Source organism: Amblyomma maculatum, chromosome 10 (assembly GCF_055883805.1).
Source record: "Amblyomma maculatum isolate TAMU_Amacu chromosome 10, ASM5588380v1, whole genome shotgun sequence".
Lineage (NCBI taxonomy): Eukaryota > Metazoa > Arthropoda > Arachnida > Ixodida > Ixodidae > Amblyomma > Amblyomma maculatum.
The window spans coordinates 62,000,917-62,069,292 of NC_139353.1; the positions used below are offsets into that span (position 1 = coordinate 62,000,917).

Here is a 68,376-nt window from a genome sequence, read left to right on the forward strand (position 1 = left end):
TAGCAGCTTTGCTGTCCTGCCGAGTGCCATAGCAGTGCGTGCATATCATTTCTTATTTTTTAGCTCCATGATACTAGGTGTAGCAATGCTGGATTGGGCATAGCAGTTCTAGAGTGCACAATTGCATGATACATTTTTTAAAATTGTGGCGACTTTACTTTTAGCTTGGGCATTTATCGCCTAATTCTACAACATTGAAGTTTGCAGTTCTGTGGTAACGTTTGTGATAAGAAGAATCCAGTTTAGCTGTTCATTAGCAAATCACTTGCATTTAAATAGTGCTTACCTGAAGAAGATAACTGCCAACGCCTTCACAAAGTGTTTTGTCATTCTTGAAGCTTGGAACAAACTAGATGAAGCATATTGTATGAATTAATCAAAATGGTTTGGCACTGTGGCCTTTGGCCAAGGGTCTAGGTAAAAAGCTGAAGACCATATCCCATCATGGAGGCTAGCATGTTGAGTAACTTGCATACGAAAGCTGTTGCTGAAACCACAGCAGATGTTTTCCGATTTGTGTGCATCGAATATTTCTAGATACAATCATACACTCTCTGTCACGCTTAGCATGCAATGTTGCAGAAGCTGCACAAGTAGTACGCCAACAAAGGCAGGTCACTCTGCCATGTTCCTGTGAAAAACTCTCGGTGAGGGTTTTGATGATGACATGGAGTGATGTAACATAGCATGTTAATTATTGCAAATTATGGACAAGGCATAACAAAGATCTGCACAGCTTCTCATTTGTAATTAACATATATGCTCAATAATTTTTGCCATGCTGCTTTGTGAACTCTTTCCCTGTCATGAGAAAACTAGCAATTTAAAGGTGGTGTAGGTAAAGATATTCTGCACCCATTAATTCAAATGCTTCTTTTTATTGCTCTACATTTTATTGCTCCACATTATAATATTGCTATAGCAATTTCTTCCCAAAGTACAAAGAAAAATAGTATGTACTGCTCATAAAGAAAGAAAATAAGTGCTTGCCAAAATTTTAGACTGGCACAAGCATTCACAAGGGTATCAAATTTATTCTGTCAGGAAACAGGAGAATAAAAACCTATAGTATATATGTTACGTAAAGTGATGTCACAGACAAGTATTCAGAATTACAAAAATATTCACGTTAAACTTTCTGGTTAGCAAAAAACTATAAATATCAATTGCTGACACTTGGTGCCTAGAGCTTATGTGCAGTGTAATACCAAGGAGGACACTGTGCTAGCTAGTAAAAAAAACTGTGCGCTCTGCACTGTTTGCTTGAGATCATTCAGAAGACGCATGATGCCTTTGGGAAGGCTTGGAAAGCGAAAGTTACATAAGAGCGTCTGCCATTATTCCATGCAGGGCGGAGGACTCATCTCTGTTGATGTGAAAACGAGACCAAGGACCTGCGAACTTGTGTCAACACAACGAAATCGTGAGAATGCCATTGTTGCTGAGCAGGATCAGTGTGAGACAAGGACATCATTTTGGTCGCCAGCTTGCCACTATTGCTGCATGTTAATAGATATTGTGTGAAGACTAAGAATACCTATGATGTATCTGACAAAAAAAAGATTCAGAACTGAAGCGCAGTCTTTTCTTAACGAAATGATTCACATTTTTTTGCTCAGAAGTGGCCTATATTGCTCAGAATGGAGAAATAAGCGGACAAATGTAGGTAAAATTAAACAGCTTGTTAGAATGCTTGTTAGGGTTTTTCTTTTTTACTTGCTGTTATTGACATGATTAGTATACTGTAACAGTACCCATAAAATAGTTAATAATCATCATCCATAGTTACAGTACATGTTGACAACAAAAAATAAAATAAAATATTATTTGAATTCCTCGGTCTCGCTGATAGCAGACTTCTTTCAGTTAAGAATGAGCCAGGTCACACTGTTCTTCAAGCAGAACAATTTAAATAGGAGCTGTAAACGTAAAGGTAAAGTGACCCGGGTGACAACTCGGTCCAAGTCTTGTTCTTGCAAAAAAGAAAGAAAGGCTTGGTTTCTTCCGATTTCTAGCCTCAAGGAGGTGCCTTTTTTGCTGAGAAGACTGTGTAAATATAACATGTCTCTTTCTCTGCCGATCGATTGGCATCTGTGGTGTCGTGACCAAAACACACACTCACCACCATTGTGTAATAAACAGCTGTGTAGCCTTGCATAAGGTATCTGCCTCAGTAAATACTATCGTATGCGCGGGCATCTCGACTCGATGGACCCGACGGACTGAAAACTTACACCGCTGTTTTGAGGTATCACCCTCCTCCATGGCATCAGCAGTTGCAGAGTCCAGCAATGCAACGTGTGTGAAGATAAAGACCAGGTGCGGAAGACTGGAGACACGGGAGTGGATGAACGGTGTGGCGTCAAAACTCACTGTGGCTCTTACCAAGCAGCAAAGACAGCAATCGGGTGTGAGTACTGGTTTGACATTTCATGTGGTAGCGGCCTGCTGGCAGAGGCCCGCTGCAGACTACTTTGCAAGCACATATGGCACGAAAACTTGCATCCGGTTTGAGCACCACTTGCGACATCTGTGGAGTGGAGGAGAAGACGATAGATCACATGGTCCTGCAGTGCGCCGGAGTAACTCCCATCTTCTAGGCATCAACTCTCCCAGCTGCCCTGGGTTTCGGTGAAGGATATTTTTGCAGGTCCTGTGCACGCATTCATGCGACACAAAAGTGACATCGGGCGTACGTCATTCCTGCATGTCCTGCCACTGTGCTTTTTTTTTTTTCCATTATACTGAGGGAGTTAGAGGGTTGCTGCAAGATGTCTCTCAGTGTGCTGGAAAGATTAAACGAGTGTGTTCAAATGAGTGACAGCTTCGAGCTAGAGGAGGGAGAACGTCTAGCTGTCCTGTGAGCAAAGCACACTGCAGTTTGCATGGTTTCTTTTTTTTTTTTTTTTCCCTCTAGCAGTAAAAAAGAAAGAATGAAAGGGGCGGCAGGCAGGCTGACCAACGCAGACAGCGCGTTTTGAAATGAGTGACGGCTCGGAGCTACCTTTGGCAAAACACAGAGCAGTATGCACACTTGCTTCCTGTTTCTTTTTTTCTTAGTAGTGAAGTATGTGCTGCTTTAGCCTGAGCGGCAGCGGGAAGAGCTCTGAAGATTTGACTGCTTCTGTCTTTGCGCACTAGGCTCAGTTCGCTGCTTTTACACTTTAATTTATGCCTTTTACATGAAATACCTATAGCTGTAACTATCAACTATTTATTGTAGCAACTTAAAAATTGATGGGCATCCAAATGACATAGTATACTTTCTCGCACTTTTTCTTAAGACATTGGCTAGGTTTTAACCATCTGTCATGTTTATTGGTGCTGTGAGACACCAAAATTCTATCGTAAGTTTCTTGCTTGTGTGTATTTCTATAGGCTGTGCTCCCATTTTGTACCCCTCTACGTTTCACGGGGTTTTTAAAAATGTTCACCTCTGTAATGAGGTTTCAGAGTTTTAAAATATGTTTACGATGTGCATAGTTGGTGTGCACCGAATGACATCATAGGTGTGCTGCAAAATCGGAAAACTGCTTTGAAATCTTTGGGTTCCGTTTGTTTCTATAGGTGCTAAGCCTTATTTTCACCCCCAGTCGGCCCACCCTGGTGACAGAAGCGCCACCGCGTCATGCTTACGGCACAGATCGGTGTTGGTCTGTATTAGTAATTACTCAAATCGATTTTTACATTATATTCCTTTTCATTGCTTAAACTGTACTAATGGTTCATTTGTACATTTATTCTTCACTTTTTGTTTTGGGAATTGTTTTGTAACAAGAGCTAGTGTTCTTTTTACCCATTTTGTTCTCGTAGCTGGTAGGCTGGATTGGTATTGTGTACACTATTAATTTGGTCCTTTTTTTCTTATGTCTGCTAATGTAATTACTCAGTGCTTTGTATGCCCCTCCTGCCTGGGCCGCAACAAAGCCTGCAGTATTGTATAAATAAATAATAATAAATTGTAAAGAAGACAAAGAACAGAAAACGCTGTGGCATCGCCATCACCATCGCTTGTCTCCGGCGCCCATCTCGCTCGCGCTGAAGCTGTGCCCTGCGGCTGGTAATTCGATCCCTTGTGCCCAAAAGTACTGCCAGTGAAATGTGGATTTAATGGTTGGTTGGAACGTCTAGCGCTGGCAGTACTTTGGGCACTAGGGATCGAATTACCAGCCGCAGGGCACAGCTTCAGCGTGAGCGAGATGGGCGCCGGAGACAAGCGATGGTGATGGCGATGCCGCAGCGTTTTCTGTTCTTTGTCTTCTTTACATTTCCCCCGCGTGAAGAAGTCGCCATCCTGGCGACTCAGGGAGAAGAGACGACCAGAGGGTTGTAATATGGCTTGAGGCGGCTAACGTGGACAACCTCGCGGCCGCGACGGCGGTGGTCGGAAGAAGGGGTGACTGGCTCGATGACGTAGTTCACAGGGGATGTGCGTTCCAAGACGCGATAAGGTCCGTGGTATTTGGTGTCTAGTTTGTTGGTGGCAGGAACGCATAGCCAAACGAAGCTGTCGGCCAGGAACGTGGGAGCAGGGGTATCGGTATCATGCTGATCTTTGCGATAGCCTTGAGTGTTGGAGGTAAACGTGCGAGCTAGCTGCCGGCATTCCTCGGCCTTCTGTGCAATATCTGACAAGGCACTGTACTCAGAGGCATCTGGATGGTATGGCAAAATTGTGTCCAGAGTACAAGATGGTTCACGGCCATATAAGAGAAAGAAGGGCGAAAACCCAGTTGTTGCTTGGGTGGCTGTGTTGTACGCGAACGTTACGAATGGCAGTACCTGGTCCCAGTTGGAGCTTCCCGATTCAGATGTAACATACATTGCGAGCATGTCCCCAAGCGTACGGTTGAAGCGCTCCGTGAGGCCGTTTGTTTGTGGGTGGTACGCGGTTGTAGCCCGATGTATCGATTTGCAAGACGACAGGAGCTCTTGAACTACTTCGGAAAGAAAGACACGACCTCTGTCACTCAGTAGCTCGCGAGGGGCGCCGTGTCGAAGAATGAAGTGGTTTAGAAGAAAATGGGCTACCTCTCGGGCTGTCGCCGCGGAAAGTGCAGCAGTCTCGGCGTAACGGGTCAGGTGATCGACTGCGACGATGACCCATCGATTACCAGCGGCCGTGCATGGTAGCGGACCATAAAGGTCGATTCCCACGCGATCAAACGGGCGAGCTGGACAAGGTAAAGGCTGGAGAGGGCCAGCGGGGTGGCGAGGAATCTTGCGTTGTTGACAGGCGGTACAAGAGCGAATGTAGCGCCGTACGAAATTGTACATTCCCCGCCAGTAGAACCTCTGACGAATTCGATCATAGGTTTTGAGGACGCCGGCATGAGCGCTTTGAGGGTCAATGTGATGGTGGGCACAAACCTCGGAGCGGAGGTGGCGCGGAATGACAAGAAGCCACGTTCTGCCGTCTGAGTTGTAGTTCCTGCGGTAGAGAAGGCCGTCTCGAATGGCGAAATGGGAGGCCTGTCGGCGGAGTGCCCGAGGATGCGTAGCCGCGGAAGTAGTGCCAAGGATATCCAGCAGGTTAGAAACCCAAGGATCTTGTCGTTGCTCGAAAGGCATATCCTCAATGGTGAGTGCTGACAAGAATGCTTGAGGAGGGGACGATGAGTTAGGCGAGCGCACCGGTGACCGAGAAAGAGCGTCGGCGTCAGAGTGCTTGCGGCCAGAGCGGTACACTACACGGATGTCGTATTCCTGAAGCCTGAGAGCCCAGTGCCCGAGACGGCCAGACGGATCCTTGAGAGACGCGAGCCAGCAGAGAGCGTGATGATCTGTAACTACCTCGAAGGAGTGGCCGTATAAGTAAGGGCGGAACTTCGTTACAGCCCACACGATTGCTAAGCACTCCTTTTCGGTAACGGAGTAGTTGGACTCGGCTTTGGTGAGAGCACGGCTTGCGTAGGCGACAACGTATTCGGAGAAGCCAGGCTTGCGCTGGGCGAGGACGGCGCCGAGGCCGACACCACTGGCATCGGTGTGAAGTTCTGTAGGTGCAGTAGGGTCGTAATGGCGAAGGATTGGGGGTGACGTCAGAACATTGCGCAGTGTCGCGAATGCATCATCGCAGGCTGGCGACCAAGAGGAGAGGTTAGGGGTGCCTTTCAAGAGCTGTGTAAGGGGGGCTATGATGGTTGCGAAATTCCGAACAAAACGACGAAAGTACGAGCAGAGGCCCACGAAGCTTCGCAGTTGCTTCAAAGTGGTCGGTTTCGGAAAGTCAGCGACGGCGCGCAGCTTCTCAGGATCAGGCAGAACTCCATCTTTACACACAACATGTCCGAGTATTGTGAGCTGGCGGGCACCAAAGCGGCACTTTTTGAGGTTGAGTTGAAGACCGGCGCGGGTTAGGCAGATGAAGACCTGGCGAAGTCGAGTCAGGTGGGTCGGGAAGTCGGTTGAAAAGACGACGATATCATCGAGGTAGCATAAACAGATGTTCCATTTCAGGCCGCGCAGTACAGTGTCCATCATTCTTTCAAATGTGGCTGGGGCGTTACAGAGTCCGAATGGCATAACATTAAATTCGTATAGTCCGTCTGGAGTAATAAAGGCGGTCTTAGGACGATCCGCCTCTGCCATGGGCACCTGCCAATACCCGGAGCGTAAATCGAGTGAGGAAAAGAATTCTGCGCCTTGCAAACAGTCTAGGGCATCGTCGATTCGTGGGAGGGGGTACACATCACGACGAGTGATTTTGTTGAGGCGGCAGTAATCAACACAAAATCGTATGGAGCCATCCTTCTTTTTAACTAGAACCACAGGAGACGACCATGGGCTACAGGATTCTCTAATTACTCCGCGTTGCAGCATGTCATCGACTTGTTGGGCAATAACACGGCGCTCAGTCGGGGACACCCGATACGGCCGCTGATGGAGAGGTGGGTGAGCGCCAGTGTCGATGAGGTGGGAAACGGTCGTCGTGCGGCCCAAGGAAGATTGCGGAATGTCGAAGGAGGCGCGGAATTGGTGTAGAAGGTCAAGAAGTTGCTCGCGGTGGCGCGGTTCTAGAGCGCTGTCCACGGAATGGTCAAAAAGGTCCCTCTGTAGCGGATCTGAAGCCACACGAGTTGGAGTCAAGGCGTCAACTTGGCAAACAGGGAATGACACATCATCAAAGGTGAACAGAAGGTCCACGGGCTCGATGCGGCCGAGGCACTCCCCTTCGATCAACATAGCGGGAGAGGGAAGAGGATTGGCTACCAGAAGTGTGCTAGCGCCGTTTTTCATGTCAAGGACGGCAAACGGCAGCGGTAAGTGGCGGCAGCGGCAGACAACGTTAGAGGGCACAAAGAGGACTGTCGCGGCGGTGGTAAAAGAGGCAGTGAGGGGAACCAGAACAGCGCTAACGGGTGGGATGGTTGTGTCATGTGCTACGAGGAGTTTGGTCGCAAAACGAGGACACGGCTCGTGGAGCAGGGCATCAGACGGTGCATCACTCGATTCAATAAGCTCTACTTGAGGACTGGCGCAGTCAATGATAGCATGATGCTGGGACAGGAAATCCCAGCCGAGAATGACGTCATGAGAACATGTGGGGAGAACGACGAATTCGATGATGTACAAGGCTGCAGCAATGACGACGCGAGCAGTGCAGATAGCTGTCGGCTGTATACTGTGAGCGGATGCGGTACGAAGCGATAGTCCCTCGAGAGGCGTAGTCACCTTTCGGATGGAGCGGCAGAGTTTTTGGCTGATAACTGATATAGCGGCACCGGTGTCGACGAGCGCAAGAGTATGAACACCTTCAACGATGACAGGAATAACATTCGCGGGATTAAGACGAGGACTTTGAAATTCGGTCGGATACGCAGTTCGTGCCTCGCGAACTGCGGCGGTTAGTTTTTGGGTAGCGGGTCGTCGGCGCATTGGCGAAATGGAGCGGCGACGTGGTGATGGCGAACGACGAGGGCGGAAGTCCGGAGGTTCAGGGGGTGCTGTTGGAGGACCCGATGGGACTGGGAACTGGGGGGCCAAATAAGGTGGCGCAGGCCGTGCATCAAAGGCCATATTTATTCGGCGCCGGCAGTAGCGTGTAGTGTGTCCGGGGATGCCGCAGTGGTAGCAAATAGGCCTGTTGTCCGCAGTGCGCCATGGAGATGGTGTCTGACGCAAGGGGGGAGCAAAGGCTGTTGGTGCGGACCGCATGGGGGGCGAAGCATAGGCATATGCTGGCTCAGGTGGTGGACTTGAAGTGACTTCGGCATACGTGCGACGCAATACTTGAGGAGGAGCCGGCGCGAATGCTGGAGCGTAGCTCAGTGGCGCAACGCCGGATGATGAAACTGTGGGCGTGAGTAACGGCATTGAGGGTGCGACCGGAGCTGATTGAGGAACAGGATTAGGGAGGATTTCAGAGACATGCTGCTGGATTGCATGGCGAAGCTCCGGAACAAGGCCAGTTGTTGACGACTCCTTAACATATGGCTGTAGGGACAGTTGGCGCGCGACCTCCTGACGTATAAAAGCCTTGATGTCTTCAGAGAGGCTAGATGACTCCCTCTCCGCGGCTAATCCAGCGAGTGATGCATCAGGCTGGCGAATCAAAGCACGCTCCTTGCGGAGTTCGTCGTAGCTTTGACAGAGGTCGTATATTTCCTTGACCGTATTGGGACCTTTGGCGATAAGCATGTTGAAAGCGCCGGCATCAATTCCTGTGAGGACATGACGTATCTTAACGGCCTCGGTCATGGTCGGGTCAACGCGGCGACACAAATCAACAATGTCCTCAATATAACTGGTGAACGTTTCACCGGGCAGCTGTAGTCGCGATCGAAGACGCTGTTCCGCGCGGAATTTTCGGACGGCGGGGCGGCCAAAGACATCAGAAAATTTAGTCTTGAAATTTGCCCAGGTGAAAAAGTCCAACTCGTGGTTTCGAAACCACAGATTAGCGACGTCGCTCAAGTAAAAGATGACATTGTTGAGCTTACGGTTGTCGTCCCAGTTATTGTGACGGCTGACCCGTTCGTAAGTGGTCAGCCAATCGTCGACGTCGTCATCGCTGCTTCCGCTGAAGGTAGTCGGGTCCCGTTGACGGAGCGCACCTGTGCAGGTGACGGGCGGAGGCAGGTGCAATGAAGTCGGCTCCGTCATTGGGGTAGTCAATGTTCTGCTGCGAAGTTCCAGGGCGAGATGGGTACAGGGAACTTCAGATTGACCTCCACCAAGTGAAATGTGGATTTAATGGTTGGTTGGAACGTCTAGCAGCGTTTTCTGTTCTTTGTCTTCTTTACAAAATAAATAATATTGAGTGAATAAACCAGTGAATAATTACTTATCCTTTTTCTTTTTTTTTTTTTTTTTTTTTTTTTTTCAGGTTCAGCGTCGCCTTCCCACATTTTCTTTTTAAGGAGGCGTTACTGCTCACCTTCCCTCACAACTGAAGTGCAGCTAATTGAAGAGTTTCTCCGCATCACCTGTCATGTGCATTGCATATATTCACACACTGTGTCAGCATTTTTGTGCCTGTATTCCTTTGCATTTTACGATATGCATGGACAGGCTTTTGCACATATTATCTATATCTTGGATATGTCCATGCAACCTTTCCAGTCGTAAATATGTTTCTGCCATTTCGTTGTCATTCTTCAGGACATTCTGGCGCTACGTTTTTGGGTTCAGTACCTCAATGCATTGCCGCTGCTGTGTTTGGATGTGCGATAAGGGGAAAGGCTTTGCAATGACATCTTCATCTAAGTGACAATTTTTATTTGGGCACTCAGCATTGAGCTTTATTTTAATGAATAACCTGTGGTTTCATTTCCTCCAATATCAAAGGTGTGCTTTCTGTATATATTTCATATTTGTAGGTGGCCTGCTTCCAACATCATCTGTGATATATGAAAGTCTTGCTCATGGCAGTTGATGGCTGAGAAGTTCTCGGAAGATGAGCTGCTGTTCAGAGGGGCATCTAGGTCTACTTAGTATTCAATCCTACCAAAAAGAAAGGGGGGGGAAGGGGGTCACACAGAATACAAATGGATGTTGTGTATATTTTATGAAAGCACTCATGGTGCAAGATAGTTCAAATTCAAATTCAATTTATTTCTGTTAAAACAATGGAGGGGGCTGTCTGGCTGTCTTGTGCTGAAGTTCCTGTATGACATCTGTCTGTCTTGTGCCCACTACTGATTTAACTGTACACCGTTATATATATGTGTATAATGTTTTCTTAATGACTGCTGTGTTGCATTATAGGATTTATTGATCAGCTGTCTAGTGCAGTCTAAACAAATCCTGAGTACAGAATGTGTAAATTTTGAGCAACTGCTGTCACCCGTTCAAGCGTGTGCGTGCCCCCCCCCCCCCCCCCTTTTTATTCACACTTCTCAGTCTGATTGCCCCGATCAAAGATAAATTTTACATCCATGTGCACTGCATTGAATTTTTGTCACCATCTTAAATTTCAGTCCATCTCCAGGAAAGCACCCCCCTCCACTTTTCCAGTAATTTTAGTGTATGAAGGAGGGGGGGGCACTTGCTCGCAATTTTTCGGTAGTCTTGTGCTGGTTGTAATCTGATGGTGCTGACACAAACCTCACTACAGGCCAATTACGCAGGCCTGTCTTGAAAGCCATGCCTGCTTTTCCTTGTTTTTCGTAGTCCTCGGGTCATAATGTGTCCGCTTGTAGTTGGTGGATTTTACAATTGTACACGTGCTGAAATTAAGCAGTTGCAAGCAAGGGCGTTTGAACATGGCATCAGCATCCACTCTTAATGACAGCTGTACCTCTTTCACATGCTTCAAGCTCCCTTCCTTCTAGGTGTACAGGGGCACTTTTGTTTTACTGTGCATTTGAGGATTGCTTACCTTGTGTGAATTGTCAGAAAGAGAATGAATTGAGTATGGCCCCTGGTTATGAGCAATGTTGTTTTACTTTTAGTAAAGTTGCAGCTGGTGTCAATTTGTAGAAACTATGTTTAGATAACCACTTTTGCCATGCTGCAACTGTCAATCAGGTCTCTATAGAATATAGACTGGTTCCCGAACTACCTTGGGGTTATTTCACCTGTAAAAGTAATGCACTTTGTTGAGCTCCATGGCTACTATAATTTTTTGAGTTGAAGATTATGGTTGAAGGAATTTAGTGTTATGCAATTTTGTTTTTGAACGGCAGTGCAGTTAAGTAGTGTTTCTAAATAGATTTTCCTCAGTTATAATGTCCACTCTAGTTTTTTTTTCTTACTGGCTCTTCGTTTTTAAGTCGTAAGCTTTAGAATGCTTGTTGGCTCTAAGTCGGAGCAGTCATTACTCTACGATTGAAGACTCGAATTTTGTTCTTCTGAATTTCAGACCATATTTGCCAATAACAAACTTCCCTTGAGAATATCATCAGCATTCATTAACCCTTCCTGTGAGATGGCCTAGCTGTAAATTGTCATAGTTTTATTAACCTATGCTCTCTCCGGTTGTGCAGGTTCTCCAAAAAATGAGAGCCTGGGCAGCTCACTTTCTCAAGAGAAACCAGTCAGAGGAAAAAGGCAGTACTTGTGCTCTGAGTGCGGGTATGTCACAGACTTCCACGCCACCTTCAAGCAACACCAGGTGACACACTACGGAGAGAGCAACTTTCGGTGCAGCCAGTGCAGCATGGTCTTCACAAGGAAGGAGAGTCTGAAATGTCACCTTCGGACTCACACAGGCGAGAGACCATACGAGTGCTCCCACTGCAGCGACAAGTTTACTTTTAGGAGTAACTTAGCACAGCACCTTCGGACACACACAGGCGAGAAGCCATACCAGTGCTCCCACTGCAACAAGAAGTTTACTCATTGGAGTAACTTAGCAGACCACCTTCGCATTCACACTGGCGAGAAGCCTTACGAATGCACACATTGTGGCAAGAAGTTTTCTTCAAGAAGTTACTTAGCAGTGCACCGTCGCATCCACACTGGCAACAGGCCCCACAGTTGCAGTCTTTGTCCAATGGTGTTTTTAACCAGTTCACACCTGAAGAGACATGTGCAAATCCACAAGAATGACAGATCATTTGTATGTCTCATTTGCTCAAAGGCATTTACTTCCACTGATAGCCTGATGACCCATGAACGAAAAGTTCACCGGAAGTATCGCCGGAAGTTACCGCCTGTTCCATGAAATCTTGGCGTGTTATGGCAGCATTTTGGGGAGTGTACAGATGACTCCGAATTTTTGAGTTTCGAGTTTGTTTGAGTTTGGAGAAATGTGACATCTAATCTGCCAAAGAGACATCTTTAAACCCATGTTCGTGTTTTGTGCACTTTATCTACCACCTTATCATCACTACATAATTTCTATGTGCTCCAGTCTAACTGCTCTCCATCTGTCTATCAATATCAAAAAGCGAATATGGTATTCGAATGTTATAAAGTTAGCATAGGTTATGTTATAAGTTGGCACAGCATACATCCGCTTTTTAAACTCTTAACTCAGTTTCCTTTGTTAAAATCAAAGTTCATAACATTGACAGGACCTTAATTCTACTGCCATGAAAAGCTGGGCAAGTTTGCATTCATAGTTAAACAGGTGTATTCAACTTGTTTATAACATAGGAGGAAGGCAGTAACGCGGTAACTCTTGATTGGTTTTCATTTTTTGCTGTTGCTTGAGCTTTTTAGTTATGTGTAAAGGTTTCTTGGCTCTTGGACCTACTGGTTTCGTATCAGGTGAGTTCTCAGTGAGAAACCTCTATATCTTTCTGCCATGCACCAGTTCAAAAAAGAAAGTCCTTCCAAATAGACACCAAACTCTAGCCAAACCTTTTGTTTTTGGTTTCCAATTTGCAGACAGCACATTTTGCAGATGTCTAAAATAGTCTCATTGCCTTTTAGACCAGTCCGCTTTATTCACAGCAACTTGGGGAGCTCATAAATGGGAGACTGCCGTCTTAGAAATCGTGGCACAGCAACATGTCAGCTACTTTAAAATTAGATATTTCACTTTGTATGATTCTCAGTTCAATGGTAATCTTTTTGTTGAAAGGTTCGTTTCTTTAAATATATCTTCAATGTCATCATGAAAAGGACTGTGTTCTTATGTATTAAGCTCATGCATCGTTTGTAAAAAAGATTATCGGAGATAACGTTTTTAGCTCATGAACGAGCTCATGTAAGAGGTGTTTATGACATCCACATTATCAGTCTTTCTAAAGTTGATCCTTTGAAAAAGTGCTCGCTTTTTCCTCAATTGCCATCAGTAGGTTTTTTTGCCATGGCTGTGGGCGACGTGAATTTATAGTTTTCTGTTTGTGTTGGTACACTGAAAGGCAGTTGCTTATTCCTGTCCAGCTGATATGATGCAGTCCTTTTATCTTTAGACTATGCAGTGGAAACCTTGTCTGCTTGTCCTTTAACAATACAAAAGGTTGTGCTTTAATGCTTTTTTCTTTCATTTCATTTAGAGAGCTATATAAAACAATCACACCAGAGTGTAAATTTTCAACAAATCTAGCTGGCATATTTTCATATTATTGTCTCTTAAGAGAGTCCTTTTCCTACCACGAGATTTTGTACGTGTTAGTATTATCAATGTTCAAGTGAATATTCTCTGTTTTAATCGTGCCCGCTTTTGTAGGTTAAAAGCTGCATTACTTTGAACATTTCCATTAGGACTTCAGTATTGCCTGCAGCTAGAGGTGTCTCAAATATCCCAGATGATCTCTAGAAATATTTTTTGGGTATTAAAGGACTGTCACATATACTTCCATGTAGCTGAATTTGCATACTTGTGTCTCAGAAATCATTAGGTTGACAAAGTATTTCATCCACTTTTGCTTTCATTGCACATTCTTTGACGATCACGTTTATAAATGGTGACCTTCTTGCAAAGCAGTTTGAATAATCTTGTTGGCTTTATTTGGTCCATCTTCTAAGGAAAATTTAACGCTTTGGAGAGCGTGGTTTCTCTAGCAGTTGGTCAGCATCAGCTAGTGCTTGGTTATAAGCAACTGTTCTATTTAGTGGAGCACTTACAAATGTATAATAGTATGCTATTTTTTTTATGTGAAAACACTATCGTGATGTAGACTTTTATCTAAACTCTTCAGGGGGAACGGGGGGCTAAAATCATGATTTTCATCAAAAAAGCGTATTTTTTTTTAATGCATTATGTTTTGTATTGTGCATGTAATAAAGAAACGTCTCAAAAAGTTTGATTGTCATCTGCACATTAGAAATATCAGATTTGTTTTGCGAGATGGGGTGCACTCACCACTGAAATCATTTATGAAGGCTGATGTCAAGACGCAGCTGCACAGCGAGCAAGAAACTGGATGCAGAATGTACCTCCAAGTTCGAATGCTTGTTTTTCGTGCCATCTAGCTGAAAGGAACCTGATATCTAGAGTACGGTAGACAGTTAAAAAGCAAAAGCAGAAGTATGGGAAAATATGGGCTGTGACAACAGCGGATTGTCTGGTAAACCAAAGTAAAAGCTTGGATTGACGAAAATAAAGCATGTAACTTTCTAACGTTTTTTTTTTTTTTTTCGCACCTCTGAGAACGTGGCTAACTAAAGTGCTCGATAAGCTGGAGATAGAATATGGAGCCTGAACGAAGAGTCACGCCCAGCAAGCAACCAAAGGAAGCATTGTACAAGTGCAGACAAGGGCGCTGACAGCTGTAAAGCTGGAAAAAAAGAAAGCTAGAGGCAGCTCAAAGTAATCGCCACAAAGCAGCGTTTTGTTGAAGAGCATGGCCCGATGTATGCACCAGGCCTCTGATTTAACAGTTTAGGCCATATATTTGAATAGCATGTTGTGAAATCTTTCAAATTATATTTCTCAATTTGCACTTTTTTCAAGAGCACCACCATTAGGTAAACTAATATTTCCAAACTTACCAAAGGCTGCTTGCAAGTTGGTTTCTGGAGTACGATTTTGTTAGGAACAAGATAAGGTATCTTTTAGATCCCTAATTATTTTCTAAGATAAACAGTGAAATATGTTGCAAATAATGGCAAAAGAAAAATTGAAGTTTGTATTTAAAGTGCTCAGAATTTTACAAAATTGTCATAAAGCACGCGAAATTGGCCTTATCCTGCACATCGAACTATCAAGAACTTATCTATGCACAAGCAGTTAGTACATCTTCATTAGTTTGGAATTATAATTTTCTTAGGCAGAAGCACCTAATTACACATTACGGCAGCTACAACTTTTTCTGTTTGTGATAAGGTGATGAAACTTAGAATTTAATCTAATAAGGGGAGAATAAGTAGACCCTGAAACTTTTATCGTAATTGGTGCTAGAGTTCAGAAGTTGAGCCTTAGCCTCGCATCCCCTCATAAGCCACGGACATTGCTGAGCACAACTCTTCGGTTGCCGATGCTGGAGAAGTTTGAGCTCTCGTAACTTCATAAAGAACAAAATAATGCAATGTCTTTTCATATCCTTTCTTTCCCTTTGCTTGGAGAATTTTGAGCAAAATTAGGAATGTGGTATTAACATAAGTGAAGCAGACGACGTGATGTGGCACGCTCGCATACTAGCAAATGACTTGTTCCTAGCCACGCCCTTTGAACTCAACACGTTTCCACATTTCCGCGCAAGTTTTTCCTGGCAGTCGTTACCCGGCACCAGCAAGAGTGAGCGATTAGGGTGTCTCGATACCCGCATTGGTGCGCACATTGAGGCAACCTACGAGCGATGCATACGATACGGCATGCCCTCACGCTCCATTCCTGAAAGCAGTGCCTGTGCAGTTATAAATTTTGCACTCGTTTAATTTTGTTTATAGATTCCTTTCTGCTACAGCACATTCAAGGGAAGCAGCACACACTGCTTGCTCTAAGCTGCTTCAGCCGCTTCAGTCTCAGCCATTGTACACAATTGTTGAGTGTACACTCTAACCATTGGTACACCTTACCACCATTGACAGTGATGACAACCTAGAAGTTAACTGTGTGTGTTTTCAAGCAGCGACGTCGGACAGTGCCTGCTTTTGCCTTTGCGGGTTTATGGCAGTGTTGTGTATACTGGCAAAGAAAAACTATCGTGAGCGCACATGAACTGCAGTGGACGCCTGTCATCAAACTACAAGGAGTGCTCCTATGTGCACTCGTCAAGCCAAGCACCAGTGCCAAAGGCCAACGCTCAAGGCTGTAAAAACGGTTAGCTGTAAAAGAGCTATCGCAGTTATGACTGTTTTACAAAATCGTACTGTCAGTCGAGCTCAGTTCGAAGCATTATTCCCGAGACAAAAGTGAACTAATCATTTTGAACAATTTCAACAGCCTTGGCGCCCTAGCCAGATAAATCGGACTGCTTTTTAGTGCGCGGGCAAGGCAGAATCTTTTTCGCAAAAGCGCACAAAATATTGCGTCTTATGAGAACAGCGGAGGGAGCTGGGTTGATATTTGTGCGCAATAGCACATTCATATGCTAGCCCCTAGCTGATCGCAAGATGCATATTTGCATTATTGGGGACACATTATGGTGTATCAATTAGCATGTTCTTCGGGCTGTCTAAAGGTTTGAACCATCGGATGTTACAAACATCAGTATTTGAAATGATTACTTTCTATGGAACCGCTTACGTCTTCTCGCATGTCAGCATAACTTCCTGCTGTGCACTGCCAAGCCAGCGGATGTGTTGGTACGTGCCGTTGCCTCGAGAGTGGAGGCAAGGTAAAGGACTGCAGTGATCGTGCACCCCGATCATGAGCTGGCCGTTTACACATTACAAAATAAAAGGTTATTACCACCAATGTTTATTTCGGCTCATATTGCCTTTTTGATAGCTGTATTTGCGAAATTTAGCGAAAGCAAATATTTCTATTTTTAGGGAATATTAAGTAGAAATTTACTCTTCTTATTCTTTTTTTTCTTGCTGTTCAGAAAAACGGCTGATTATGAGCAACTTTAAGAATTTTATTACAGCATTAAACATCTTTTGTTTTTCCTTTGGTTTCATTCCTGAATTAAAGAATTGAACTCGTTACTAGGGTTTAAAACTTTAATTTAAATTTTAAATCCATGTGCACTGCATTGAATATTTTTGGTACAAAATTTTGTCACCATTTTACATTTCAGTCCATCTCCAGGAAAGCACCACCCTCCACCTTTCCAGTAATTTTAGTGTATGAAGGAGGGGGGGCACTTGCTCGCAATTTTTCGGTAGTCTTGTGCTGGTTGTAATCTGATGGTGCTGACACAAACCTCACTACAGGCCAATTACGCAGGCCTGTTTTGAAAGCCATATCTGCTTTTCCTTGTTTTTTGTAGGCCTCGGGTCATAATGTGTCCGCTTGTAGTTGGTGGATTTTACAGTTGTACACGTGCTGAAATTAAGCAGTTGCAAGCAAGGGCATTTGAACATGGCATCAGCATCCACTCTTAATAACATCTGTACCTCTTTCACATGCTTCACGCTCCCTTCCTTCTAGATGTACAGGGGCACTTCCGTTTTACTGTGCGTTTGAGGCTCGCTTACCTTAGTTGTATCGTCAGAAAGAAAATGAATTGAGTAATGGCCCTTTTCTGTGAGTAATGTTGCTTTACCTTTAGTAAAGTTGCAGCTGGTGGTAATTTGTAGAAACTATAGTTAGATAACCACTTTTGCCATGCTGCAACTGTCAATAAGGTCTCTATAGAATATAGACTGGTTCCCGGGCTACCATGGGGCTATTTCACCTATAAAAAGTAATGCACATTGGCGAGTTCCATGGCTATTATAATTTTTCGAGTTGAAGGTTATGGTTAAGGGAATTTAGTGTTATGCAATTTTATTTTTTAACTGCAGTGCAGTCAAGTAGTGTTTCTAAATAGATTTTCCTCAGTTATAATGTCCACTCTAGTTTTTTTTTCTTACTGGTTCTTAGTTTTTAAGTCGTAAGCTTTAGAATGCTTGTTGGCTCTAAGACGGAGCAGCCTTTACTTTACGACTGAAGACTCGAATTTTGTTTTTCTGAATTTCAGGCCATATTTGCCAATAAGAAACATCACCCAGCATTCATTAACCCTTCCTGTTAGATGGCCTACTTGTAAATTATGTAATAGGTATGTTAACCTGCACTTTCTCCTTTTGTGCAGGCTCTCCAAGAAATGATAGCCAGGGCAGCTCACTTCCTCAAAAGAAACCACTCAGAAGAAAAGGGCGGTACTTGTGCCCTGAGTGTGGGTATACCACAGACTTCCACACCAACATTAAGAATCACAAGCTGACACACTCCGGAGAGTGCAACTTTCGATGCAGCCAGTGCAGCATGGCCTTTGCAAGAAAGGAGACTCTGAAATCTCACTTTCGGACTCACACAGGCGAGAAACCATACCAATGCTCCCACTGCAGTAAGAAGTTTACTCATAGGAGTAACTTAGCAGACCACCTTCGGACTCACACAGGCGAGAAGCCTTACGAGTGCACACATTGTGGCAAAAAGTTTTCTTCAAGAAGTTACTTAGCAGTGCACCGTCGCATCCACACTGGCAACAGGCCCCACAGTTGCAGCCTTTGTCCAATGGTGTTTTTAACCAGTTCACACCTGAAGAGACATGTGCAAATCCACAAGAATGACAGATCATTTGTATGTCTCATTTGCTCACAGGCATTTACTTCGTATGATAGCCTGAAGAGCCATGAACGAAAAGTTCACCGGAAGTATCGCCGGAAGTTACCGCCTGTTCCATGAAATCTTGGCGTGTTATGGCAGCATTTTGGGGAGTGTGCAGATGACTCCGAATTTTTGAGTTTCGAGTTTGTTTGAGTTTGGAGAAATGTGACATGTATCTAATCTGCCAAAGAGACATCTTTAAACCCATGTTCATGTTTTGTGCACTTTATCTACCACGTTATCATCACTACATAATTTCTATGTACTCCAGTCTAACTGCTCTCCATCTGTCTATCAATATCAAAAAGCGAATATAGTATTCGAATGTTATAAAGTTAGCATAGGTTATGTTATAAGTTGGCACAGCATACATCCACTTTTTAAACTCTAACTCAGTTGCCTCTGTTAAAATCAAAGTTCATAACATTGACAGGACCTTAATTCTACTGCCATGAAAAGCTGGGCAAGTTTGCATTCATAGTTAAACAGGTGTATTCATCTTGTTTATAACATGGGAGGAAGGCACTAACGCGGTAACTCTTGATTGGTTTTCCTTTTTTGCTGTTGCTTGAGCTTTTTAGTGATGTGTAAAGGTTTCTTGGCTCTTGGACCCACTGGTTTCGTATCAGGTGAGTCCTCAGTGAGAAACCTCTATATCTTTCTGCCATGCACCAGTTGAAAACAGAAAGTCCTTCCAAATAGACACCAAACTCTAGCCAAACCTTGTTTTTGGTTTCCAATTTGCAGACAGCACATTTTGCAGATGTCTAAAATATAGTCTCATTGCCTTTTAGACGAGTCCACTTTATTCACAGCAACTTGGAGTGCTCATAAATGGGAGGCTGCCGTCCTAGAAATCGTGGCACAGCAACGTGTCAGCTACTTTAAAATTAGATATTTCACTTTGTATGGTTCTCAGTTCAATGGTAATCTTTTTGTTGAAAGGTTCATTTCTTTAAATATGTCTTCAATGTCATCATGAAAAGGACTGTGTTCTTATGTATTAAGCTCATGCCTTGTTTGTAAAAAAGAATATCGGAGATAATGTCTTCAGCTCATGAACGGTGGCTTAAGTACATTACTATGGAACTTAAGTGCTTATTTAGTCTTATGCTTTGGTTTTTGTGAGCAGATTTCTTTTTGCTGCACTGTTTCTTAGCCCTTTCTTCTGAAGTCTAAGAGGTGTTTGTGACATCTACATTATGAGTCTTTCTAAAGTTAATCCTTTGAAAAAGTGCTCGCTTTTTCCTCAATTGCCATCAGTAGGTTTTTTTGCCATGGCTGTGGGCGACGTGAATTTATAGTTTTCTGTTTGTGTTTGTGTTGGCACAATGAAAGGGAGTTGCTTATTCCTGTCTAGCTGACATCATGCAGTCCTTTTATCTTTAGGCAATGCAATGGAAATCTTGTTTGCTTGTCCTTTAACAATACAAAAGGTTGTGCTTTAATTTAAGAGAGCACGTTGCTGGGCTAGTCAGTCATATATTCTTAAACAAGGGAGTTGTGCTTTAATGCTTTTTTCTTTCGTTTCATTTAGAGAGCTGTACAAAACAATCGCACCAGAGTGTAAATTTTGAAAAAATCTGGCTGGCATATTTTCACAAGAGAGTCCTTTCCCTACCACGAGATTTTGTACGTGTTAGTATTATCAATGTTCAAGTGAATCTTCTCTGTTTTAGTCATGCCCTCTTTTGTAGGTTAAAAGCTGCATTACTTTGAACAGTTCCATTAGGATTTCAGTATTGCCTGCAGCTAGAGGTGTCTCAAATATCCCAGATGATCTCTAGAAATATTTTTTGGGTATTAAAGGACTGTCACATATACTTCCATGTAGCTGAATTTGCATACTTGTGTCTCAGAAATCATTAGGTTGACAAAGTATTTCATCCACTTTTGCTTTGATTGCACATTCTTTGACGATCACGTTTATAAATGGTGACCTTCTTGCAAAGCAGTTTGAATAATCTTGTTGGCTTTATTTGGTCCATCTTCTAAGGAAAATTTAACGCTTTGGAGAGCGTGGTTTCTCTAGCAGTTGGTCAGCATCAGCTAGTGCTTGGTTATAAGCAACTGTTCTATTTAGTGGAGCACTTACAAATGTATAATAGTATACTATTTTCTTTATGTGAAAACACTATTGTGATGTAGACTTTTATCTAAACTCTTAAGGCGGAACGGGGGGCTAAAATCGTGATTTTCATCAAAAAATAGTGTTTTTTTTTTTTTATGTAATGTTTTGTATTGTGCATGTAATAAAGAAACTTCTCAACAAGTTTGATTGTCATCTGCGCATTAGAAGTATCAGATTGGTTTTGCGAGATGGGGTGCACTCACCACTCAAATCATTTATGAAAGCTGATGTCAAGACGCAGCTGCATAGCGAGCAAGAAACTGAATGCAGAATGTACCTCCAAGTTCGAATGCTTGTTTTTCGTGCCATCTAGCTAAAAGGAACCTGATATCTAGAGTACAGCAGACAGTTAAAAAGGTAAAACAGAAGTATGGGAAAATATAGGCTGTGGCAACAGCGGATTGTCCGGTAAACCAAAGTAAAAGCTTGGATTCGCGAAAATAAAGCATGTAACTTTCTAACGTTTTTTTTTTTTCCGCACTTCTGAGAACGTGGCTAACTAAAGTGCTCGATAAGCTGGAGATAGAATATGGAGCCTGAACGAAGAGTCACGCCCAGCAAGCAACCAAAGGAAGCATTGTACAAGAGCAGACAAGGGCGCTGACAGCTGTAAAGCTGGAAAAAAAGAAAGCTAGAGGGAGCTCAAAGTAATCGCCACAAAGCAGCGTTTTGTTGAAGAGCATGGCCCGATGTATGCACCAGGCCTCTGATTTAACAGTTTAGGCCATATATTTGAATAGCATGTTGTGAAATCTTTCAAATTATATTTCTCAATTTGCACTTTTTTCAAGAGCACCACCATTAGGTAAACTAATATTTCCAAACTTACCAAAGGCTGCTTGCAAGTTGGTTTCTGGAGTACGATTTTGTTAGGAACAAGATAAGGTATCTTTTAGATCCCTAATTATTTTCTAAGGTAAACAGTGAAATATGTTGCAAATAATGGCAACAGAAATATTGAAGTTTGTATTTAAAGTGCTCAGAATTTTACAAAATTGTCATAAAGAACGCGAAATTGGCCTTATCCTGCACATCGAACTATCAAGAAGTTATCTTTGCACAAGCAGTTAGTACATCTTCATTAGTTTTGAAATTATAATTTTCTTAAGCAGAAGCACCTAATTACACATTACGGCAGCCACAACTTTTTCTGTTTGTGATAAGGTGATGAAACTTGGAATTTAATCTAATAAGGGGAGGATAAGTCAACCCTGAAAATTTTATCGTAATTGGTGCTAGAGTTCAAAAGTTGAGCCTTAGCCTCGCATCCCCTCGTAAGCCGCGGACATTGCTGAGCACAACTCTTCGGTTGCCGATGCTGGAGAAGTTTGAGCTCTCGTAACTTGATAAAGAACAAAATAATGCAATGTCTTTTCATATCCTTTCTGTCCCTTTGCTTGAAGAATTTTGAGCAAAATTAGGAATGTGGTATTAACATAAGTGAAGCAGACGACGTGACGTGGCGTGCGCGCACACTAGCAAATGACTTGTTCCTAGCCACGCACTTTGAACTCAACACGTTTCCACATTTCCGCGCAAATTTTTCCTGGCAGTCGTTAGCCGGCACCAGCAAGAGTGAGCGATTAGGGTGTCTCGATGCCTGCATTGGTGAGCACATCGAGGCAACCTACGAGCGATGCATACGATACGGCATGCCCTCACGCTCCATTCCTGAAAGCAGTGCCTGTGCAGTTATAAATTTTGCACTCGTTTAATTTTGTTTATAGATTCCTTTCTGCTACAGCACATTCAAGGGAAGCAGCACACACTGCTTGCTCTAAGCTGCTTCAGCCGCTTCAGTCTCAGCCATTGTACACAATTGTAGTGTACACTCTAACCATTGGTACACCGTACCACCATTGACAATGATGACAACCTAGAAGTTAACTGTGTGTGTGTTCAAGCAATGACGTCGGACAGTGCCTGCTTTTGCCTTCGCGGGTTTATGGCAGTGTTGTGTATTCTGGCAAAGAAAAACTATCGTGAGCGCACATGAACTGCAGTGGACGCCTGTCATCAAACTACAAGGAGTGCTCCTATGTGCACTCGTCAAGCCAAGCATCAGTGCCAAAGGCCAACGCTCAAGGCTGTAAAAACGGTTAGCTGTAAAAGAGCTATCGCAGTTATGACTGTTTTACAAAATCAGTACTGTCAGTCGAGCTCAGTTCGAAGCATTATTCCCGAGACAAAAGTGAACTAATCATTTTGAACAATTTCAACAGCCTTGGCGCCCTAGCCAGATAAATCGGACTGCTTTTTAGTGTGCGGGCAAGGCAGAATCTTTTTCGCGAAAGCACACAAAATATTGCGTCTTATGAGAACAGCGGAGGGAGCTGGGTTGATATTCGTCCGCAATAGCACATTCATCTGCTAGCCCCTAGCTGATCACAAGACGCATATTTGCATTATTGGGGACACATTATGGTGTATCAATTAGCATGTTCTTCGGGCTGTCTAAAGGTTTGAACCATTGGATGTTACAAACATCAGTATTTGAAATGATTACTTTCTATGGAACCGCTTACGTCTTCTCGCATGTCAGCGTAACTTCCTGCTGTGCACTGCCAAGCGAGCAGATGTGTTGGTACGTGCCGTTGCCTCGAGAGTGGAGGCAAGGTAAAGGACGGCAGTGATCGTGCACCCCGATTATGAGCTGGCCGTTTACACATTACAAAAAAAAAGGTTATTACCACCAATGTTTATTTCGGCTCATATTGCCTTTTTGATAGCTGTATTTGCGAAATTTAGCGATAGCAAATATTTCTATTTTTAGGGATTTAGGGAATATTAAGTACAAATTTACTCTTCTTATTTTTTTTTTTCTTGCTGTTCAGAAAAACGGCTGATTATGAGCAACTTTAAGAATTTTATTACAGCATTAAACATCTTTTGTTTTTTCCTTTGGTTTCATTCCTGAATTAAAGAATTGAACTCGTTACTGGGGTTTAAAACTTTAATTTAAATTTTAAATCCATGTGCACTGCATTGAATATTCTTGGCACAAAATTTTGTCACCATTTTACATTTCAGTCCAGCTACAGGAAAGTACCACCCTCCACCTTTCTAGTAATTTTAGTGTATGAAGGAGGGGGGGCACTTGTTCGCAATTTTTCGGTAGTCTTGTGCTGGTTGTAATCTGATGGTGCTGACACAAACCTCACTACAGGCCAATTACGCAGGCCTGTTTTGAAAGCCATGCCTGCTTTTCTTTTTCCTTGTTTTTTGTAGTCCTCGGGTCATAATGTGTCCGCTCGTAGTTGGTGGATTTTACAATTGTACACGTGCTGAAATTAAGCAGTTGCAAGCAAGGGCATTTGAACATGGCATCAGCATCCACTCTTAATGACATCTGTACCTCTTTCACATGCTTCATGATGCTCCCTTCCTTCTAGATGTACAGGGGCACTTTCGTTTTACTGTGCGTTTGAGTCTTGCTTACCTTAGTTGTATCGTTAGAAAGAAAATGAATTGAGTAATGGCCCTTTTCTGTGAGTAATGTTGCTTTACCTTTAGTCAAGTTGCAGCTGGTGGTAATTTGTAGAAACTAAACAGATAACCACTTTTGCCATGCTGCAACTGTCAATAAGGTCTCTATAGAATATAGACTGGTTCCCGGGCTACCATGGGGCTATTTCACCTATAAAAGTAATGCACATTGGTGAGTTCCATGGCTATTATAATTTTTTGAGTTGAAGGTTATGGTTAAGGGAATTTAGTGTTATGCAATTCTATTTTTGAACTGCAGTGCAGTTAAGTAGTGTTTCTAAATAGATTTTCCTCAGTTATAATGTCCACTCTAGTTTTTTTTTCTTACTGGTTCTTCGTTTTTAAGTCGTAAGCTTTAGAATGCTTGTTGGCTCTAAGTCGGAGCAGCCATTACTCTACGACTGAGGACTCGAATTTTGTTTTTCTGAATTTCAGACCATATTTTCCAATAAGAAACATCACCCAGCATTCATTAACCCTTCCTGTGAGATGGCCTAGCTGTAAATTATGTAATAGTTCTGTTAACCTGCACTTTCTCCTTTTGTGCAGGCTCTCCAAGAAATGATAGCCAGGGCAGCTCACTTCCTCAAAAGAAACCACTCAGAAGAAAAGGGCGGTACTTCTGCCCTGAGTGTGGGTATACCACAGACTTCCACACCAACATTAAGAATCACCAGCTGACACACTCCGGAGAGTGCAACTTTCGATGCAGCCAGTGCAGCATGGCCTTTGCAAGAAAGGAGACTCTGAAATCTCACTTTCGGACTCACACAGGCGAGAAACCATACCAATGCTCCCACTGCAGTAAGAAGTTTACTCATAGGAGTAACTTAGCAGACCACCTTCGGACTCACACAGGCGAGAAGCCTTACGAGTGCACACATTGTGGCAAAAAGGTTTCTTCAAGAAGTTACTTAGCAGTGCACCTTCGCATTCACACTGGCGAGAAGCCTTTCGAATGCACACATTGTGGCAAGAAGTTTTCTTCAAGAAGTTACTTAGCAGTGCACCGTCGCATCCACACTGGCAACAGGCCCCACAGTTGCAGCCTTTGTCCAATGGTGTTTTTAACCAGTTCACACCTGAAGAGACATGTGCAAATCCACAAGAATAAAAGATCATTTCTATGTCTCATTTGCTCACAGGCATTTACTTCCTACGATAGCCTGAAGAGCCATGAACGAAAAGTTCACCGGAAGTATCGCCGGAAGTTACCACCTGTTCCATGAAATCTTGGCGTGTTATGGCAGCATTTTGGGGAGTGTGCAGATGACTCCGAATTTTTGAGTTTCGAGTTTGTTCGAGTTTGGAGAAATGTGACATGTATCTAATCTGCCAAAGAGACATCTTTAAACCCATGTTCATGTTTTGTGCACTTTATCTACCACCTTATCATCACTACATAATTTCTATGTGCTCCAGTCTAACTGCTCTCCATCTGTCTATCAATATCAAAAAGCGAATATAGTATTCGAATGTTATAAAGTTAGCATAGGTTATGTTATAAGTTGGCACAGCATACATCCACTTTTTAAACTCTAACTCAGTTTCCTTTGTTAAAATCAAAGTTCATAACATTGACAGGACCTTAATTCTACTGCCATGAAAAGCTGGGCAAGTTTGCATTCATAGTTAAACAGGTGTATTCATCTTGTTTATAACATGGGAGGAAGGCACTAACGCGGTAACTCTTGATTGGTTTTCCTTTTTTGCTGTTGCTTGAGCTTTTTAGTGATGTGTAAAGGTTTCTTGGCTCTTGGACCCACTGGTTTCGTATCAGGTGAGTCCTCAGTGAGAAACCTCTATATCTTTCTGCCATGCACCAGTTGAAAACAGAAAGTCCTTCCAAATAGACACCAAACTCTAGCCAAACCTTGTTTTTGGTTTCCAATTTGCAGACAGCACATTTTGCAGATGTCTAAAATATAGTCTCATTGCCTTTTAGACGAGTCCACTTTATTCACAGCAACTTGGGGTGCTCATAAATGGGAGGCTGCCGTCCTAGAAATCATGGCACAGCAACGTGTAAGCTACTTTAAAATTAGATATTTCACTTTGTATGGTTCTCAGTTCAATGGTAATCTTCTTATTTTGAGGTTTGTTTCTTTAAATATGTCTTCAATGTCATCATGAAAAGGACTGTGTTCTTATGTATTAAGCTCATGCCTTGTTTGTAAAAAAGAATATCGGAGATAATGTCTTTAGCTCATGAACGGTGGCTTAAGTACATTACTATGGAACTTAAGTGCTTATTTAGTCTTGTGCTTTGGTTTTTGTGAGCAGATTCCTTTTTGCTGCACTGCTTCTCAGCCCTTTCTTCTTAAGTCTCATCTACATTATGAGTCTTTCTAAAGTTAATCCTTTGAAAAAGTGCTCGCTTTTTCCTCAATTGCCATCAGTAGGTTTTTTTGCCATGGCTGTGGGCGACGTGAATTTATAGTTTTCTGTTTGTGTTGGTACACTGAAAGGGAGTTGCTTATTCCTGTCCAGCTGATATGATGCAGTCCTTTTATCTTTAGACTATGCAGTGGAAATCTTGTCTGCTTGTCCTTTAACAATACAAAAGGTTGTGCTTTAATTTAAGAGAGCACGTTGTTGGGCTAGTCGGTCATATATTCTTAAACAAGGGAATTGCGCTAAAAAAAGACACGGAAGACCATGTCCATGTCCACGACTGTCCATGTCCTCTTCTCATCCTTGTCTTCTTTAGCGCAATTCCCTTGTTTAAGAATTGTGCTTTAATGCTTTTTTCTTTCATTTCGTTTAGAGAGCTGTACAAAACAATTGCACCAGAGTGTAAATTTTCAACAAATCTGGCTGGCATATTTTCACATTATTGTCTCTTAAGAGAGTCCTTTCCCTACCACGAGATTTTGTACGTGTTAGTATTATCAATGTTCAAGTGAATCTTCTCTGTTTTAGTCATGCCCGCTTTTGAAGGTTAAAAGCTGCATTACTTTGAACAGTTCCATTAGGATTTCAGTATTGCCTGCAGCTAGAGGTGTTTCAAATATCCCAGATGATCTCTATAAATATTTTTTGGGTATTAAAGGACTGTCACATATACTTCCATGTAGCTGAATTTGCATACTTGTGTCTCAGAAATCATTAGGTTGACAAAGTATTTCATCCACATTTGCTTTGATTGCACGTTCTTTGACAATCACGTTTATAAATAGTGACCTTCTTGCAAAGCAGCTTGAATAATCTTGTTGGCTTTATTTGGTCCATCTTCTAAGGAAAATTTAATGCTTTGGAGAGCGTGGTTTCTCTAGCAGTTGGTCAGCATCAGCTAGTGCTTGGTTATAAGCAACTGTTCTATTTAATGGAGCACTTACAAATGTATAATATGCTATTTTTTTTTGTGTGAAAACACTATCGTGATGTAGACTTTTATCTAAACTCTTAAGGGGGAACGGGGGGCTAAAATCATGATTTTCATCAAAAAAGCGTGTTTTTTTAAAAATGTATTATTTGTATTGTGCATGTAATAAAGAAACGTCTCAAAAAGTTTGATTGTCATCTGCGCATTAGAAATATCAGATTTGTTTTGCGAGATGGGGTGCACTCACCACTCAAATCATTTATGAAAGCTGATGTCAAGACGCAGCTGCATAGCGAGCAAGAAACTGAATGCAGAATGTACCTCCAAGTTCGAATGCTTGTTTTTCGTGCCATCTAGCTAAAAGGAACCGGATATCTAGAGTACAGCAGACAGTTAAAAAGGCAAAAACAGAAGTATGGGAAAATATAGGCTGTGGCAACAGCGGATTGTCCAGTAAACCAAAGTAAAAGCTTGGATTGGCGAAAATAAAGCATGTAACTTTCTAACGTTTTTTTTTTTTTTCGCACTTCTGAGAATGTGGCTAACTAAAGTGCTCGATAAGCTAGAGATGGAATATGGAGCCTGAACGAAGAGTCACGCCTAGCAAGCAACCAAAGGAAGCATTTTACAAGTGCAGACAAGGGCGTTGACAGCTGTAAAGCTGGAAAGAAAAGAAAGCTAGAGGCAGCTCAAAACAATCGCCACAAAGCAGCGTTTGTTGAAAAGGATGGCCCAATGTATGCACCAGGCCTCTTTGATTTAACAGTTTAGGCCATATATTTGAATGTCAGGTTGTGAAATCTTTCGAATCATTTTTATCAATTTGCACTTTCTTCAAGAGAACGACCATTAGGTAAACTAATATTTCCAAACTTACCAAAGGCTGCTTGCAAGTTGGTTTCTGGAGTATGATTTTGTTAGGAACGAGATAAAGTACCTTTTAGATCCCAAATTATTTTCTAAGATAAGAAACAGTGAAATATATCGCAAATAAGGGCAACAGAAAAATTGAAGTTTTTATTTAAAGTGCTCAGAATTTTACAAAATTGTCATAAAGAACGCGAAATTGGCCTTATCCTGCACATCCAACTACCAAGAAGTTATCTATGCACAAGCAATTAGTATATCTTCATGAGTTTTGAAATTATAATTTTCTTAAGCAGAAGCACCTAATTACACATTACGACAGCTACAACATTTTTCTGTTTGCGGTAAGGTGATGAAACTTGGCATCTATTCTAATAAGGGGGGCATAAGTCAACCCTGAAAATTTTATCGTAATTGGTGCTAGAGTTCAAAAGTCAAGCCTTAGCCTCGCATCGCCTCTTAAGCCGTGGACACTGCTGAGCACAACTCTTCGGTTGCCGATGCTGGAGAGGTTTGAGCTCGTAACTTGATAAAGAACAAAATAATGCAACGTTTTTTCATATCCTTTTTTTCCCTTTGCTTGAAGAATTTTGAGCAAAATTAGAAATGTGGTATTAACATCAGTGAAGCAGACGACGTTGTGATGTGGCACACGCGCACACTAGCAGATGACTTGTTCTTAGCCACGCCCTTTGCACTCAACATGTTTCCACATTTCCGCGCAAGTTTTTCCTGGCAGTCGTTAGTCGGTGCCAGCAACAGCGAGCGATTAGGGTGTCTCGATGCCCGCGTTGGCATGCGCATTGAGGCATCTTACGAGCGATGCATACGGTACAGCATGCCCTCACGCTCCATTCCTGAAAGCAGTGCCTGTGCAGTTATAAATTTTGCACTCGTTTAATTTTGATCGCCTATTGCAAAGATAACAGCCTGTCCCTTCTGCAAGCCATTTCGAAGAACTTCATGCAAGTAAAACCGTCTGCCACCAGGATAAAAAGCAAAGCTGTTGACCTGTGCAAATCCATAGAGCTGCAGAGCCTGGCGAGAGATATTTTGAACTCTACTGTGAGCAATTTGTCTATCTACTTTGCAGTGAAGACCCATAAACCAGGTGCGCTGTTTAGAGCCATAGTTAGCGAGAAAGGTACATGGCAGCAACATATTAGCCGTTTTTTGCTTAAGAACCTGAAAGACTTGCATGTTTCGGACCCTTTTTCCACAAAAAATTCTTTTGATGTAGTCAGCATGTTGGAGAGGGAAAAGAATGTCGGTTACGCCTTCTCCGTAGATGTCATAGATCTTTTTTACTCGGTGCCCCATAGCGACCTGTTCATCGCTATTCGACAATGCATTGAAGCTAGCGAAACCATTGCATTTCAAAAAAACAAGGCAGGGGATAGCGTTGAAAATTTTATGTCTCTTTTAGAGTTTTATATTAAGTCCACTTTCATCCAGTTTGACAACCGGCGGTTCCTACAACGCCAGGGCATTTGCATTGGTTCGTGTGTAGCTCCAGTCTTATGTAATATTTTTCTTGCATCTATTGACAACATCTTGGCATCACTAACTGACGACAGAACTGTCCTAAAAATTTTTAGATATGTAGATGATTTTTTAGTGATTTTAAATAGACATGACACAGGCCGCTATGCGGAGACTGCTGAGAATATTAGAAATGTTTAAGCAACATGGGAAGGGGCTCTCTTTCACATTTAAGCTTCCTGAGCAGGACTGCCTCCAGCTTTTAGACCTGAACATTAAGCTGGGGGACAGAAGTGTGTGCTGGCGTTGCCTACCTAGGGCGAAGAAAGATTTCTTGCCATTCGACTCGGCCCAGTCAAAAACTGTTAAGAGGGCTGTTGCCGCCCTCTCTATGGAATCTGCACTCCTCAAGTCGTGCTCTCACGTCATGTGGGCGAGCTTTTAGGGTGAGGTGAGTAGACTGTGTAAAGCAGGGTTCCCAGACCATGTTTTGGCTGGCGTCACTGAAGCATTGCTGCAAAAACTCAAGGGCAAGCCAAAGGGGCAACGTCGGAAAGAAACCCCTTTCGTGGAGCCAAGCCAGTGGCGATACCTCATATACACAAAGTGTCCCACAATTTAAAACGAGTTGGCAACAAGTACGGAGTCGCCATGGTCTTCTCCGCCCCCTGCAAATTGGTCAAGATGTGCCCCAAGGTTACCAGCAGTGCTAAAGCAACATCGGGGTGTGGAAAGAAACACTCGAAATGTAAGGTGTGCCACGGGAGTGGTCTACGAGATCCCCCTTACGTGTGGCAAGGTGTATGTCGGTCAGACCGGGCGCTGCGTTAATGAGCATGCCAGTGAACATCACAGGTCTTTAGGGAACGCATCAGATTCGTTCCAAAACCTGCCCATCCATTGCTGCTCCTGCTTTGATGAAAACAAAAAAAGCTATGAACCACGATTTGGAGAGATTAAAATTCTAACCAGAAGCAAAGACAGATTAGCTCGCGAGCTCGCAGAAGCCATTTTTTATCAAGGAGAGGGGGGGCGGGTGTGTCAGCACCACTTCTATATCTCTGCATGAAAGTGAGCATAGATTGTTAAAAGATGCGAGGTTATGACAAGTGTTACCTGAGAGCCCTTTTTTTTTTTTTTTTCCGTCCTACCTTTCAAGACATGTGCAGGTGTTCATCATCTTTGGGCTATATATTTGTACACATGTATCTTTCAATAAACTTAGTTGGAGTCAACGCCTGTCCCGTTCGTCTTTCTGTGTTTTCTGTCTAATATTTAGTGCTGTTGTTTCCTTTGGTTAAACACAATGTCAGACCAACTAGCCCAGCAAGAGATACTGTCGTTTAATTTTGTTTATAGATTTCTTTCTGCTCCAGCACATTCAAGGGAAGCAGCACACACCGCTTCCTCTAAGCTGCTTCAGCTGCTTCAGCCGCTTCAGTCCATTGTACACCATTGTAGAGTGCACACTCTAACCATTGGTACACCGCACCATCATGGTAGCCATCGACAATGACAACCGAGGCCTTGGTTGAACTCTCTTCATAAATGGTTTTCTAGAAGTTAACTGTGTGTGTGTTCAAGCAGCGGCGTCGGATAGTGCCTGTTTTTGCCTTTGCGGGTTTATGGCAGTGTTGTGTATACTGGCAAAGAAAAACTATCGTGAGCACACATGGACTGCAGTGGACGCCTGTCATCAAGCTACAAGGAGTGCTCCTATGTGCACTCGTCGAGCCAAGCACCAGTGCCGAGGCCAACGCTCAAGGCTGTAAAAACGGTTAGCTGCAAAAGAGCTATTGCGGTTATGACTGTTTTACAAAATCAGTACTGTCAGTCGAGTTCAGTTCGAAGCATTATTCCCGAGACAAAAGTGAACGAATCATTTCGAACAATTTCAACAGCCTTGGCGCCCTAGCCAGATAAATAAGACTGCTTTTTAGTGCGCAGGCACGGCAGAATCTTTTTCGCGAAAGCGCACGAAATATGTGTCTTATGAGAAGAGCGGAGGGAGCTGGGTTGACATTCGTCCGCAACAGCACATTCATCTGCTAGCCCCTAGCTGATCGCAAGACTCATATTCGCATTATTGGAGACACATTCATCATCATCATCATCAGCCTGACTATACCCGCTGCAGGGCGAAGGCCGCTCACATAATTCTCCAATTAACCCAGTTCTGCGCTAGCTGCATCCACTTGACCCCTGCAAACTTCTTAACCTCATCCACCCACCTAACTTTCTGCTGCCCCCTGCTACGCTTTCCTTCCCTTGGAATCCAGTTTGATACCCTAAGCGACCATCGGTTTTCCTCTCTTCGCGCTACATGTCCTGCCCATGCCCATTTCTTCTTAATTTCAACTAGAATCTCAGTAACTTAAGTTATTTCTCTGACTCGCTCTGCACGCTTCTTATCTCTTAATTTTACCCCTACCATTTTTCCTTCCATAGCCCTTTGAGTTGTCCTCAACTTAAGTAGAACCCTCTTGGTTAGCCTCCACGTTTCAGCCCCATAGGGGACACATTATGGGGTATCAATTTGCATGTTCTTCGGGCTGTCTAAAGGTTTGAACCATCGGATGTTACAAACATCAGTATTTGAAATGATTACTTTCTATGGAACCGCTTACATCTTCTCGCACGTGAGCGTAACTTCCTGCTGTGTACTACCAAGCCAGCGGATGTGTTGGTATGTGCCGTTGCCTCGAGAGTGGAGGCAAGGTAAAGGACGGCAGTGATCGTGCACCCTGATCATGAGCTAGCTGTTTACACATTACAAAAAAAAAAAAGAGGTTTTTACCACTGATGTTCATTTTGGCTCATATTGTCTTTTTGATAGCTGTAGTTGCGAAATTTAGCGAAAGGAAATATTTCTATTTTTAGAGAATATTAAGTACAAATTTACTTTTTATTTTTTTATTTTTTATTTCCAGGTTATTCAATGAAAAACGGCTGATAAAGAGCAACTTAAAGACCCATATATAAGAATTTTATTACAGCATTAAACATCTTTTGTTTTTCCTTTGGTTTCATTGTTGAATTGAAGAATTGAACTCGTTACTGGGGCTCACTGTTTTGTTTCCTTACCAGTAAAGTCTAGGAGACCTTTCATCCTACACCATAGGTGTGAGCAGAGTTATACATTAGTGAGAGCCAAGTTTTACCGCATCACCTCCCCCCCCCCTCTCTCTAGCACCCCTACTGCCAAAACAGCGTCGAAATGAGATGACAAATGACAATGCATACAACACACTTAGTGCTTAAGAACTAAAACAGTCTTTGCCTAGGATGCAGAATTGAAAATCACCCGATGACACGCTTCTCACAACGATTCCTTAATTGAGTCCCCGGCTTTCCAGAGGAAAAGGTGGCTTGGAACGCCACCTTTGAACGCTAGCACAGCACCCCAATTGCCAGTATATAGTAAAAAAATCTGTGTGGCCATAACCCTGCACTTTTAAAAATGACGGCACAAGTCTGACAATGAAGGCATGGGGGCAACTTGATGCCCTCCAGAGGATTTCGAGAAAGGGGGGGGGGGGGGGGGGCGTCCCCCTTCTCTCTGCGCACGCCCACGTCCTACACCACAGATCTGCTATCCATAGTGCAATTCAGCCTTATTCACTTTTGTGGTATAGAGACAGTCCTTGATATGTGCTGGTGTTTGTACTTTTTTTTTCCAAACAAATGCCATGCAGTGGCTCAAAATGTCTAGGTTTTTTACCAGCTACAATTCCAACTGTACCTTTATTATTATAATCTGTTTATGACTTGTCGGCATGATAGGTAATTCTGCTTTCATAGTAAAAATTTTTGTTCATAGCTGAGTTGTCTTTGATCCTAGCCTAGTGCAGCAGCCAGCACAAATGCAAGCTATAGTATAATCCCAAAGTGAGAGCATGCTCTCTGTAAATTAACCCTTCCATTGTTAAGTCAACAGTTCATGCATTGAAAGGTATTAATCTCAACTTTAGAAGCAAGCTTTTCTGCAGTGTGTTATTTTACTAGCCTGCATCATGGTGCTCATTTATCTCGCATAATTCTGTGTTATCCGTACTTTGTATTCAAGTTTATGTACAGTGTATTCTTTACTCTATTCAAGACATTCTGACTGTGCCTTCTAGTTTTGCTGGCTTGTAGCTGCCATACTTTGCCGCAAAAGGGGCTACATTTGCCAAAGCAGAAAAGACTGCTAATTTAGAGTTCAAAGAAGTGGCCAGATCATTTTGAGCACCAGATTGTGGAATCCACAGCATTTGGGTACACCTTATTCATAGAATGGTTTGTGTGAAGTTTGCTGAACTTCCTGATGCGATATTGGCATGAAGAAATCAGCCTTTCACCTTGTCCTGTGGCAGCCATATTCTCATTAGCCAGATGTGCTTGTTGATCAGAGTGCCTTTGTGCCTCTGAAATCAGGTCCTTATTATCATCAAGTCATTTCACTTTGAGATGCACTGATCTATAAATAATTTTTCAGTCATTGCATTTGAGCTCTGGGCTTCAATGTAAATAAATATGGCAATATCTAGAGCATGAATAATGTGAGAAACATCACCTGGACTTGTACACTAGTTTCTCATAGTGCGAAACCGACTTTTACAGCTCGACATGACTATTGGCATTAGGAACTTTGAATAATTGGGGATTTGGGTTTTATAGAGAGAAAAAGTTTAACGGCCTTCTTTTTTCTCTAGGGGTGTGTGAATATTAAAATTTTTTCATTTGAATGCGGATAAGAAATTTCTTATTGAATATTTGGTCAGTGAAAAAGAAATGGAAATTAGAAATAGGAAACATTGATTGTCTTGTTAATTTCAGAACTCACATGTATTTGCAAATAAAATTAAACTACAATTGTGCAGAAATGCATACTCTGGTGAAAAAATCTAGTATAAATTTTTACAGAATTTTTTGAACTGGCTTTATGTACACATGAAGGACCTTATTGGAGCTGTGGTATCACTGCTGAGTACACCAAGCTCTCGTATGTTCAGCCTTCAAAGGACCAAAAAAATACCCATCGAATGAGCCTGAAAAAGGCTGCCGAAAAACATTTGCTTCACAGTTATTTTATCTGATAAACACTTGCATGATGCTTATCTGCATTTGAGATAAAACTGAAGCGAGGAAGACGTTTTTCTTCCAGGCTTCGTCAACTGCTTCCCTTTGCGCAGTGTCGGGAAGGCCCTCTTCAAAAAGCGCAGTGGGGCCGCTTTTGAAGACGAATTTTCGTGAAGAGTGCTTTCCCGGCACTGCAAGACTGCATGTTCAAGCATTGCAGTGAAGCTGCTTTGAGTTCGAATGTTTTCGGTATATTTGGTAATTTTCAGATGTTTAAAATCCAAACGTCAGTTTTTCGAATACGAATCGAATGACAAGCATATTCTATCTGTATTCAAATATTTAGCACCTCTAGTTTCCTTTTTTTGCTCTACATGCTAATTCATGCATTTTCCATACTGTTGCACGGAAAGACATTTGCAATGCAAACGAGACTCCTTTCAAGTAAGTAATTTCATGTAAGCACAGCTTTATGTATTCTCCAGTGGTCACAGGAGTAAACAAAATACTATCCGTGCCTGGGCTCATCGCCTCTTTCAAACTGTTGAGCAAGCATTGGTGCTGCCCATCTTTTCCTTTGGATTCTTCAGTGGTTTGCAGAACGACCTGTTTGTTGTCACATGTCTAATTCGTTTATGTATGAAAAAAAAAGGAAGTAAAATAAGGGCATCAGCAATATTGGAGAAACATTCTGGGCAATGATTATTTATTTTCTCTTGTTATTTATTTTGCAGGTTCAGGACCACCTTCTCACATTTTCCTTTTAAGAAGGCATTGATGTTCACCTTCCCTCACAACTGAAGAACAGCTAATGGAAGAGTTCCTCAGCATCACCTGCTCTGTGCATTTCACATTTACACACTGTTGCGAATTGCTGTGCCTGTATTCCTTTGCATTTCACAATATCTGTCAACAGGCTTTTGTGCAGTTGTAACTAATATATCTATGTATTTGTTTTGATTAATGACTTCTGTATAGCAATATAACATTTTTTGATCAGCTATGAGTGCAGCTGTCTGCACACATCCCAAGTGCCGAAGGTATAATAACATTGTACAACATAAAGTGGACTTTAAAAGCGCTGTTTTGATAGCAGCTCTCATTAGGTCAGAGTAGCTTGCCTCTGGTCTTATTGTTGAGGAGTGCGATGATTCGAAATTTTTAGTATGAATCAAATATGACTGTTATTCAATTTATATTTCAGAAACTGATATTATTTTTGAATATTTGAAAATTACTGAATACAATTTTTAATTCACCCCCACTGCATATTTAATTCACCCCCAATTCACCCCCACCCCCCAGTGCATGCTTCACCATAATGCTTGCTCGCATTGACTGTGCAGAAGAGGGTCTTCCCAACAGTGTGCTCAAGTGAAGCACTTGAAACCAGAAAAAGATGCAGTTCTCACATGATTCAATCTCAAATGTAGGCAACCATCTGGCCGGTTTTCATGAGGTAAAATTACTGTAATGGAAACGTTTTCAGTAGTTTATTTTGGCCCATACAATAATTCAAGCAGTTGGTTGGTTCGGGCATTTTTTCTCTGGTACCATGGAAGTCGAAACTAGAATTTACTGCGTTCAGCAGTGATATGACAGCTCCACCCAGTTTCATGCAGGTCCTCCCTGTATAGAAAACTTGTGCTTGATTTTTCAGTAAGCTGTACACTTCCGTGCAATTCTAGGTTAAATTTATTTGCAAATACCATGTCAATTCTTAAACAGGAAAAGACTTAGTCATTTTCTATATTGTTTTCTGCAGATTAGGTATTCGACATTCAAAAGCATTTCTTCCCATAATCGATTTGTATTAGAAAATTTCGATGGTCACACAGCCCTACCTGTATATATGGAGTGATACCAAGTGTTATTGTAATTTGATGGTGGTAACTCTCTACAGGATAGGGTTTGTGCAGACCAGTTTTGAAAGCCGTGTGTGCTTTTCCTTATTCTGAGTACTCAGCTCATGATACATCGGCTCATGCTTGGTGTATTTTGCAACTGCACATATGCTGAAATTATTGAGATAAATGCAAGATTCATTTAACATGGGATCAGTTTCCCATTTAACACATCTGTAGCTCTAAGAAATGAATTTCTCTTTCACATTCTTCTTACTCCCTTCCTTCAAGCTTTACCAATGTACTTTCTTTTGTTATGCTGTGCTTTTGAGGCATGCTTGCCTTGGTAGAACTGCCAAAGGCGAAGTTAATTTAGTAATGGCATATTATTGCGACCAATGTTGCTATGCTTTTAATAAATTTGCAGTTGGTGCAAATAGAGTGAAACTTCATTTGAATACCCACTATTGCTGTGGTGCAACTGTCAGTTAGGTGTCCTTGTAGGGCATATACTGTTTCCTGGACTACCATGGAGCCATTTCTCCTGTAAAAGTAATGCTCACCGATAGGCTTCATGGGTATCATATTTTTGAAGAGGTGAAGGCGCTAAAAACGGTCTGTAATTACTGTTGATGCAGTTCTGTTTTTGAACTGCGGTTAAGTTATATAGTGTTTCAGAATTGTAGGCTTTTATGAGCTTAATGTCAACACATTTTATTTTTTACTACTGGCTCTTTGTTAACTGTGGTGCCTTTGAGATATGCTTGTTGGCTTTAAGTTGGATAATCTGTTACTTCACAATGCAAGTCTTTAAATTTGTTTTGCTAAATTTTGCACCACATATCCCTGTAACATTAAAAACCCCTTAAAAATATCCTCACCTTCCATTAACCTTTCCTCTGAGGTGAGCCTGCTGTAAATCACAGTTTTGTTAACTTGTGCTTTATTTTCTTGTGCAGGCTCACTGACAAAAGACAGCCGGAGTAGCTCACTTATACAAGAGAAACCACCAGGTGGAAAAAGGTTCCTGTGCCGTGAGTGCGGGTATGCCACAGAATTCCGCAACAGGTTCAAGAACCACCAGCTGACTCACTCTGGGGAGCGTAACTTTCGGTGCAGCCAGTGTGGCCTGGCCTTTGCATGGAAGGAGAGTCTGAAATGCCACCTTCGCACTCACACAGGCGAGAGGCCATACCAATGCTCCCATTGCAGCAAGAAGTTTACTCGTGCGAGTAACTTAGCAGAGCACCTTCGCATCCACACGGGTGAGAAGCCTTACGAGTGCACACATTGTGGCAAGAAGTTTACTACTGGCAGTAAGTTAACAGTGCACCTTCGCATCCACACTGGCGAGAGGCCCTACAAGTGCAACCTGTGTCCATTGGCCTTTGTGACCAATTCGGACTTGAATAGTCATGTACGAAGCCACAAGCAAGAAAAGCCATTTGTATGCCAGTTTTGCTCTGTGGCATTTACATTCAGGAAAGACCTGAAGCGCCATGAACAGAAAGTTCACCATCTGTCATCAGCTGTTCCATGAACTATTGGCACATTTGGCAGCATTTTGGTGAGTGCAGATTGCACAACAGTTTGGAGAAAAGTGCCGTTTACCCATGTACCTAATCTGCCAAGTTGTGCACTTTAACTGCAATCTTATAATCACAAACTTCCTGCAAACTGCTTTCTAGCTGTCTATTGATATTAAAATCAGTGTTGTACTCGAAGCTTATGGAGTTGGCACATTTAATAATACCGATTATTTCTTAAATATAATTTCTCTGCCATTTTGACTGACAAAAGATGCACAATGATACTGAATTTATATTTCAAAACTATTAGTATTGTCAGTTTATCAAATGAATGTCTCTTGGAATGGCTACTTGTGTTGGTTGTGATGGCTGGATTATTGTATACATGGCCTTTGGGTGTTCAGTTTTTTTTCCAGTTAAAGGTGTTCTAAATATCCCAGATGTTCTTTTGGAATATGTTTTGTGTAATAAAGGATTGTCGTTTATACCTCCTTGTAGCATTTGCATCCTTGTGTCTAGTAAATCACAGAGATGGCTAACTATTCCAACCACTGTAGCTATCCATGCATATTCCCAAATAGTTTATAAACAGTAAGCTTCATTCATTTCTTTTGCAAAAAAATTTATGGCATGGAGAGCATGTCTTCTCTAGCATTTGATTAGTATCAGGTAGTCGTAGCTACGGAGCAAAGGTATTGTTTAATCGAGCACTTGCTAAGGTATTATGTGCTATTTTCTTTCGGTAATGAAAACATATTTGGGATGTATGCATTTAACTTAAGTCATGGTCATTGCCGAGTGGTGCTCTCAGACACCATTCTGGGATTGCACATTCTTGGTGGTGTTGGTGTAGAACACCTACCAGGCATGGTAGGTTGTAGCAAAGTGTAAGGGAAGCTTCCATGACTAGCAGGTGGTAGAATAATGAAATGGGAATCCCTTCCCAGCATTTAGGTGTAGTGAGACAAGGAGGCAGGCGGTGTAGTGCTTTGGAGATTGCGGCGAGAACGAAGGAATGTGCAACTGCATTTGGGCTGCCATGAGCAGCACCTAGTATATGGCCAGCATAAATGAAAGGTAAGGCGAGAGTGCATTTGTGGCTCTGTTGCTCTTTTTTATTTCTAAGTATAGGAATGTTTGCACCTCTGTGCTGAGGACTGGCCACAGAGGAGGGTCAGTTTTTTTTAAGTGACATAGGTGTGCTTGACATGTTCCGAGCCAGTTTATGGACACGTGTGCAATGGTTGGCAGGGCAGCTGGAAATTGAGGACCAAGTGGTGCACATTCAGCTTCAAATGGCGTCTCTCGAACTAATCGAGAATAGCTAACCTCGCGCAGGAGCACAGCGATGCCTTGTCACATATGGCATTAGCTTGTGGAAGCAATACGAGTAATTATCTCTGGATGCCCCCTGAAATCGCCAGATCTGCGTCATAACACAAACCTCAGGAAGCGTGCCTGTGTGGCTTTTCTTTCACTACTTGCGTCTATATAGGCATTAACAGATGCTGTTCGAGTGAATAACGCATTTTCTTTTCATAGTTCCCCTGCTGCTCTTTGTATAGCGACTGTACGATTCATCTTCCTTTCTGCCTTTGGCATCTCTGACTGAGAGAACGGAGGTAGCAGTGGAGGCTCAATAGAAGAGGAATTTTATTCTTTCCAGGGAAGAGAATTGTGGAATTTGTTTAGAGTCCTGTCTTAGGCTCATGTTCCCTACTTGAGCAGCATCGCCGTCAGTGTAACCGGTGGGTGGCTATGGAGTGACCCTATCACACATGGCGCAATACCTGCCCAATAAATTGGGGCACAATATTCTGTTCAGCCTCGTGCAACTTCCCATAGTTGCACTGAACACAGACTTCTCGTATACTCTGATGAATGGCCGTGCGGGACTCTGAGGGACCCCTTAATGTTACAGAGTCTGACATTTATAGGTGAAGCTGATATGGCTCCTCATGTAGCCCCTCCCTATAACTGGTGGTCAAGACCAGCTTGGAGCAGATTCATTTAGGCCTCAGGCAACCTTCCATTGTAGCCACCTGCCAGGCATGGCAGGTAGTAACTGAATGAAGTGCCATCGGCTGCCTGCATTGGGACCAGAGTGGCCTTTAATACTGTCACATCAGACACTTATAGGAGAAGCTTAAGCATACTGTTGATAGGGTGCCCCGAGTGCCCCACCATATTTCAAGCGGCCAAGATCACTTTGACGCATGGCATCAGGTGACCTTTCTTAGTCATACCAGCCACCTAACAGCTATAACTGTTAAACGCAGTGTGAAGCACTACCAGCTGCCTGCTAAGGCTAGCAGGTGGCCATATGGGGCCTAAATTCTCTCCACACATTTATAGCATGGGAGTATGTACGAGAACGAAGGCATGCGCCACTGGGAAGCGTCTGGCACACGGGAAGAACTGGGAAGGTGTCTACCCTAGAAGGAGGAGGATGTTGTGACAGGTAAATGTACAGTCATGAGCAAAAGTGGTAGTCGAACCCGGTTATATCGAACCCGGATATATCGAATTTTGGTTATATCGAACTCACGAAATATCCCCTTGAAAATCCCATGTAAAAGTATAGGAAAGCCGCGTCATATATCGAACTCAATTTCACCGGTCGTTCGATATATCGAATTTTGCACCACGCACTGGAAAGTGTGCCTTCCCCAAAGACGATCGCATCACCCTTGGCCGTTTGCCGCGTGACGTTTTCAAGCCACGCGCGGAAGGTATGAGAGGCGACGGCTGGTCTTTGCTGCGCCGCGCCCATTCCCCAAAGGCGCGCGCATCTGCAGTTGTCGTATTCCGCGCGCCAACACATGACGTTTGCAAGCCATGTGCGTGGGTGTGCCCATTCTTTTGCCGAGCTATCTCTTTCCTTCAGCACGCGCAACGCATGCGCCAAGCCAGCTCAGCCCGTTTTCAGCAGACGTCGGACGCTTTCTCCAGCGTGTGTTGCGAACCCTCTGCGTGCGGCGGGCGCGGCGGCTGACGTGGCTATGGCGCCTGCGGATGTTAAAAAGCGGCAGCTCTGTTTTTTTTCTTCTTCTTTTTTTTTGCGAGAGTCATTCTTATCGTTGTGCTGTACGCGCGGCGTAAGAAGCTGCTGTACGCGCGGCGTAAGAAGCGGCAGTTTTTTTTTTTTTTTTGCGTTGATGTTTATTATTTTTTTTATCGTTTATCCTTGCATGTATGAATCAGCGAAAGCACGCGGTCAGCTGCTGCGATCATGACGCCCGCCCCAAGCGCGGCGTGATAAATCGAACCAGGCTTGTGCAATCAAGCCATCACGGGCACTCTGCCAAGTTCGCTCCCCGCCACCGCAGGAGCTATCAAAAGATAAACGCGCCCTGACGTTATCGCTGCGCAGCATCTTGGCACGCTGCCAATGAGCTGTGGATGAGACGACCGAAACGGACTGACGCGCGCCATCGACATGCAAGCGAAAATGCTCGCGATTTCTGCCACCGCGGCGACACAGAAACCTTGTTTTGAGCTGCCGTGGTGGCTCGAGCGGCGAGAAACAAGTTTGAAAATTTTCGCTCTGTCGCTGCCGCTCGTCACTGAGATCGCTCAGTCGCTTGCATGTGAGTGAGCTGGCCTTAACGCATTTTTTTTTTTTTCAAATTCTCGGGTGCAAAAGTGGAGGGTGGGTTCATATGCGAGTGGGTTGATTACGCGACAAATACGGTATCGTTTTTTCGCATCGTAAGTGCCGTCACAAGCCGATTTTTGTATATCGAATTATCAATATATCGAACTATTTTGGGATCCCCTTCGAGTTCGATATATCCGGGTTCGACTGTATACAACACTCAGCCGGTGGCGGTGCTCGAGGAAACTGCATGTCAATTTTATCTAACAACAGTTATCTAAAATCGAGACTAGTGGCAGTGCCCCATTTGACCGACATGCATGTGTCACTGTCGCTGTCGCTAAATGGCATTTCGGTGCAATTTTCTCTAGCAGTGTCACTGGCTGAGTGTTGTATACCACCTTTGCTCAAGACTGTACACAGGGTGCTGCTATGATGAAGAAGCAGGAAGGTGAATGTCATAAAAGTAGAAGTTTATGGTAGGAATGGAGGAATGGCATCGGATAGGGGCTAGAAAGAAGTCTAGAGAAGTATGATGCAGCAGGAGAGGAGAGTAATAGCGGTTGAGGGAGAGGTGAAAAGCGGAGGTGGGAAGTAAGTGCGGCTGGTGCAAGAGAAAGGAAATGAATTTGCTTCTGCCACCTGATTCTTAATAGTTCGGTGAAATATCAGTGCGCTGAAGGGAAATGTACCCACGCTCCACCTGAAACGAGATCGATGAGGTGCAGCGACTCCCTGATTTCCATGAGGCTCTCACATAACCCATGGATCTGAACTTCTCAGGTCACTGACCTCCTTTGTAACAACAACAACAGGAGTAGTGTTTAAATGCAGATGATGATACAAGTCTCTCCTAATTTCTTTGCCTCATCATACGGGGAAACAATAGCTGAACAGCTTCACTCAAATGTCAAATTATTAGGTATCATAATCTTAGGAGAGGCCCTGCGCAAAGCCATGAGAGAAAAGTGACGGAAATGACGTGGTATTCTGTCGGACAGCCATCTTATCTGGGCGTCACTATAGCAAAAGTGTTGCATCGGCAGGCTGCAGCAGACAAACGTTGGTAGTGGATAGTGGCCAGCTTAGACATGGAGGAAGAAAAAAGGTTTAATTGTGCCAACTACTTAGGGCGAGCTGCCTTTTCTATGAGCGGTTTTTGCGTTGCACGTTTTGTGGCGTGGTGGCAAAGCGAGGATTGAGGGCTAGCCCGCCAGGGTGGCGCAGTGGTTATGTCACTTGACTACTTTTCCCAAGGATGCGGGATCGAATTCTGGCCTCGACGGCCGCTTTTCGGTGGAGGCGAAAAGCAAGGCGCCCATGTGCTGTGCGATGTCAGTGCACGTTAAAGAACCCCAGGTTTTCGAAATTTCCGGAGTCCTCCACTACGGCGTCTCTCATAGCCTGAGTCGCTTTGGGACGTTTAACCCCACAAACCAAACCGAGAGCTAGCGTGCAACAGGGTTTAAGTAATAGGTGGCGAGAAATCATTTTTTTTAATGTTTCATCACGCAATATCAACATGGATTAAGACTTTTGTGTTCTGGTGTCTTTGCCCCGAATGGCTTGCAAAGGCAGTAAGTCCTTTGCAGCAAATTTGTTCAGCTGTCAGTACATAAAACTATAGTCCCCCGTAAAGCTTGAATTATATGTTTTCATAGACAGGTCGCAATACCTTAGTCACACAAATCTGAGTTTCTCGTATGCAATACAGATTAACGAATGCACGTGTTTGCGCTCAATGAAATGTGCTATTTCTTGCTGATTTGTATAGGTATATACAACTCGAGTGTGTCTCACTGCACTCGCTGTAATTTCGCCGGCTTTCTTGTTACCTCAAAATCTCATATCTAACGGCATAACTTCTCTTATATAGATTCATTTGTGGCCAATCCCCCTCGTGGGTATGTGCCATTATCTGAGGGCACAACAACCACCTCAGACTGCAACGAACGAGCTAATTCCACCACCGCAACTCGTTTCCAAATTGACTCGGCAAGTCTTCCTGCGCAATCAGAGCGAAAGGCGCACACACCAATTATAAAAAATTGCAATAGTAACAATAGGCACTCGTTACCTGATTGGTAATGAGTGCTTGATCGATTGGGAGGATTCCTGTCAATGTATTTGAACGCTAGTGTCTTAAATTCCGCAAATGTTCTCCCATTCCTTGCTCCCTCATCTCTCCAGGCAAAATCATGCGCTGCTCTAGACATTCAACATTTTGCATCCCCAGCTGTTCTTCGGTTAAACCACCTATCTTTCCTACTTGTTCTAACATATAATAAATTCTGTGATAGACGGCTTTTTATCGTCGCCAGTGAATTTCTCTACCATGCTAGCTAAAGCAAATACGCTTGCCCCAAAGAGCTGTGCACTCTGGTTTCTTCCATTTTTAACCAAATTGTCGACGCCTCAAGCTCCTCTTGCTGGAGGTACAGCCCAGCTTTTGCCCAATGATTTAAGTGTGACCCCACTTCTGACACCAATGTGATGACTCGAGTTACTTAGAGTGGTCCACACTGGGCATGAAGAGATGGAGGCACAGACTCGGGATTTAGTTTTTAACATGCTTAATTAAAACAACTGGTTCAGTTTCGCTTATGGCTCGCCGCAACTGGGCTGTGTTGGCATGGTGCGGGTGCGGCACGGGCTCCGAAGCAGGGCTAGAATGACGAATACTGCGACTCGGCGTCAGTGAGCTGCGTCGGCGTGGTGCTGCCGGGCTCCGAAGAAGGGCTGGGTGTTTGTCACATCCAGGTAGTGGAATGCCGAGGCTCATGGCGGTGGAATCAGCTGCCAGGCATGGAGGCAGGATGACAGGAGCTGAACTTGAACAGCGGCTAGACCCTGGGCTCCCAGGTCGTGGCGCAGCCCCAGTCTTCTGCCCTGCTAGTCTTCTGTTCAACCGTCTCAACCGCTGCCTGTGATAGCTTTTCTTCTACTCTCCCGTTCACCTCCTCTTTTTAAGCCCTTTCACTCCATTGTTGTGGCTCCTTTTCACAGGTTGACCGGTTTCCGCGGCTGCCGGTTGCCTTCGTTAGCTCTCGGCTTTCGCAGGTCCCATCCCAAGAGAGTAGTCAGTGGTTGTCCATATATGGGCACGTTTTCGTGCCGCAATACCAAATACGGGCATGCCTAGTTTGGCCACTCACGCCAGCATGGCGCGGTCAGAAGTGTCTATGAGTCACTGACCGGCATCCGCGGCCTCGTGCACGAGCCGTCACACTGGTTCTTTATGGCAATTTTGTAAAATTCTAAGCACTTTAAATGCAAACTTCATTTTTCTGTTGCATATGTGTAACATATTTCATTTTAAATACCAACTTCATTTTTTCTGATGCCATTAGAAGTAACTTATTTCATATTGGTGCACTTATAGGTCTCCTGGAGCAGTAAGAAGACCCTACAGCAAGGTATCGATGCAGTCACTAGTTATCTTGACTAAGCTGGGCTATTTCCCGCACCTGAAAAATCCAAATTACTGCTGATCGCAAAAACTCGCTAGCAACACCAACATAACTATCTAATCAATCTTACAATGGCAGATCAGCCCATCCCTCGCGTATCGTCCTGCCAGATCCTTGGATTTCCAGGAGTGAACTAATCAGGCAAATGCTTCTACAACCATTAACATTTGCAATCAGTGCACAAATGTAGTTCGCTGCATTATCAATAAGCACGCCAGGCTATGCAAGGCTCAAGTCAGGTAGTGTGTCAACGTGTTACCACAAAGAAAAATTCCCTATACAACTCCATACCTTACTCCAACCTGTCACCAAAGATATCAGATTGAGGTTGTGCTTTATACATTGTACAAGGCTGTCCTTAACATCTCTGTACATATGTCCACTGAGTGCCTATACTCTACGGGGCTGTTCTTGCCCTGGGAGACCTCATAGAGCAACATTGAGACTGGCAAATGGCATGTCTTTCTAGCACCAAACAAGGACATTGGGTACTTCAGCAAGTTGCACTCAAACCTATCGACCTACCTGTTATTACCCCTCCCTCCTTCACTGTTCACCAGGTAACCAGGTAAAACATATCAAATACTAACCCAGGCAGATTTTCCGCTTGCATTTCCAATCATGTTCATCCTTCTGATTCTAATTGTCTACACAGATTCAGCATGAATTAACGTCGGAGGTACTGCTTACTCAATTGAGGTGCAGTGAGGTGGTGATTTATACCTTCACGCCCGCATTCACAAACGCACCTCGACTCGACGCTCCACCGCCACTCTGTGGAGTGGAAAAAACCGCCGCTCCTCCACTCCAGGGCTGATTCGGATTCATGAACCCCGCTCAGCGTTTCCTCCGACAAGTTCTCCTCGAGAATACCTCCTCCATTCGAAGCAGCGCAAGCGGCATATGGGGACGAGATTTAGGTGAACTTTTGGCCTGAAAAATGCATGCTTAAGTGTTCAACATGCTCATTTTTTCATGTCGTCTTCTAAACAACTCTCGCAAGCAACCTCGACGTTAACAGCATAGTGTAACTAGTTCTGTAGACTGGATAAAAAAGGCGGCTGTGAAAAATGGCCAAAAATTCTTTTGCATCTGGCAGCAGACACTGCTGGTGACGTAGAATTTACGTAGAACATGTCGTAGGCTTCGAGAAATGGTGTGAATACTTCGATTTATTTTTTGATGTGAGATATATGCTCAGCCTTTGCCGCTTTGCTTTTTTGCTTTTGCCAGGCTCTGGCCTTCCTTGGGCTCGGAGGCGAGCGGAGAAAACATGCGTGCTGTTTCGCAGCACGTTGCAGTTCATGCACACTGAATTCGACTCTCCAGAAGCAAATGCCGCTTGCGGTTTTCAAACAAGTTGGGAGCCCTAATTGGAAGCCTGCTTGAAAAGCCGTGCCCTTCGTTGGCCGCGAATATCCCTCCATAGAACGAGCACACCAATGCGCTTTAATGCACTCAAAATATTTCCAGAGAACACCTGGGATATTTGAAACACCTCTAGTTGCAGGCAATACTAAAACCTAATGGAAATGTTCAAAGTAATGGAGCCACTAACCAACAAAAGTAGGTATGACTAAATGTGGAGAATATATTCACTTGAAAATTGATACTACTAACACACAAAATCTCATGTCAGTTGAAACGGCAGGGAAAGGACTCAAGAGATAATAATGTGAAAATATGCCAGCCAGATTTGTTGAAAATTTACACATTGGTGTCAATATGCTGTATATAACTCTCTAAACTAAAGAATGAAAACAGGCACAAGGTAAAAACAAAAAACAATAAAGTACAACCTTTTTATTGCTAAAGGGCAAGCAGACAAAATATACATTGCAATGCCTAAAGATAAAAAAATTGTACCATATCAGCTAGACGGGAATAAGCAACTTCCATTCAGAGTGTACCAACACAAACAGAAAACTATAAATTCGCATCACTAACAGCCATGTGAAAAACTCTACTGATGGCAACTGAGGAAAAAGCAAGCCACCTTTTCTAAGGATTAACTTTATAAAGACTCAACATATTAGAAATAACCACCCCTTACACTTCGGAAAAAAGGGCTAAGAAACAGAGCCACTAAAGGAATCTGTCCAAGAGCAAGAAACTTTTTCACCATCGCTAAAAACCTCAAGCAAGATAACAAGGAGGAAAACTAATCGAGAGTTACCATGCTAGTGCTTTTTTCATCTGTTATAAACAAGATGAATAAGGCTCTTTAACGATGAATATTAACTTTCTCAGCTTGTCATGTCAATAGAATTAAGGCCCTGTCAAGGTTATGATCTTTGATTTTAGCAAAGGCAGTTACACAGTTCATAAAGCAGATGCATGCTATTACATGTGCCAGCTCTATAACATTCACTCTTTGATATCAATAGACAGATGGAGAGCAGTTAGACTGGAGCACTTAGAAATTAGTGACGATAGGGTGGTAGATAAAGTGCACAAATCATGAACATGGGTTTAAAGGTGTCTCTTTGGCAGATTAGGCACATGTCACATTTCTCCAAACCAAGTAATCTGCACACTCCTCAAAATGATGCCATAACACGCCAAGATTTCATGGAACAGGTGGTAAGTATCGGTGAACATTCTGTTCATGGTACTTCAGGTTAGTACTGCGTGCAAATCCCACCAAGCAAATGGGACATACAAATGGTTTTTCTTGCTTGTGGCATTGCACATGAGACTTTAGGTGCGAACTGCGCAAAAAGGCCATTGGACAAAGCTGGCAATTGTAGGGTCTCTTGCCAGTGTGGATGCGAAGGTGCACTGCTAAGTTGCTCCCTGTAGTAAACTTCTTGCCACAATGTGTGCACTCATAAGGCTTCTCACCTGTGTGGATGCAAAGGTGCTCTGCTAAGTTACTTGCAAGAGTAAACTTCTTGCTGCAATGGAAGCACTAGTATGGTCCCTCACCTGTGTGAGTCCGAAGGTGACATTTCAGACTGTCCTTCCTTGCAAAAACCATGCTGCACTGGCTGCACCGAAAGTTGCACTCTCCGGAGTGTGTCAGCTGATGGTGCTTGAAGTTGGTGTGGAAGTCTGTGGCATACCCGCACTCAGGGCACAAGAACCGCCTTTTTTCACTGCGTGGTTTCTTTTGAGGAAGTGAGCTGAACTGGCTCTCATTTCTTGGAAAGCCTGCACAATAGGAGAAAGTGTAGGTTAGCAAAATTGACATAATGTACAGCTAGGCCATCTCCCAGATAAGGTTAATAATGTATGATGAGGATATTCTCAAGGGCAGTTTTTTATTGACATATATGGTCTGAAATTCAGAAAAACAAAATTCGAGTTTTGAGTCATGAAGTAATGGATGCTCTGACTTAGAGCCAACAACCATGTCTAAAACTCACGACTGTTAACAAAGCCAGCAAATAAACGAGTTGAGATTATAGCTGAGGAAAGCCTATTCAGAAACACACATAACTGCACTGCAGTTCAAAAACAAAATTGCATTAACAGTAAATTCCTCAGTAATTACATTCAACTCATAAAAGTATATCTATGAAGCACACCAATGTGCATTACTTTTACAGGTGAAATAGCCCCATGGTAGTCCAGGAACCTGTCTACATCCTATAGAGACCTGATTGACAGTTGCAGCATGGCAAAAGTGGTTATCTAACTATCAGTTCAGTTCAGTCGTTCAGTCGTGTCCGACTCTTCGTGACCCTACGGACCATGTCACGCCACGCTTTCCGGTCTCTCACTATCTTCCTAACATCACATAACTTCATCTGCAGTGCCTCGAGGATGCCATCTAACCATCGCGTTCGCTGCCTACCCCTTCTCCGGCGACCCTCAACCTTTCCCAACATCAAATCTTTCTCCAGCGACTCCTCTCTTCTCATCAGATGACCAAAGTAGCTGAGCTTTAAGTTTAGAATTTAACCTTCCAGTGAGCAGTCAGGGTTTATGGTCGACAATATTGACTGGTTTGATCTTCTGGCAGTCCAAGGAACTCTCAAGAGTCTTCGCCAGCACCACAATTCAAACGCGTCAATTCTTCGGCGGTCAGCCTTTTTCACAGTCCAACTCTCGCATCCATACATCACAACTGGAAAGACCATAGCACGAGTTATACGGATCTTGGTTGGCAGACTAATGTCTCTGCTCTTTACTAGGCGGTCAAGGCTAACCATTGCTCTCTTTCCCAGAAGCAGGCGTCTCCTAATTTCATGGCTGCAGTCTCCTTCCGTCGTAATCTAGGAGCCCAAGAACAGAAAATCTGTCACAGCTTCCACTTCTTGTCCATTGATGCTCCAGGACTTGATAGGGCAAGACGCCATGATCTTTGTCTTTTTAATGTTTAGTTTAAGCCCAAACTTCTCACTCTCTTCCTGTACGCGCATCAGAAGTCTCATGAGTTCCACTTCACTTTCTGTCATTAAAGTGGTATCATCCGCATATCTAAGGTTGTTGATACGTTTTCCAGCAATCTTCGCTCCAGCTGAAGACTCGTCCAAACCGGCCTTCCTCATGATGCACTCTGCATATAAGTTAAATAGGCAGGGCGACAGTATGCAGCCTTGCCTCACTCCTTTCTCAATCGGAAACCAATCAGTAAGACCATGCCCAGTTCTGACTGTGGCCTCTTGTCCTTCATACAGGTTCCCGAGGAGACAGATGAGGTGAATTGGAACTCCCATCTCTTGGAGAGCTTGCCACAATCTGCTGTGATCTACACAGTCAAACGCTTTCGCATAATCAATAAAGCAGAAGTAGATGGGTTTCTGGAACTCTCTTGCTTTTTCCATGATCCAGCGAAGGTTGGCAATTTGGTCTCTAGTTCCTCTGCCCTTGCGAAACCCAGCTTGCACGTTCGGAAGCTCCCGATCCACATACTGCTGCAGCCTTCCTTGGAGGATTTTCAACATCACCTTGCTAGCATGCGAAATAAGCGCGATCGTGCGGTAGTTGGAACAATCTTTGGCACTGCCTTTCTTTGGAATGGGGATGTAAACTGACCTCCTCCAATCCTGTGGCCACTGCAGGGTTGTCCAAATCTTCTGACATAATGTATGCAGAATGTTAACAGCGTTATGGTTGAGGTTTTGAAGCAACTCAAAACTATAGTTTCTACAAACTAACACCAGCTGCAACTTTACTAAAGGTAAAGCAACATTGCTCATAACCAGGGGGCATACTCAATTCATTCTCTTTCTGGCGATTCACACAAGGTAAGCAAGCCTCAAATGCACACTAAAATGAAAGTGCATAGGTACACCTACAAGGAAGGGAGCCAGAAGCATGTGAAAGAGATACAGATGCCATTAAGGCTGGCTGCTGATGCCTCGTTCAACCATCCTTGCTTGCAACTCCTTAATTTGAGCATGTGTACAATTGTAAAATCCACAAAGTATGAGTGGAGGACACATTATGAACTAAGGACTACTCAGCACAAGGCAAAGTAGGCATGGCTTTCAAAACAGGCCTGCGTAATTGTCCTGTAGTGAGATTTGAGTCAGAACCATCAAATTACATTAGCACTTGAGACTACAAATATAAGACAAATATTAATTGTAAGCCAGCTACATCTAATTAATAGATCTATTAATGTAGGGCTGATCAAGCACACTATATGCACAAGGCTATTAGTATTACACATTCTGCGCTCTGTATGTATTTGGAGTGCACTACACAGGTGACCAATTAATCTTATCATGAAATACCAAAGTCATTAAGAAGACAAATAGATATATATTAGTCATAACTGCAAGAATGGTGTACAGTTAAACTAGCTATGGGCACAAGGCCGTCAGATGTTATATAGAAACTGCATCACAAGACAGCCAAGAATCTTGCACCATGAGTGCCTCTTAGATGTACAAAACATCTATTTGTATTCTGTGTGACACCCCTGTTGGTAGGCTTGAACACTGAGTAGACCATGATGCCCCTTCGAACAACAGCTCATCTTCCGAGAACTTTTCAGCCACTAATTGCTATGAGCACAACATCTTTCAGTTAACATGGATGATGTTGGAAGCAGGCCCCCGGCAAAAATGAAATATACACGGAAAGTACAGCCTTGATATCGGGGGAAACGAACCCCCAGATTATTCATTATTAAAATAAAGCTGAATGCTGAGCATTCTAAAATTCAGTGCCCAGCTTGTCACTTTAATGAACATGTCATTGCAAAGCCTTAGCAATGTATTGAGATACTGGCCACAAAAACTAAATGACAATGTCCTGAAGAAAGATGGAATGACATGGCAGGAAAGTATTTACAGTTGGGAAGGTTACATGGAAATATGCGATATACAGGCCTGTTCGCGCATATTGTAAAATGCAGAAGAATACAGGCACAGCAATATTGACACAGTGCGTGAACATATGCAATAAACATGGCAGGTGATGTGGAAAAAATCTTCAATTTGCTGCACTTCAGTTGTCAGGGAACATGAGCGGTAATGCCTTCTTAAAAGGAAAATGTGGCAAGGTGGTACTGAACCTGAAACCAAACAAAAAGAAAGAAAAAGTAATCATTCACTGGTCTGTTCCCTCAATTCATGTTGTCCCTCAAAATAAATGGATAAAACATATGACAACTGGGCCTTCTGCTTGCCGCTGGCAAATGTAAAAAAAACAAGGAGTAACTCCAATGCTTGCTCAAGAGTTTGATACTAGACATTAACCTGGGTATAGACATTTGGGCTACTCCTGTGATTGCAGAAACTTGCATAAAGCTGTAATTACATGAAATAACTTGCAAGGAACTTCATTTTCAATGAAAATGCTTTTCCTTGAGACAATATACAAAATGCATACTTGCAAGCTTGACACACCAACATAAATTGGGATGTTCACTTGAAGAGGAATGAATGTCATCAAGCATTTTCTACAATACTCAAAATCATAACAAGGGCTGCCATCAAAACACAAGAATAATGAAGCCCCGATGTCTCTGTCCCTGTTGTTCAGAGAATGAAGGGTGCAGCCTTCTCATGTCAACAGTGTAACCATGCAACAAAATGGGAACACTGCAAAAGGTGGGACGGTCAGAATCATGGAATTTGAAACCATCACTGGCAACGTTTTTTTTTTATTTTACTGCCTAATCAATTATCTCTGTGATTACACATTATTTCACATCAGTGGCTGTTGGCACCCTTTGTATGTATCTCATAATGAGCCACTCACTTTGTCTACATTTGTTAACTAATTAGCCAAATGAGGACCTCAAAACTGGCAGCTCTGATATCACAGGTAGCTTCAGAGGATTACGACACAGGTCCGACACTCTCCATTAGATGATGTTCCAGGTGACCCTCGCGGTAATACAAGATGTACCATATATGCCACTATGACTGTGGGTGACATTGAACACCCTCAAGGACAAGTTTTGAACTTGGCACCAGCGAAGGGTAGAAGAACACACAGAAAAAGTATGCGGGACAATTGCTGGCGTGTACCTTTTCTGAGTTTCCGTCTTCTACCTACGCTGGTCTCAAGTTCAATCCTGAGTCACCAACCCACCCAATTTTCTGCATTACTACTCTTAAGGACAAGTTGCACACAACATAACGCACTATGAAAAAAAAAATATGCCCCCATATATGGCTCAGTCAGCAGAGCAATGAAAGCGAAATACAGAGGTGAGTTGGGATCCCAGTAGCAGCATGCCGATTTTTTTGTTTTTGTTTTTAGTTGATTATATCCCCATATATGTTATTTCACATTTATTGACACCAAAAAATAAATATGCCCTATGCTTTTTTGGCATTGTGGCTAATGGCTCCTTTTGTTCATATCTAATAAGGAGAGCCTCATTTTCCCTAGCTTTGATAGCAAAATATGTGGGATGAAATGCAAAGAGATCTTGGTAGATGAGTCTTAAAGTATATGATCACCAAATTCAAAGCTTACATCCATCTCTCATCACCATGGCAATTGGCAAGAAGCTTACAAAAGAAAGCTAACGCTTTAGCTTTGTAAAAGATTAGAAATCATCTGGCACTGTGTGCCTGCCGATGCGTTCAATCGAGAAAAATGAAATGCATTAACATCTCATAAAAGTCTAAAAACCATAAGGGATATATGAAAGAATCCGTTTACAGAAGGAAAGAGCCAACTTCAAAACTAGCAACATAATCTCCAAAGCCAACATTTCACAACTGCAATACTGATAGGCAACAGATATGCACACTGCTGTGGCCAAGTAACAGTAATTGCAACTCATCGGTTTAAAAAAGCCTACCCATATTGATAGCAACAAAGCCTCAGTACGAAATTTTTGTTTCCTTCAGTTACGGAATCATGGTATCCGATTCTGACTGGCACTTTGTGCAAAAGTACTACCTATCTAGTAAACGACTCGTAAGCTACAACATGAGACAGAGTTACAAGGCACACTACACGTAAGTGGGCTGTGAAAATACACAGAACGTGGCTTTATTTTCTCAAGGAGCACTACCACCCTGATGCTATACTTGATGAACAAAAATAATTATCTTAGTTTTCAAGCCACCATTCATTTCGGTCCATTTGAGTGCGATGCACACCCTAGCCATCTCTGAGATGCAGTGTACTTTCCAATATATTTAGAACTAAGTGCTACCATGGGTCACATGCATTACTAACAGCACAGATCCTTTTGAAAGCCCCCTTCCACAAGGATCAAACAGGCATGAAAAGAATGGCATTAATATTAGGACACTCAGTCACCAAACCATTCCATGAATAAGGTGTACCCAAATGCTGTGTGTTCCATAATCTGATGCCCAAAATGAACTGGCCACTTCTATGAACTCTAAATTAGCAGTATTTTCTGTTTTAGCGTATGTGGCCCCCTTCGTGGCAAAGTATGCAGCTGCAATCCCCAAAACATAAAAGACACAGTTAGAATGTCTTCAATAGAGTAACGATTACACTGTACATACACAGTGAATACAAAGTATGGTCACAGAAAATTTACAAGACCAATGAGCACCATAAAAAAGGATGGTAAAATAACACCTTGCATAAAGTAGAAAGCTTGCTTAAGTTGAGACTAATGCCTTTCAATGCATGGACTGCTGACTTATCCCGTGAAGAGTCAATTTACAGCAAGGATGCTCGCATTTGTGCTGGCTGCTGCACTAAGCTAGGATCAAAGACAACTAATCTCTGAACGAGAAAATTTCTGCTAAGAAAGTGGGATTACCTATCAAGCAGACAAGCCACAAACAGATTATAATAATGAAGGTAGTTGGAAATTTAATTGGCAAAAAACCTAGACATTTTCAGCCAGTGCATGACGTTTGCTTGGAAAAAAAAATTACAAACACCAGCACATATCAAGCACTGTGTATAACACCACAAAAGTGAAGAATGCTAAATTGCCCAATGGATGGCAGATCTGTGAGTTAGGATGACAAGGCTCCTAGGCTTCACTGGTAATGAAACTGAAGGTGTTAAACCCCGGTAATGGGCATTTTTTTTTTTCAACTATAGGCACTCAAGGTGATTTCAATACAATGCAGAAATGAAATGCCAAAGGAAAAAGAAATGATGTTTTATGCTGTAATAAAATTCTCATAGTCTGGCCTTTAAATTGCTCTTCCTCAGCCCTCCTCCTTTCAACAGCCTGGAAATAAAAAAAAATTAAAAAGAAATTTTGTACTTGCTGTCCCTTTAGAAAAGAAATACTTCCTTTTGCTAAATTTTGCAATTACAGCTATGAAAAAGGCAAAATGAGCCCAAGTGAACATCAGTGAACATCAGTGGTAAAAAAAAACTTCTTCTTTTTTTTTTTTTTTTTTTTTTTTTGTATACAGCTAGCTCACGATGGGGTGAAATGATCACTGCAGTCTTGCCTCTACCATCTACCCTCGAGGGAATGGTGCATCCTAAACAATTTTACGCATACTGACACATCTGTTGGTTTGGCAGTACTACACCGAATAAAGTTATGATGACAATTTGAAGAGATGCAAGCGGTTCCATAGGAAGTAAACATTTCAAAATAGTGATGTTTGTACTGTAGCAACGTCCAATGGCTGAAACCGACAGACAGCACAAAAAACATGCAAACTGGTACGATCAGGTAGTAGCGAGCATATGACACGTGCGACTGCGGACGAATGTCAACCCAGCTCCCTCCGCTGTTCTCATAAGGTGCACAATATTTCGTGCAAGTTCGCGAAAGAGATTCTGCTGCACCTGTGCACACAAAAAATCTGATTTATCTGGCTAGAACACCTAGGCTGTTGCAATTGTTCAAAATGATTTGTTCACTTTTTTTCTCGGGAATAATGCTTCAAACTGAACTCGAGTGGCAGTAATCATTTTGTAAATACTCTTAACTGCGATAAAAATGAGCTGTGATAAGGAAGTAACTCAGGTGAGCTCTGTTACAGCTAACCGTTTTTACAGCCTTCAGAGTTGGCCTCAGCACTGGTGCTTGGCCAGATGAGTGCATAACAGAATGCTACTTTTGTCGCTTGATGACAAGCGTTCTACCATCCACTGCAGTCCACTTGCGATGATGACAGCCTTTCTCTGTCAATGCACAACACTGCCGTAAACACACAAGGATAAAAACAAGCACTTTCCAATGGTTAACTTCTCCAAAATCATGTATGAAGCAAGTTCAATTCGCTTGATCGTGATGACGGCTGACTCCTTTTTAACAGGTCGCCTCTGCCTCACAGCGCGACAAAGCCATGGCAAAAAAAAAAAAAAAGAGCCTTAAACAAAAGCACAAAAAAAAAAAATCTGCCTCTTCACTGCATGCAGTTCAATGCAACCACTTCAGTCATTCTGGTATGCTCACTGCTCCCAGGCCCTCCATGACGCGGTCTGCCCGAATGTTCCCTCGATGTACCACCCCATTTTACCACCAGTATTCCAGGCGTCGCCACGTGTACTCCACCACAGTCCACACTTGCAGAAACCCAGGAGTATAGGGAATTTTAGAATTGGGGGACCCTGTCAGTAATGGGTATAGAATAATAGCGGCTTGCAAGTACACATGCTAAATGTCATTACTCCCCCCCCCGAATGAATATACTGAATATAAGTTTTGCGTGCCATACACGCTTATGAAGTAGTCTGCAGCGGGCCTCCGCTACCACACGAAATGTCAAACCGATGCTCACGGCTCACTGCTGTCTTCGCCGCTCGGTAAGAGCCAAAGTGAGTTTTGATGCCACACCGTTCACCCACTCCCGTGTCTCCGTCTTCTGCACCTGGTCTTTAATCTTCACACACGTTGCATTGCTGGGCTCCACACCAGCTGATATCATAGAAGGAGATACCTCGAAACGGTGGTGTAAGTTTGCAGTCCATTGGGTCCATCGCGTTGAGATGCCCGTGTATACGAAATGTACCAGCGTCTGGTGCGCCAGATGTGTGTCGGCCAACTGAAGGAGTCTAACCTCATAGCCCAAATTTGCTGCAGCCTCATGAGCTGGTGCATTAGACACAAATAAATAAATGAATAAGCGAGGCACAGGTGAAGAGGAGGCAAAGCATGCAAATGCAGAATGCAATGCAGCGCTGGGATGCTTCCGGGTGCATCTGCGTTTGTGTGGGTCTTTGCCTTCTTTTACTTCCGTGTCTTACTCATGCAGTTCTTTCTTTGGTAACTACAAACAAGCGCTAATAAAATAATGTGAAATAAAAAGAAATGTTTGATTAATAAAATTAGCACTTTCCTGTCCGCACCTATTCCCATCGATAGCCCGCTAGCGATGGTTTCACGATTCGAATTTTCCCGCTTTCAAAGCGCTCCTTGAGAAGTGGCGTCAGCCAGTGGGAAATAGAGGAACTCTTCTTTCAGTCTTGCTTTTAGTTTTTTTTTTTTCTGCCGGGCCGCGCCCATCCAGATGGTTTCCAAAGTCAGGTGATCGGAGCTCCTTGATTACATCATGACGTCAACGTCGCGCGCTCCTGCTGCACGGAAACGGTGCAGTTCCACGGAAATTCACACATCGGAGAGTTCGTTTTTGGATGCGAACAGCAGCAGTGGTGACTCGGAAGACGAATTCAACTCTTCAGACTTTAGCACTGACAGCGAAACTATGTCAAACTGACCCAGAACGTCAACAACCATACCTCAATAAGTTTCGCTTTCACCCCCAAAACGCTTTTGCTGCGCACTGATCACTGCGGAAGAGATCACTGTTCTGAAGGTCACAACTGTTATCTGCAGCGTGCCAACACCAGTAGCACAAGGAGTCATGTTTTCCGCTAGAGGACAGTCAGGGGTCGACCTCGACTACTGTTTTCTTTCTCAACTCAGCGAATACCGTACACCGAAAGCTAGAATTGGCTGCAATGTTGCATTAATCCCTGTTTTAAAAAACATATATTTTGAAATTTTTATAATTTTTTTATTTGTGTCAAAAAACTTTGATGCTTTTGTGTGTGTTTTTTTTTAGCTACAATTTTTTGCTGATAGTCTTTTTTTCATCACTTACTCAATAAATATGTTGATTGTCACTAATACCATTGTGAAAAGGAATTCCTTCTCTACACTTTGATACTTGATACTAGACACTCCTGTACCAAGCAAGATTTGTTAAAGAAAAAATATTAATGACACCACGCAAAAAATACCCCTTTTCCCGCAGACAGGAAAGTGTTAAGTAGATAAAACTGAAATCAGGTCCACTTCAGCAAACGTTCAGATGCACTCACTGAACGCCTCAGCCCGCCTCTTAAAAGGGTGGGCAAATCTGCCGCTCTAGCCACCTGGCGTTTGAAAGGGCGCTGCGCCATGGATGAAGCAAGAAAGGTTAAAAAGCAATTATCTGACAGACCCGTGGTGTAAGACCAAGCAAGAGTAATCATCAGAATACCATCAACACTGCGCCCTTACGCAAGCAAGATGCAAGCAGTCCTACCACCTGGGTAGCACCGCATCATGGCAACGAACTGAAGTGAGGCATACTGATGGTTCCCAGCGGAACGAGTGATGTAGCTAGCACTGTAGAAACAGAGGAGGCACTGCACAAGAAACCTTGGTGATGTCCCAGGGTGTTTACTGAGGCAGATCCCTGATGCAAGGCTACACAGCTGTTCATTACACAATGGTGGCGAGTGTGTGTTTTGGTCACGACACCTCAGGTGCCAATCAACTGGCAGGGAAAGAGATATGTTATATTTACACAGTTTTTTCAGCAATAAATGCACCTCCTTGAGGCTAGAAATATTGGCAGAAGCCATACTTTTTTTTTTTTTTTTTTTTTGCAAGACCGAGACATGGATAGAGTTGTCCCCCAGGTCACTTTAACTTTACTGCTCCTATCTAAATGGACCTTTTTACAGTAGTGAACCCCTCTTGTGGCCGCCAGACGAAGTAAGATTGACGGGACGGGTAACCGAGAATTTGAGCAGAAATTAATTCCTAGTAGTGGGGTGGGCTCATTTTCCAAAGAGTAATTGAGTGCAGGGCTGGTCTCGCCCAGCCTGTGCAGAGATGTGAGAGTCATCTGTGAGCATACCTTGGCACATTAACCCCCCCCCCCCCCCCCCCCAGCTCCCCTTATTCCCTGTTAAACTATGACAATGACCACAGGAAGCTGAAGAACCTGGCGGTGTCTTCTCTGTTGAGGCAAGCTGGGGAAGGCAGGGCTATACAATGCATCCATTCCGAAGGCCTAGATGATGCTAGCACTGCACGCAATTATTGTGCAGCAGTTCATTGCGTTGATGAAGTGAAGGATGTCGTTTCCTGAAAAAGCACATGCAGTGAAGTCCTCCCTCCTAATTTTATGCACCATCCCACGAAAATGGCAAACGAGGAGGCTTCATGCATGTGCAGTAGCACTACTTGAAAAAGGTCCTTTGTTCTGCTTGAACAACAGTGTGACCTGGCTTATTCTGAACTGAAAGTGGTCAGCTATCAGGGAGGCCAAGAAATGCATAAATATTTTTTTAACATAAATTAGTACCGTAATTGATTAATGGGTGACGATTACAAACCATTTTATGGGTACTGTTACAGTACTAACTCATGTCCATAACAGAAATTTAATAAAATCCCTTATGCCTTCCTTGGCCTTGCTGACTATTGGCACCTTTCAGTTGTGCATTATAACAAGCTGTTCAATTCTGCCTACATTTGTCCGCTTACTACCCCATTCTGAGCAATGTAGGCTACTTCTGGGCAAAAAATGCGATTAATTTCATTAAAAAAGGACTGTGCTTCAGTTTCAATTTTTTTTTTTTTTTTTTTTTTGTCAGCTATGTCAGGGGTATTCTTAATCTTTACACAATATCTATCAACATGCGGCAATAGTGGCAAGCAGGTGACCAAAATCATGTCCTTGTCTCACATTGATCCTGCTCAGCAACAATGGCATTCTCACGATTTCATTGTGTCGACGCAAGTTTGCAGGTCCTTGGTCTTGTTTTCACATCAACAGAGATGAGTCCTCCACCCTGCATGGAATAATGGCAGACGCCCTTCTGTAACTTTCGCTTCCACTCTGGCCAAGCCTTCCTAAAGGCATCATGCGTCTTCTGAACAACCTCAGGCAAACAACAGTGCAGTGCCCACAGTCTTTTTTTACAAGATAGTACAGTGTCAACCTAGGCATTGCACTGCACATAACATCAAAGCGCAGAGTGTTAGCAATTGATATTTAGATTTTGTTTGCTAACCAGAAAGTTTAACATGAATATTTCCGTTACTCTGAATACTTGTCATTGACATATCACAGTATGTAAAATATATATACTAGGTTTTTAATCTCCCGTTTCCAGTCAGAATAAATTTAATACTTTCGTGAATGCCTGTGCCAGTCTCAGATTTTTGCAACCAATTATTTTCTTTCTTCATAAGCAGTATATATTATTTTTCTTTGCTTTGGGAAGAAATTGCTATTAGCTATAGACCTTTTACAGAAAGCAGTTCCATGGCTTCCAACAGATGGCGCCACTAGGACGGCCATCATTTCTGGCTTTCAGAACGCATCGATGGGCAGTGTGGACAGCTGCTGCACAGCTTGCATAAGGATGCCGACTGGCGTTCAAACCCCGCCACATTGGTGTGGGTGTCCTCTGTCTTGTCAAAGCAACCTGCGGGGAAGTACCTATACCTAATGACTCTGTGGTCTCTAGCGGAAAAATAGACGATGCTTTCTGCATACGGTGTACATCACGGCCAACCTGTCTTTTTTTCATGTGTCACAAATTGATGTTTCTTTCTGGGAGACGAGAGCGCCTGTGAGTTATAGGGAAATGACAACTGCAAACTTCACCCCCCTCGCCTTTCCATCTCACGCCGGCAGTAGCTGCGGAAGTGCGAGAACAACCCTGATGTTTTCTCAGGAGTTATATTGAGTCTTTGTACTGCTACCGCGTCATTTCTGTCGGCTATTAATGTCTGCGCATTCACAATGAATTCATTGTGCAGAGAGGGAAGGTCATCGTATGCATGCCTGTGAACATGCATTCATGCTTACTTCAAGCAAGCACTGATGAAATAAATGCAATAACTGCTACTTTCATATAACAAAAGCGCAGATCAGTGGTGAATATTAGCAAGATAAAATTTTTTATATCTCCCCTTTATCGGGCTCGCTACGTCTACAGGTGCTGAACAGTTTCCAGTCTTACTTTCACTCAAGCGTAGGCAAACGTCGCTGAGCGCCTGAAGTGACTTTTGATCAGCGTAATAGTCTTTGAAGCCAGATGCTACGGGAAGTAAAATAGTATCTGGCCATTTCTCGAAGCATTACATTCGCGTCCATACCCAGTAGCAAGTATTGCGCATGATGCTGAACATTCTTAATACATCTTAACCAGCGCGGTCTGAAGACGTTTTTATCGTTTAGGCAAAGATATTGAGAAGAAAGATTTCAGGTGGTGGTCGGCTTGTAATTTTTATTTTGACGGTAAAATATATGTCCACACAAAAAGCACTACAGAAAGAATTTATTTTAGAAATTCGCCAACGGCGGACGGGTTTGTTGGCACATCCTAGCCAATGCAGGCATTCAGATGACGCAGTAAATGAGCTAGGCAATCATATAACACAGGTAAGCACCTTTAAATGCAAGTAGTTTGCTAATGAACTGCTAAATTGGTTTCTTTTTATCCCGAACTTTAGCACAGAATTGCAAAATTAGAAGTTGTAGAATTAGGCGAAAAATGCCCAAGATACAAAGTCGCTGCAATTTTCAAAACAGTATCATGCAATTGTGCACTCTAACACTGCTATGCCCAATGCATCTTTGCTACACCTAGGCTCGTATTCCGAGTTTGCATAGTTATCGGTGTGTCGCTATCTCACGTGACCTCGAGCCATCTGATTGGTCGAAATGCCGAAACCGGGTGCTCACTCCCCAGAAGGGGTGGCTGGAAGAGGTGGCAACACCATGTTCCAGCGTTTCCACCAATCAGATGAATCGAGCTCATGTGAGATAGCGACACTTCGATCGACGCAAACTCTGAATACGGGCCCTAGCATCATGGAACTAAAAAATATGAAATGATATGCACGCACTGCTATGGCACTCGGCAGGAAAGCAAAGCTGCCACAGCTATTTGAACGCAGCAGAACAATTCAAAGGGGCCCTTGGTTATGTCTTTCAGTTTGTATGCAGGAAAAAAAGCTGCAAAAAAACGTTGGTTTGATTTGTGGGGTTTACCGTCCCAAACAGACTCAGGCTATGAGAGATGCCTGAGAAAAAAAAAAAAGATTTTGCGCAGACGGAGCTTTCAAATGAAGTGAATTGCACATGATGCCGGTCCATCATTTTCAGAGGGTTAGCAAGGGGTGGAGATCGACCACATTTATCCACTCCCTCACTCATTAATTTAATCACTGGTTTAAATGCATTACAAACATGTTTAAAAAGCTGTTCTCCTCACAAGTATTGCGCACCGCGACGGCAATCGATTATTCTTATTGCTCAAAACACCCAATCATTGGAACAACAAAGGAACTACAGCTGTGAAGCAAGAATCAGAAGGCACTAGAAAGTTTGCTTGGTGCATTGTAGGTCAGAGCCTAGCCGACAGGCAGTGTCGGCAGTATTCTAGACGCTGGCATTCGCAAAACTATGGTCCCTGGAAAAACACAGCAAGATTATCCGGACAGGAGCAGCAAAACACGGGGCCAAGATGAGAACGCCCAGACGAAGCATGACAGACCACACCAGTAGGACCAGACATTATATTGCAACTGGTTAGTAGCGAGCAAATGCCAAGGGACTACGAAGAAAACATGCATGATGGAGCGCATAACTGCAATATTAAATGAACAATGCGTAGAAGGGATTCCTGTTTGCGCACGCCGTGCGTAGAACATTGTTCATATTAAATTTCCGACCCTCGTTCTGTCCGATTTCTTTCTAGTCTAGTATTGAGGCAAGTTATCGTTCTTTTGCATTCGAAACAAAACAAATTATTACGCCCAGTATACCTCCGCTAAGCAGTCTTGTTAGTAAAGCTTGGTGAGGCCTTCTCGGAGACCAAGACAGCGCTACGCAGAGGCAGAGACATCCGAACCTCCGAACCAATCTAACCACCTAACCACACGCCATTCAGCGAGGAAGAAAATCACGAAATATCATATCGCAAAAACAAGAGTGCCTTTTGAAAATACTTACCTCATTTACAACCGGACGCCGCGGTACTCCGCTAAATGGATTGGATTTGGATTGAATTGATTGTGAAGCTTTCTTTTTTGTTGATGATGATGTGGGTCGTTGCAGCGTCCGGTGATTTGCAAATTGAAAATTGAAAATTAGAGAGCAGTGATTTGCGTATGTTTGCGTTCCTCTCCGCTCCAAGTTTTGAGCGGAACCCCAGCGGAGCATAGCGCATAAGCTAGTTTCTCCACAGATTATGTTAGTAAAGATAAGAGCAGAAGCTTTATGCACCACGGAAGTTGAGTGTTCCTGAGATCGACTGCGGACCTTGGCCGTTCATAACGCAACAAATCAAATTTATTATTACTGCCTGTTGCTTTACAAAAAGAGCGTCTTGGATTTGTTTTTGAAACGTGAGTGGCGCACAGTGCAGGAGACCAGAAACCGGGAGCATGGGAGAAAGACCTGTTGTTACTGTGGCCGAAAATGCACGGGCCTGCTACGGGCTCTGCAGCTGAGCCACCTCCGCTGCCTCTGATTGATTGATGTATAGGAAGGGAAAGGCGCGGTAACTGTCATTTGTTTTCTGTGGGCACCTCAACCGCGCCAAAAGGGAAGGGAGGAAGGTGGGAGCGAAAGTGGAAACAGAGAAAGAGGGGCCGCGCGGGCTACGGAGTAATTTCGACAACCTGGGGATCTTTAACATGCGCTGACATCGCACAGCACACGGACGCCTCCTCGTTTCGCCTCCAATCGAAACGCAGCCACCGAGGTCGGGTTCGAACAGTCGGGCGTCTTACTGCACCACCCCGGCGGGGTCACGCACGTGCAGACAGAAGGGAGTAGAGAAGAGAAAGTAGAGGGAGTGGAAGACGCGCGCCGCAACAGCCGTCGTCCACCACCTAAGTGGTGGCGGGTACATGACGGCCTACAACAGATAAAATTCGGTGGCTGGCTAGCCCCCGCCGCAGGCGGCGTTGACGTACCATCCCAGCCCCGTGGGGTCAGGAACAGCCACCATTCTTCCAGGCCTGTGTTGCGGGATCGCGATTTATGTTGCCATGAAACAAACAATGTTCTCATCGTGTAGGTAGTCTTGGCTTTCGTTTGGAAGGTTGTGGGGTTAAGTAATCACCGTATGTGATCGCTTGGCTGCTTCTGGGAGAGCTGCTCGCTCTTGTGCAATGCTTTCTCTGCTGCTACTACTCGCGCTCTGGGACAACGTCAGCTGAAGCAGTGGTTTGTAGTACAGTTGTACACGGGCCGATATTCTGGGCCCGAGCCCAGCCCAGGCCTTGTGCTGCACACCCGAGCCCTACCCGACCTGCTTTAATTTCAACTGTAGCAACAGCACAAAAAGAAATAAATTCAGGGTGCTGAGTTTGTTTCAGATCTCGAAATGTTGAGTTCTCGTGTTTAAGATGACAAATTTGTAGAATATGTACTGCACAGCACATATATAGAATTATCGTGCTAAGTATATACGCAAAAGAAAGCTATGCTTTGATGAAGCCTTAAGGCCTTTGTGGCACTCCTGGATCTTGAATCCGGCAGTGCTGAAATTTCTTTCTGTGCTCTAGCTTGTGGTTGGTGATGCCTGATACATTAATTCTTAACAAGAAGAGGAAGCTTTATGAACCCGACTTCCTTGTTTCTTCAAAAGCGCCCTGGCTCAAACTCCGAGCAAGGGGTTGATTTTGTGCCCAAGTACTCAGTGAGGTCGCCGTGCGCCTTTTATAGAAGCAGGGCGAACACCAGGACGCCTCTAACACTGCATTTAATACCCGACTCTCCCACGGCTGTCAATGTGCCAACATGGTGCTCAGTCTCTCTCGCGTGCGCCCTGTCCAAAAAACCTCTTCTTCCTCGTCATTCCGCTTGCAGATTCTTGCCCAATCTGCAACACATTTTTCACGGTACCAGTAGAAGATGCCGACATCCCGGCCTCGGCGGCAGCTTTTTGATGGAGGCGAAAAGCAAGGCGCCCATGTGCTGTGCGATGTTAGTGCATGTTAAAGAACCCCAGGTGGTCGAAATTTCTGGAGTCCTCCACTATGGCGTCTCTCATAGCCTTAGTTGCGTTGGGACGTTAAACCCCACAAACCAAACCAAACTGCATTGTCTGCACGGACTAATAACGAGGCAACTTTCTCAATGGTTCCCACAGGTTTTCTAATCTTTAACTAAGCCACAATGTCATTTTTTTTTTCATACAGGCTTGTTAAAATATGGGGGGATGAGAGATAGATCTAAGCTTTGTATTGGGTGATCGTTTATTGCAAGACTCAGTTATCAAGATGCTTCAAATTTCATCCTGCACATGTTGCTAACAAATGTAGCGGAAACGAGGGATGAAGTACAAAGAAAGGGATCCAACAGGCACGGCACTAAAAAAAAAAGCATGTTCTTTGTTGATAAATCTAAACTAGCTTAACTGAGGAGATACTAATCGATTAGAAAGTCAAGGAAGAAACCTGCAGATGGTGGGATCCAAATCCACGATCTTTGAATTTTGCCTCTGGTGTGCTACCAACTGACATATGGTGACAGCTGGTGAGCATCTTTTTCTCTTAGGTATTTATATTGTGTGCTGTCCTTGAGAGAGTGTCAGTGCCACCTTCATCTGTAGCAGTGAATGTGGAGAATCCTCAATTACCGCGAGTGTCATGTCTAATGTGATTAATTGGGAGGGTGAGAGCTGTGTAATAATCCTCCGAAGTTACCAATGACATCAAGGCTACCAGGTTCAAGGCCTTCATATGGCTAATCAGCTGACAAATTCTAGGAAAACAAGGAGCTCGTTATGAGATACAAATGGAACCAACAGCCACGATACCATGGAAAGCATAGGATTCTTATTTTGGTGTTGATGAATGTGAAATAATAGCATTATCTTGAGGGTAACCAATTTGACAGGAAAAAAAAATCAGCATGCTGCCAATAGAGGGACAGTAGCCCATCTTTTTTTCTTATTTCATCGGATATGACCATTTACAGTCATCATTTTCACAACAAAAATGCCTAGTTGCTTGTGCTTATCTGATTCTTTAATCACTAGGTATTTTCACAATCCTTCCCTGGTGCCGCCAGCTTTTGTAGTGGTTGCAGACTTTCTTTGCTGTTAATTGCTTAGAGGAATCGACCTTTCACCTTATCCTCTGCAGGCCGGAATCTCATCAGCCAGAGCGTGCTCCTTGATCAGACTTCTTTTGTTCCCCTAAAATCAAGCGCTCATCTTCATAAGTGCATCTCAATTTGAAATGCAGTAGTCTTAACATATTTTGGGCATTGTATATAAGCTGTGTGCTTTGACGTAAATGAATATGGGGATGCCTAGACTATAAACAATTTGAGAAACACTAGTAGCTTGTCTTGTACAGTGTACAGTACTTTCTCATTGTGCAAAACTGGCATTTGCAACTTGGCATAAATATCGACATTAATTGTGCACCATTGGGGAACATAAATTTTCTATAGAAGTTCAACAATCACGAATAAGCTTGCAACTGTGCCGCATCGTTTGGTCTTGGTGCCTATTTTATCCCTTTCACATTTTTATCAGATGGTCGTATGCTTCTCTCTAGAAACGTGCCAACTCCATTTTGACTCTATAAATGATAAAAGCATTCGTCATGTGTTGCATCAGTGATAAATGTATCACCCAAGCGGCAGCTTATATGTTCAAGCACCTTTAACACATCACTTATGACAGAATGATAAGTGCAATATGGCAAACACACATATACTTGACTATCCCCATGTATGTATTGACAACCAATATTGATTGTCCTCAGGATGAAGTTCAAGCTGCTGATGCGATGTAGATGATTCAAGCACCGTGAAATACTTGCATGATGACAACATTGCAAACATGTCCTCCGTCATGGCATTAGGATAATGGTCAGTTCACAAGCACAGGTTCAGTGTAAAAAGCCTTGAAGACGCCACACACTGTTTCATGTGTACCTTGCCCACAACTACTTGGGAGCATTATGCAGTCACTTTTTCGTATAAGCGCTAACACTGTCCTGATTGTGATAGTGCAATTCTAGTAGCACGGATCCCTTCAAAGGATAAAAAAAAAAACAGGATCTGTCGAGCTGTCCAAAGTATGGATGTGCTTGGCTCCTTCAAAACCAGCCTTTGTAAGCGTATTTAATCAACGCTACAGCTTTTGTCTACACCACGACCTGGTCTACACACACACATACACACCATACATACACACTAGACCAATCTAGCTTAAGAGTGTCCAGCCAATCACGTCGCTATTACATTGGGTTTTAAATGCAATATGAGCAGAACCGAGCAAGCGACAGACCTCCCCGTATGAGCCCAAAAAGGATGGAATGTCTAAGCCACAGCACAACTTTCTGAAACATTTCTAGACCGTGGCATAAGCATAAGAAATAAGAAGTTGGTCGCATAAAGGGTCCAGAAAGGAAAACCCAGGACCAATAGTTTTCAACAGAAGATATACAAAGACAGTTTGAGTTAGAGGCCGCGAGGCAAGGGGACATATATGCGGCCTACTGCAACCAATGACAATGCGGAAGTATAATGTGCTCGTTTGTGGAATAAAAAAGCATTGAACCTCGTACAAATGCTCGCTGATGGGCGATCCCATGTTTAGAGAGGTGAGTGCATCAATTGCGTGCATAGTAAATATAAAAAAAAGAAAAAGAAAACGTCTATGCAATGCGCACTTAGGCAATTTTGGTCCAGTTTACTGACATTGTAGTAACACAAATGTTTCCTGCCAGTTAGCATGGTCAGCTACTTAGCTGAGGAAATTAAATCCAGCAGAGAATTATTAGTCATGGGCAATAATGCATAAGGCAATATTAATTGATGCTGTATTGGACAGTGGGACAGATGCTGGTCTACATTCTCAAAAAAAAAAAAAAAGAAGATTGTATGGCAAGAACTTCTAAAATTATTTCAAGGGGGGGGGGGGGGGGAGCATATATCTATATGCAATAGTGCTGGAACATGCTGGTTAATGAACATTGTCTTACTGGAAGCAGCACAGAACCAACCGAGTTTACCTTTCAGACTAATATCGTTTCTGGTCCACTACTGCGTTTTATTTGTCAGCGCTCTGCTGAATTTCCTGTGACGGAGGGCAGTTATAGAGGAGCTTTAACACATGGGAGAAAAAGGTTAAAGCATTGCCTTCTTTGTTAAAGAAACAGAGAGGGGTTTGTGGAAAACAGGGATGGAGACCAAATCAGCATTGGAAGTGTACAGAACTTTCAATCAGGAAATAGTCAAAGAAAACATTTATGATAATTCTAGGGGCAACTCATTGTTATTCGAGGCTAGGACAGGAGTATTGCGGACTAAGACTTACCGAGTCAAGTACCAGAGATAAACATGCTGTGCGGTGTGTGGGGAGGATGAGGAAACGGCTGAACACTTTAATTTCCTGTAAAGGACTACAAGGGGGCAGATTTAGCCAAAGCATTAGGGTTTAAGGATAATGGAGGAAAAAAGGAC

At 43.3% G+C, this 68,376-nt stretch overlaps 2 protein-coding genes and 1 long non-coding RNA gene across 4 annotated transcripts; 2 read left to right on the forward strand and 1 right to left on the reverse strand.

Annotated features, from left to right (window-relative positions):
- Positions 1–1,414: 1,414 nt before the first annotated feature.
- On the forward strand, positions 1,415–16,997 carry LOC146176653 (uncharacterized). Its single transcript, XM_084582906.1, has 3 exons — positions 1,415–1,423; positions 2,274–2,410; positions 11,430–16,997. Exon 3 carries the CDS (start codon positions 11,603–11,605, stop codon positions 12,107–12,109), a length of 507 nt encoding a protein of 168 aa, XP_084439032.1. The 5' UTR covers positions 1,415–1,423; positions 2,274–2,410; positions 11,430–11,602; the 3' UTR covers positions 12,110–16,997.
- Positions 16,998–23,716: 6,719 nt separating this feature from the next.
- On the forward strand, positions 23,717–39,170 carry LOC146176654 (uncharacterized). Its single transcript, XM_084581350.1, has 3 exons — positions 23,717–25,375; positions 31,462–31,606; positions 37,661–39,170. Exons 1-3 carry the CDS (start codon positions 24,878–24,880, stop codon positions 38,272–38,274), a joined length of 1,257 nt encoding a protein of 418 aa, XP_084437476.1. The 5' UTR covers positions 23,717–24,877; the 3' UTR covers positions 38,275–39,170.
- Positions 39,171–47,151: 7,981 nt separating this feature from the next.
- On the reverse strand, positions 47,152–63,008 carry LOC146176655 (uncharacterized). 2 transcript variants are annotated; one of them, XR_014701539.1, is made up of 4 exons: positions 62,896–63,008; positions 59,647–59,719; positions 48,260–48,484; positions 47,152–48,175 (listed from the first exon to the last, which is right to left on the reverse strand). It is a non-coding gene; the product is annotated as an uncharacterized LOC146176655 (long non-coding RNA). The 2 variants fall into 2 exon arrangements; XR_014701540.1 differs by lacking the exon at positions 62,896–63,008 and adding an exon at positions 62,709–62,864.
- Between the last annotated feature and the right edge of the window lie 5,368 nt (positions 63,009–68,376).

Bases quoted from the DNA above. Each gene is read 5' to 3' on its own strand.
- LOC146176653 (XM_084582906.1), top strand. From the start codon at position 11,603: ATGGTCTTCACAAGGAAGGAGAGTCTGAAATGTCACCTTCGGACTCAC.
- LOC146176654 (XM_084581350.1), top strand. From the start codon at position 24,878: ATGGCCTTTGCAAGAAAGGAGACTCTGAAATCTCACTTTCGGACTCAC. The intron at 25,376-31,461 runs GTTCCATGAAAT...GGTTTATGGCAG, and splicing joins ATCGCCGGAAGTTACCACCT to TGTTGTGTATACTGGCAAAG. The intron at 31,607-37,660 runs GTTAGCTGCAAA...TGTAAATCACAG, and splicing joins CGCTCAAGGCTGTAAAAACG to TTTTGTTAACTTGTGCTTTA.